This window comes from Halichoeres trimaculatus, unplaced genomic scaffold (assembly GCF_033239565.1).
Source record: "Halichoeres trimaculatus isolate MK-OKI-2021-1 unplaced genomic scaffold, fHalTri1.1 fHalTri1_scaffold_13, whole genome shotgun sequence".
NCBI classification, from domain to species: Eukaryota; Metazoa; Chordata; class Actinopteri; order Labriformes; family Labridae; genus Halichoeres; species Halichoeres trimaculatus.
In genome coordinates, this window is record NW_027437191.1 from 5,340,625 (window position 1) to 5,398,248 (window position 57,624).

General features: G+C 40.3%; 2 protein-coding genes across 2 annotated transcripts; both read right to left on the reverse strand.

The window, feature by feature from the left end:
• Window positions 1-464: 464 nt before the first annotated feature.
• LOC141802420 (uncharacterized) lies at window positions 465-32,227 on the reverse strand. Its single transcript, XM_074685973.1, has 2 exons — window positions 31,638-32,227; window positions 465-5,220 (listed from the first exon to the last, which is right to left on the reverse strand). The coding sequence occupies exons 1-2, from the start codon at window positions 31,804-31,806 to the stop codon at window positions 1,325-1,327; spliced, it is 4,065 nt and encodes a 1,354-aa protein (XP_074542074.1). The 5' UTR covers window positions 31,807-32,227; the 3' UTR covers window positions 465-1,324.
• Window positions 32,228-37,711: 5,484 nt separating this feature from the next.
• Window positions 37,712-50,600, reverse strand: LOC141802419 (uncharacterized). Its single transcript, XM_074685972.1, has 2 exons — window positions 50,061-50,600; window positions 37,712-42,694 (listed from the first exon to the last, which is right to left on the reverse strand). Exons 1-2 carry the CDS (start codon window positions 50,227-50,229, stop codon window positions 38,367-38,369), a joined length of 4,497 nt encoding a protein of 1,498 aa, XP_074542073.1. The 5' UTR covers window positions 50,230-50,600; the 3' UTR covers window positions 37,712-38,366.
• Window positions 50,601-57,624: the final 7,024 nt, after the last annotated feature.

The window sequence follows — 57,624 nt, forward strand, 5'->3', positions numbered from 1 at the left end:
ACAGACCAGCATCTGTGTACCTCATAATACAGATTTGCTGTCTGTGTGCTGCATAGCATTGAGTGGCTGTCTGTGTGCCACATGTCACAGATCACCTGTCTGTGCTTAATGCTATAGACTGTCTGTACACGAGCTACAGATGGACTTCCTGTGTTTTACAGCATGAATCACTGCACCCCAATCAAAATGCTGTCCCAGTAGTGTTATTTCAAAGTTAACTAAAAAAGATTCACTGTGACATATAGAGCACAGACAGTCAGTCCGTGTCATGAAGCAAAGCTATCTATGCTGCTGTGTGCAGAGCACAGACAGTCTGTGCTGTTGAGGACTAACAGGCAGTCAGTGCCATGTGGAGCACAGACAGCATATGTCCCCATGCACCATCCCAATGTACAGCAGAGTGTCATATCCACTGCATTCCCTCCTCACTCATGGTTACAAAACACCATCACAACAAAAATTACTTCCTTCAATCTTTTATTTTGTTAATCATTACTCTGTATATCTAATGGTGAAATGCACTTGAATAGTTTAAGTAATCCAACAAAACTTTGTCTTTTTTTAATTAAAGCTGGGGATGTCTTTTTTTATCCTAGTTACACGTCAACTGTGAGACAGAATCTAAATAAATTAAGAAAATCACATTGTACTTTTAAAAAACTGATTTGCATTTTTATTTCATGAAAGAAGTATTTGATCACCTATCAACCTGCAAGAATTCTGGCTCTCACAGACCTGTTAGCTTATCTTCCCCATCATATATTATTTTATTCAGCTACGTGTTAACTCTGGGCATAGGTTTGACTCTCGAGCTGGATGGAAAAACTAGTTAGTGCAGGGTGTAAATCAGGCGTCATCTCCCCAGAACAGAGCAACAACTCAGTGAGGTGAGCAAGACAATACTTACACTTGTGGATATTGAGTAAAATGTTTAATGAAATACATATGTACATTTGATCTCTTAGTTTTTTTTTTTATTTACAATAAACAAACAAGGTTTCAAATAAATTGATAAAAAAATAAATCAAAGTTACAATTGTGGAGTGTTGTGTGTAGAATTTCTAAGAAAAAAAAAAAAGATTTATTCCATGTTGGAATAAGGCTGTAACATAACAAAATGTGGAAAAAGTGAAGAATGGGCAGTATTTTCAGGATGCACTGTTTATAGTCTCTCATAAAATCAACACAAAGTCAACCGGCTTCATTCAGAGTGGCTGAGGAGGTTTACCCCACTGCTGTGTGTTGGTGTGAAGAAGAACAGAAGTGTCCTTAATTTATGAACAAAGGTGTTAAACTTTTTTGGAGCTTAAATCTTTTTGCACATTCAGGGCAGCTGTAAGGTTTTCCTACTGTGAGAAAGCTGATGTTTTGTCAGATATGATTTGCGTCTAAATCTTCTTCCACATCCAAAGCACTCATAACGTTTAGCGTGATCAAGCATATGTGCTGTCAGGGCTGAGTTGAGACGAAATTTTTTCGGGCATTTAGTGCAGCTGAAACTTTTTTTACTGCGGTGGACAACCATATGTGCAGTCAAGCCTGAGTTGTGACTAAATTTTTTCTGGCATTTAGTGCAGCTAAACAATTTTTCTTCATTGTGGACAACCATATGTGTAGTCAGGTTTTTTTTGACAAAAAACTTTTTAGGACATTTAGTGCAGCTGAAAGGTTTTTCATTGTGGTGGAGCACCATATGAGTAGTCAGGCGTTTTTTGTAATAAAATTTTTTCGGGCATTTAGTGCAGATGAAACGTTTTTCTTCATGGTGGTGGACAACCATATGTGTAGTCATGTCTGCTTTGCAACCAAATTCTTTGCCACATTCAGTGCAGATGAAACGTTTTTCTTCAGTGTGGACAACCATATGTGCAGTCAGGGTTGAGTTGCGACTAAATTTTTTGCCACAGTCAGTGCAGCTGAAAGGTTTTTCTTCAGTGTGGACAGCCATATGTGCAGTCAGGTTTGATCTGCGACCAAATTTTTCACCACATTTAGTGCAGCTGAAAGGTTTTTCTTTGGTGTGGACAACCATATGTGAAGTCACGTCTGATTTGCGACTAAATTTTTTTCCACAGTCAGTGCAGCTGAAAGGTTTTTCTTCAGTGTGGACAACCATATGTGCAGTCAGGCTTCTTTTGTAACTAAATTTTTTACCACAGTCAGTGCAGCTGAAGGGTTTCGCTTTTAAGTGCACAAACCTATGTATATTAAGGTCTGCATTGCAACTAAATTTTTTACCACAGTCAGTGCAGCTGAAGGGTTTCTCTTTTGAGTGCACAAACCTATGTATATTAAGGTCTGCATTGCGACTAAATTTTTTACCACAGTCAGTGCAGCTGAAGCGTTTCTCTTTTGAGTGTACAAACATATGTATAGTAAGGTCTGCATTGCGACTAAATTGTTTACCACAGTTAGTGCAGCTGAAGGGTTTTTCTTTTGAGTGACATAACTTATGTTTAATCATACTTGAGTTTCGTTTAAATATTTTCCCACATTCAGAGCAGCTGTACGTTTTTTCTCTTGAGTGAACCAACATATGTGAGGTCAGATGACGTTTTAGGTTAAATACTTCCCCACATTCAGAACAGCTGTAAGTTTTTTCTTTTGAGTGAACCAACATATGCGAGGCCAGATGACGTTTCAGGTTAAATACTTCCCCACATTCAGAACAGCTGTAAGTTTTTCTTTTAAAGTGATCTAACATGTGTCCACTCCAATCGAGGTCGTTCTCAAATCCTTCTCCACACTTTGAGCAAATGTAAGGTCTCGTTTCTGGGAGAGAAACCACATGATTGGTTTTAAGCAATTCAGGACAATTGTGTGACTCTACAGTCTCTGTTTTATTGTTTGCAGCAGACATTAATTTTTTAGGACAGTCTCTGCTCTCCTTCCAGTCACCTGCCCTATCTGCAGTCCCTGATCCAGTATCCAAGGAGGCTTCAATCTCTGATCCAGTATCTAGGGAGGCTTCAATCTTAACCTGAATCTCTGGTTGTGAATTTCTTTCTGGATCTGAGCTCCTCTCTGGTTCTGGTCTTCCACAGTCCTCTCCACCAGCTGCTGTTTCCATATGGTAAGTTGGTCTCTGATGAAACAGTGAGGACTGAGGTTTCTCTTCATCATTTTCACTCTTCATATGGACTGAAGGAAACAGGACCTTGGTATCAGCGTCCTCCAGTTCTTGAAGCTGCTCTCTGCTCTGACCAGTCCACAGTTCCTCCTTTTCCTCTGTCATGAGTGGGGACTCATTAACATCATTGTGGACATCAGGTTCTTCTTCTAAGTGATTGCCCACCATGTCTGAGTGACTTTCCATATGTGTAGTCAGATTTCTTTCAGCACAGCGACAATGTTTTAAATTTGAGTGACTCGATCCATGTTCCTTCAGATCTTCTTTGCAGCTAAATCCTTTATCACATACATGACAGAGGAATGGTTTTTCTTGTTTTTCTGTGAGTTTTTCTTGTTTCTTTTTTAATTTTTCTCGTTTTTTTGTGAGTGTTTTGTGACAGATAACGTGAATTGAAAGATCACATTGACTCTTAAACCTTTCACCACATTCACGGCAGCGGTGAGGTTTTTTATTTGAGTGAGCAGTCCTATGTTTAATCCGAGCTTTTTTACTGAGAAATCCACGCCCACATTTACAACAGATGAAAGGTCCTTGGTCTGAGTGTATAATTAAATGTTTTTCCAGGGAAGCTAGATAGTGATATCCTTTACCACATTTGGGACAGGTGTAGGGTCTTTCCCTTGAGTGAACCCTGAAATGTACATCCATGAGATGTACACTGCAAAATCCTTCTCCACACACAGAGCAGATGTACGGTTTTACTCTGTGACCAAGTATGTGGTTTTTCAGATATCTTTGAAGGATAAATGTTTCACCACATTCAGAACAGCTGTACAGCTTTTGAGTCCGAACCTTAATCTCTGGTTGTAAATTTCTTACTGGATCTGAGCTCCTCTCTGGTTCTGGTCTTCCACAGTCCTCTCCACCAGCTGCTGTTTCCATATGGTCAGTTAGTCTCTGATGAAGCAGTGAGGACTCAGGTTTCTCTTCATCATTTTCACTCTTCATATGGACTGAAGGAAACAGGACCTTGGTATCAGCCTCCTCCAGTTCTTGAAGCTGCTCTCTGCCTTGACCAGTCCACAGTTCCTCCTGTTCCTCTGTCATGAGTGGGGACTCATTAACACCATTGTGGACATCAGGTTCTTCTTCTAAGTGATTGCCCACCATGTCTGAGTGACTTTCCATATGTGTAGCCAGATTTCTTTCATCACAGGGACAAGGTTTTAAATTTGAGTGACTCGATCCATGTTCCTTCAGATCTTCTTTGCAGCTAAATCCTTTATCACATACATGACAGAGGAATGGTTTTTCTTGTTTTTCTGTGAGTTTTTCTTGTTTCTTTTTTAATTTTTCTCGTTTTTTTGTTAAATTTTCTTGTTTTTTTGTGGGGTTTTTGTGACGGATAACGTGAATTGAAAGATCACATTGACTCTTAACTCTGTCACCACATTCACGGCAGCGGTGAGGTTTTTTAATTGAGTGAGCAGTCCTATGTTTAATCAGAGCTTTTTTACTGAGAAATCCATGCCCACATTTACAACAGATGAAACGTCTTTTGTCTGAGTGTAAAACTATATGTTTTTCCAGGAAGGCTAGATAGTGATATCCTTTACCACATTCAGGACAGGTGTAAGGTTTTTTCCCTGTGTGAACACTGAAATGTACATCCAGGAGACTTGGTGTGCTAAATCCTTGTCCACATACCGAGCAGATGTACGGTTTTACTCTGTGACCAAGTATGTGTTGTTTCAGATATCTTCGAAGGATAAATGTTTCACCACATTCAGAACAGCTGAACAGCTTTCGTTGTGAATTTCTTTCTGGAACTGAGCTCCTCTCTGGTTCTGGTCTTCCACAGTCCTCTCCACCAGCTGCTGTTTCCATATGGTCAGTTAGTCTCTGATGAAGCAGTGAGGACTCAGGTTTCTCTTCATCATTTTCACTCTTCATATGGACTGAAGGAAACAGGACCTTGGTATCAGCCTCCTCCAGTTCTTGAAGCTGCTCTCTGCCCTGACCAGTCCACAGTTCCTCTTGTTCCTCTTTAATGAGTGGGGACTCATTATCCTCCTGGTCTGGATAGGGGCTCCTCTCCTGCTGCTCAGGGGGAAGCTCCCCTTTCTTCACCATTAGTAGCTGAACATCTGCAGGACACAGTGAACAAATAATAGATATTAGATCATCTTCCTGATGGAAATTCTGAAAGAAAAAAACTTAGGTATTTATTTTCAGCACTGCTGCTGAACTGTAATGACAATCTCATATACTGGACAAATGATTACAGGAGCCTCCTGCTTGTTGAGACATTGATCTGAAAGAAGAACTGAAGGTAGAGTTCACCTGTTTACACACATCTGTTAACCAAAGATATGGATTCATATAATTTCAAAGTAGCATTAGAGAAATTAGATCATTCTTTAGGAGGAGCATGTGCGGTGTTGAACACATGGGGCAAGAGTAGCACTGGGAGAAGCTGTGTCCTAACAGCCTCTAAATATAAATGTAAAGTGCCATTTGTACTCAAGCAAGACAAAAAGCCTAAAGCCAATAATCTGTGAACTTAGTGCACTAAAAGCTGCTAAAACAATAACACACACCTGGTACAAATGTCAAGACCAGTTCAAAAATTGCAACATTTTTTAACTGGTCTTAACCAGTTCCAGAATCAAATTTTTCCCTGTTTGATCTAAAACAGTGGTTCCCAACCTTTTCCAACTCAGGGCCCACTTTTAAGTCTCAGACATTTTCGCGGCCCACCCTCGACCAGTTAATACATAAAAACATACATCTTAAAACCTTTATAGATTAATTATCAATTTGACACAAACATAGTTTAGCCTTATCTAATGACACAGTTTACAGTCAGCTCCATCTTTTTATCTGGGCTTAAAAAAGTATTTCAAATTTATTAGACAGGCTGATGCACAGTAATATATAGTACATTTTATTCTAAAATCATACACTGGGTTGTAATATTCATACAATCATAGTTACTCATAGTTAAAATAGTGAGTCAAGACAAATGGTAATAATTTGTTTGTTTGCACCCCACACCCACCCACCTATGCTGATGCTCTCATTGTGCCCCCCCAGTCTGAAAGTCTGGACACGCCCCTGCACAGAGGTACAGTGTGGCAGGAAGGTTTTCAGGTTTGATCTCTGAAAGCTGGAGGGAAACTCCTCTGCTGATTTTTAAAGAATGAGAGGAAAACAACAAAACTTTAACTTCTGTCCCAAAGAGAGCAGAAAGGTGACTCCTGGACGAGCGGGAGAAGGAAGCGATCAGCTGCAGTGTAATATGCGCAAATGAACTCAGCGTAAGCACCACACCGGTCATCATCACAGACTCCACAAGCTGATCAGGATGAAGTTTCAAGCAAATATACACCACCGAGTAAGAGAAAACGTGCATCTGCAAACACTAATAACACTAATGAATGATCAGGGTCAGCGTGGAGTTGTTTTTTCTCCAGTAACTGTGCGTCTTGTGCACATCTGAGCAGAAGGCTGCTGTACGCGATGCTGAGAGCTGAGAACTGTGAATGGCAAATACCCACCAGAGCTCTGTCTTTTATCCTTTTAGACCGTGACATGATCCAACCATGAGTGTGAGTTGTTCACATGAGAACACAGAGAGATGATTCGCTCCTGAAAGATAACTGTTTGATTCCGGGGCAGCGTCAAAAATGTTTGTGGCATTCTGAAAGTTTTAGTTGCATACAAGAGTCATGTGCAATGTAATTTACGTCTGAAATATCAGAAAAAAAGGGTCATAATTCAGAAGGCATGGCAGCGTTTACTTTGTCTTGGCGGTGTGCCACGATCCTTTACATGTTGGCGGCTCCACAGTCACTAACACAGCATCTATGACATGTTGCCACTTTTTTAATTTAACATAATTACATCCCCACTTTCACAGAAATCAAACTATTTTGGAAAAGCTTTGGCAGCCCACTTGCAGTACCTTCGCGGCCCACCAGGGGACCGTGGCCCACATGTTGGGAATCACTGATCTAAAAAAGGTTCGCAGTAGAGTTTCAAAATGCAAAAAAAATAAAAATAAATAAAAAAGGAAACAGGAGTAAGACCAAAAATAAACTAAAAGAAGAAATAGTAAACATGCAATTACATAATGACCAATTCAAATAAAATTGTACTGAATTCCAAGCACTTTCTAAGCAATTTTTGCGTCAGTCATAGTTTTACTCACTGTGGTGTGATTTTTCTCTGTAAAGTGAAGTGCAGCACCTCTATAGATCTGGTTTTAAAAAATTCCCAGAATAAGGTGGGAGTATAAACAACACACTTTCAGGTACCCTGAGGCATAAGGAACACAGGAATAGGGTTGCACGATATACCGATACTGAGAAAGTATCGATACCACGTGTTTTCAAAAAGTAAACGATACCACGTGTTTTAAGTATCGATACTCCAAGGCAATTTTTCGTCTGAACCAGAGACATTTTGACTTAGGCAACTTGAGTGACTGCAGCCACCGAGCTGGGTCCTCTCTCCTCTCTGAAGTGGGCGGAGACTTGGTCTCTTTCCAAACTGTGTGTGTTGTTGTTAAGTGAGCCTGTTTTAGCTTCGCGAGTCGATGCTTGGCCGTTTTCAGTCCGACGAAGTTGTTAACGTGCATCTTAATTATCCGATCTCGCGCTGACAAACTCACAGATTCATTTCTTAAGCTGCATGCAAACGTACAGACGGAGTCACAGACATGGCTCTAGCGCTACTGTGAACCGGCCGCAGCTTGTCGAAAAAGCCGGTGCACGGAGCGAAATTTGCCATGACTCTGTGTGCGAACCCGACAGTCGGGGCAGCGTCGTAAGCTAATACACGTATCAAAGGCCGTCTGCAAAGCTTACGACCGACACACACGGAGGATACACTACAAACATGATGAAGCACCTCACCGTCCAGCATCCTCACCTCTTTAAAGAGCAAGAGTGATAGATTCAAACGACGAGCCCAAACACAAAAGTCAAACGAGTGTCAATTACTTTGTGACAAGAAAACTAGTTCACTACGACTTGTTGTTGATACGACGAATAATCAGCGTCATAAACACATGAGCTGTGGAGCAGACGCAGCCCAGAGTCACGGAGCTGTGTGGTGTTGTCAGTTTAAATAAGTGACAAGTAGTTTTCTAACTTTAACGAAGAAACCTATAGGAGACACTACAGTGTTGCATCTGTAAAAGAGCTGAAATAACACGGGTACACCTTTTTTTAAGAGTATTCATGTTAAAAGGGTACTTTTCAGTGTATCAACACACTGTGTAGGCTAAACTACAGTGTGCTGAGCATAAAAACAATAGATGGCTGTTTAAGTCTGGCATTGTTATTTTACCAGCTGGTTACTGTACAACAATTATTATTTTCTGGTTTTCTATTTAGTTAAATTATTCTTGAGAACAATAAATGAGTTTAGGTTCCCTCTAGGAGCTGATTCTGCATATAATCTATAATACTTTGTGGGTGTGTGTTTTCTTAAATATTAGCACAATTTACAAATCTCCCTTAGCCCCACAGACACACAAACAGATGTAAAAAGAACTCGCTTGAGGCAGCCTTCTCTTCAAGCAGTTTATTTTTTTCATTTTCTTCTATTTTAAGTTTGCCATGGTATCGATAAGTATCGATATCCAAATTTTTTAGGCAGGTATCGTATCGAATCATAATTTTGGTATCGTGACAACACTACACAGGAACAAAGTGGTGTGGTTCCATCTTTATAGAATCTACATATTGTAGCACCCCATATAAGCTGATTGGCATTCAGGCTGGTTTTTGCTTCTGTCACATTTTTTCTCACTGTGGACTCATTTTTCACTGCAATATGAAGTTCTACATTTCTATGAGGTCAGGAGAACCAAGGCAAAAGCAAGGTATAACTAGAAAAGCAATTTCTGAAGAAATTGCGCTGTGAATGCAGAATGCTGAAGCAGCTTGCGCTGTACTGCTAATGCAGAATGCTGAACATGGATGACTGAAGATATGTCTGAAAATGGCTAAATGACGTCTTAAATAACTCATGCTGAAATGCTACAGCAGAAGCTAAACATGAATGACTGAAGATGTGTCTGAAAATGGTTGAATGAAGTCATGCAAGGCTTGCACTGAAATGCTAATGCAGAACGCTGAACATGAATGACTGAAGATTTGTCTTAAAATGGTTGAATGAAGTCTTGAAAAGCTTGTGCTCAACTGCTGATGTAGAATGCTGATCATGAATGACTGAGGATATGTCTGAAAATTGTTTTAAAAACTCCTGTAAAAGCTTGCGCTCAACTGCTAATGCAGAATGCTGAACATGAATGAATGAGGATATGTCTGAAAATTGTTTTAAGAACTCCTGGAAAGCTTGCACTGAAATGCTAATGCAGAATGCTGAATTAGCCTGCCATGAACTCTTGGATGAAAGGAAATAAATGGTCGAATAAATGGAATGGATGAAGGAATTTAAAGTTGAAATGGTTGCGTCTATTCAAAAATTAAAGGAATGTATCAAATTTCAAAGAACATTGATGGAAATAATGACCTGACTGAGGGGAAAAGTAAGTCGGCTATCTTAAACCCTGTTAAAATGTAATCCTGTGTGTCCTGTGTGTGAGTTTTTTAACCATGTAAGCCTGTAGGCTGAGGCCCATCTGAAGCCAGATGTTGCCATGGTGATCATTGTTTACCAACTGCCATCAGAGAGCTGGTGGAGTCTGTTGATTCCCAACACATTCCCTTTGAAATCAGGGTGTAAAGGTGCTTGCAATTCTGACAAAAAGAATGAACATGAAGCATGAATCAGTGTAATCTAAAATTGGATTTAAAAGTTTGAATGGCTGAACCAATTCAGGAATTAAAGGAAGGAATTTAAATTTAAAGAAAAAAATCTAGGAAAATAAGGAGCTGACTCAGGGAAATGGAAGTCAAATGCTGTTAAAGTGTGATACTTTCTGCCCTGTGTGTGTGTGTGTGTGTGTGTGTGTGTGTGTGTGTGTGTGTGCGTGTGTGTGTGTGTGTGTGTGTGTGTGTGTTCAATCATGTAAACCTGTCTGCTGAGGCTTATCTGAAGCCAGATTTTACATTGGTGATCAATGATAAATTAACACACACATGCTTGTCTTTGTTCCTGAATGTTTTGATGAGTTACTATAAACAGCTGCATGAGATCAAAGGTTACCACGGAGACCAGCTCGTTAAAGGCAGCAGGTGCAGGTGCACAACTTTGCCCTTGTTACTGTAATCTTCTGAAGATTTTGTGGCAAAGCAAGAGTCCGAATCTCCTGTCACCTTGCCAAAACCGTGAGGGCTAGAATAAAAATGAACACACCGTAGGAATCCTGAGACCCAGAGGAAGCTGTCCGTCTAAATTTCATGCATGAAGGTCAAGAAACGAACCCACGAGAGCGATAGATAGATGAGGGAAATTTTACTGATCTCTGAGAAAACCCCTCAGGAATTAACATGGAGGTATATGGGGATTTTTTTGAACTTCTCATGACAGTTGGCCATTTTGTGAAAAAGTGCTCCATCCTTTTGCTTTAAAAACCACTTTGTCAGAAGCAGGACAAGCCTCTCTCCATTTTGATATATAATGTGCCTATGTGGAGTGAAAATTGTGACCAAAAGAGCAGTTTACCCAGAAATTTTTCAGGTTTGGTTTCACCCTCTCCCTGCTCTAAGCCGAAACATTCCGTCCAATACACACCAATGTTAAAACGGCTCGAAGAGCTGAAATGCATCATGACCTTTGAAGGGTCATTGTGAAGAAACTATGAATGCTAGGAAACATTTGAAACCAACTGAATGAAGCCAAAAGATAGCTGAATATTTTAAAGTTTGAATGGAGTTTGTAGCTGAATGTATGACTAAATGAGGAGCGTTTGAAGCAGGCTGAAAAAATGACCTGAAAGGAGAAAATTTTGAAAATTCCCCATTCATCTCTATGAGACCAAAAAACGCACAAATTCTGAAATATCTCGAAAAGTATTTGTGAAAAGTGTCTGAAGAGTCATAGCCCCCTTGTCCCAACTGAAACACACGTTTTGAAGTTTGAACGGTGAAAATCGGTTGAAGTTTGCCTGAGTTTTAGCGGTCCAAAAAAGCGGGCGGAAGAATGAAGAAGAAGAAGAAGAAGAAGAAGAACTAGAAAAGCAATTTCTGAAGAAATTCCGCTGTGAATGCAGAATGCTGAAGCAGCTTGCGCTGAACTGCTAATGCAGAATGCTGAACATGAATGACTGAAGATATGTCTGAAAATGGCTGAATGAAGTCTTAATTAACTCGCGCTGAAATGCTAAAGCAGAAGCTGAACATGAATAACTGAAGATGTGTCTGAAAATGGTTGAATGAAGTCATGCAAGGCTTGCACTGAAATGCTAATGCAGAACGCTGAACATGAATGACTGAAGATTTGTCTTAAAATGGTTGAATGAAGTCTTGAAAAGCTTGTGCTCAACTGCTGATGTAGAATGCTGATCATAAATGACTGAGGATATGTCTGAAAATTGTTTTAAAAACTCCTGTAAAAGCTTGCGCTCAACTGCTAATGCAGAATGCTGAACATGAATGAATGAGGATATGTCTGAAAATTGTTTTAAGAACTCCTGGAAAGCTTGCACTGAAATGCTAATGCAGAATGCTGAATTAGCCTGCCATGAACTCTTGGATGAAAGGAAATAACTGGTCGAATAAATGGAATGGATGAAGGAATTTAAAGTTGAAATTGTTGCGTCTATTCAAAAATTAAAGGAATGTATCAAATTTTAAAGAACATTGATGGAAATAATGACCTGACTGAGGGGAAAAGTAAGTCGGCTATCTTAAACCCTGTTAAAATGTAATCCTGTGTGTCCTGTGTGTGAGTTTTTTAACCATGTAAGCCTGTAGGCTGAGGCCCATCTGAAGCCAGATGTTGCCATGGTGATCATTGTTTACCAACTGCCATCAGAGAGCTGGTGGAGTCTGTTGATTCCCAACACATTCCCTTTGAAATCAGGGTGTAAAGGTGCTTGCAATTCTGACAAAAAGAATGATGATGAAGCATGAATCAGTGTAATCTAAAATAGGATTTAAAAGTTTGACTGGCTGAATCAATTCAGGAATTAAAGGAAGGAATTTAAATTTAAAGAAAAAAATCTGGGAAAATAAGGAGCTGACTCAGGGAAATGGAAGTCAAATGCTGTTAAAGTGTGATACTTTCTGCCCTGTGTGTGTGTGTGTGTGTGTGTGTGTGTGTGTGTGTGTGTGTGTGTGTGTGTGTGTGTGTGTGTGTGTGTGTGTGTGTGTGTGTGTGTGTGTGTGTGTTCAATCATGTAAACCTGTCTGCTGAGGCTTATCTGAAGCCAGATTTTACATTGGTGATGACTGATAAATTAACACACACATGCTTGTCTTTGTTCCTGGATGTTTTGATGAGTTACTATAAACAGCTGCATGAGATCAAAGGTTTCCACGGTGACCAGCTCGTCAAGGGCAGCAGGTGCAGGTGCACAACTTTGCCCTTGTTACTGTAATCTTATGAAGATTTTGTGGCAAAGCAAGAGTCCGAATCTCCTGTCACCTTGCCAAAACCGTGAGGGCTAGAATAAAAATGAACACACCGTAGGAATCCTGAGACCCAGAGGAAGCTGTTGATCTAAATTTCATGCATGAAGGTCAAGAAACAAACCCACGAGAGCGATAGATAGATGAGGGAAAATTTACTGATCTCTGAGAAAACCCCTCAGGAATTAACATGGAGGTATATGGGGATTTTTTTGAACTTCTCATGACAGTTGGCCATTTTGTGAAAAAGTGCTCCATCCTTTTGCTTTAAAAACCACTTTGTCAGAAGCAGGACAAGACTACTTACATGCTGAGGGCTTATTTGTGTTGATGGCTCAAAAAATGTGGCCAAGAGAGCAGTTTACCCAGAAGTTTCTCAGGTCTTGTTTCCCCATCTCCGTGCTCTGTCGTTTGAATCTCCCACTCTGAGCCAAAACATTCCGTCCAATACACACCAATGTTAAACGGCTCGAAGAGCTGAAATGCATCATGACCTTTGAAGGGTCATTGTGAAGAAACTATGAATGCTAGGAAACATTTGAAACCCACTGACTGAAGCCAAAAGATAGCTGAATATTTTGAAGTTTGAATGGAGTTTGTAGCTGAATGTATGACTGAATGAGGAGGGTTTGAAGCAGGCTGAGAAAATGTCCTGAAGGGAGAAAATTTTGAAAATTCCCCATTCATCTCTATGTGACCAAAATTTCGTAAATCGTCGAATATCTCGAAAATTATTCGTGAAAAGTTTCTGAAAAGTCATAGCCCCCTTGTCCCCACTGAAACACACGTTTTGAAGTTTGAACGGTGAAAATCGGTTGAAGTTTGCTGGAGTTTTAGCGGTCCAAAAAAGCGGGCGGAAGAATGAAGAAGAAGAACTAGACAATTTCCGCGGAAATCGTGAGAGGGGCTCGGGCGGCGGCCGGGCTTTTTGCAGTCATTAAATAGTTTAGAAACACCGATATGACCAGACCTTGTTTTGTACTGACTTCTGATTGAACAGGTGTCAAATTATCCCATGCACAATGAAGCGCGCTTCGCGCGCACACTTTCATATCTTGAAAATGTTCAGAAACACAGATGTCACCAGATCTTGTTTCGGACTGACATAGCAAAACACTTCTTAACATTTCTTGTTTCTGATTCACGAGTATCAAATAACCTCATGCACAGTGATGCGCGCTTTGCGCGCACACTTTCATATCTTTACTGTTCTAGCCCCAAAACATTATGTCACAAACATACACCTACATATCACAAGACATGGGAGAGTGGCTGGTTATAAAGCCTTAACCCCAAATAAGCTCTTAAGAACTTGTTAGAGTACTTGTGTTTGTGTGTGTGTGTGTGTGTGTGTGTGTGTGTGTGTGTGTGTGTGTGAGGGAGAGAGGGAGAGAGGGAGCGAGAGGGAGCGAGAAGCAGCGAGAGGGAGACAAAGCGCGAGGGTGAGAGAGAGAGAGTACTGAAAGGAAAGGGGGTTCATGTGTGGGTGTGTGTGTGTGTGTGTGTGTGTGTGTGTGTGCGTGTACACTTTCATATCTATACTATTCTAGTTTCAAAGCAATACGTCACAAACAAAGACTGTACAGTGGATAGCGTGGCTCCGCCATTTACAATTGCACAGTTCTTAAGCCAAAATACCTCCGTCAAAGGCGCGGCCATTGGCAGCAGTTGTGCAGCCAGAGTCTGCGCAGTACAGACTGTGAGGGATTCTGGGAGAATCTGAGTGGCGCTAGGTATCAAAACTAATAACTTCATTTTTCTTTTGTGAGTCTAATCACTTCTTGACTCTACGTCCTGACATATTTTACAATCCCAGAAAAAAAAACTGTGTGTGTGTGTGTGTGTGTGTGTGTGTGTATGGGTTGGCTGTACGTGTGTATGTGTGTAGAAGAAAGTTTGGGTTGGCTGTTTAGGCATAATAAAGAAACACATGTGTTTCCCTGTCCCTCAAAGACCTAATCAGTGATTACCCACAGCTGTGTGGTTACCATGGTGATCATCATGATGTCATAATGAGTGTGAAGTGGCAGTTGAACTTTGGAACTCCTTTGTATCCACTGATCTTAAGCTGGATTTTTGGGCTAGACATAGGTCCGAACAAACTGCATTTATGCTGAAACCCTAAGGGCTAGAAGAAAAACAAAAACATTGTGAGAATCTGGAGACTCTGATGAACAAGATGATATGCTTTACAAGCTGGTAGGATTAGAACTGACCGCAGGAGGGTGATGTATAAAAGTAGTTAGGAATCAAGTTGATGAGAAATATAGGTCAGATTTTAACATTACTTCAGATTACAGGGATGTGACGGTTTCACTCACACTGAGGCGTTTTTTGGCAAAACAGTACATTTTTGGGGTAAAATACTCCCTTTGTAAGAAGCAGGAGATGACAGGGAACTTCGTAATGTAGTTTTTATTTATCTGCTGTGAAGATTTTGGAAGTTATGACAATTCATTGGAGAATGCTGCAACCTGTCATCAGCCGCCTCTCTCACTCTACTTTCAGACATTCCGCACAGGAGGAGTTGAGACGTCAGGGCAAAAACCAAAAAGTTTATGTTGCTTCAACAGTAAAATCTCAAAAACTGTAATAGATATCAAAAAAGTAAAGTCATACTCATAGAGCTGAAAGATCAGTGAACATTTTAGTGCAAAAATGATGCCTGTAAGTGGAAGTATGCCAAAGTCTTAGCATCTCATAGTAAGTGGAAATTTTGGGCAGCGAGAGGGAAAGATTCCTAGGTTCCCCATTCATTCTCTATGAGGGATTTTTCACCGTTTTTGGCCAATAAGTCGGCCAAAATTCGGCGAATCGGTGAAAAAAATAATAGCACACCATTCCCGGCCGAGCCGCACATTTTGATGTATAATTTGTGGGGGTTTTCTCAAAGCCCTTGGAGGAGTAGCGAGCCAAAATTTTGGCCGGAAGATGATGAAGAAAAAAAAAGGCGAAACGGGAGAGCATTAGGGGCTCGTGGCTTCGCCACGAGCCCCTCTCCTGCATAGCTTGCTATGCAGGAGAGGGGCTCGTTCGAAGCCCGAGCCCCTAATAAATTTTTTTGTCACAGAAGAACATATACTGTGAATGCATTGCTGCATTCACAGCAACTAGAAAAGCAATTTCTGAAGAAATTGCGCTGTGAATGCAGAATGCTGAAGCAGCTTGCGCTGAACTGCTAATGCAGAATGCTGAACATGGATGACTGAAGATATGTCTGAAAATTGCTAAATGAAGTCTTAAATAACTCATGCTGAAATGCTACAGCAGAAGCTGAACATGAATGACTGAAGATGTGTCTGAAAATGGTTGAATGAAGTCATGCAAGGCTTGCACTGAAATGCTAATGCAGAGCGCTGAACATGAATGACTGAAGATTTGTCTTAAAATGGTTGAATGAAGTCTTGAAAAGCTTGTGCTCAACTGCTGATGTAGAATGCTGAACATGAATGACTGAGGATATGTCTGAAAATTGTTTTAAGAAGTCCTGTAAAAGCTTGCGCTCAACTGCTAATGCAGAATGCTGAATTAGCCTGCCATGAACTCTTGGATGAAAGGAAATAAATGGTCGAATAAATGGAATGGATGAAAGAATTTAAAGTTGAAATGGTTGCGTCTATTCAAAAATTAAAGGAATAAATCAAATTTTAAAGAACATTGATGGAAATAATGACCTGACTGAGGGTAAATGTAAGTCGGCTTTCTTAAACCCTGTTAAAATGTAATCCTGTGTGTCCTGTGTGTGAGTTTTTTAACCATGTAAGCCTGTAGGCTGAGGCCCATCTGAAGCCAGATGTTGCCATGGTGATCATTGTTTACCAACTGCCATCAGAGAGCTGGTGGAGTCTGTTGATTCCCAACACATTCCCTTTGAAATCAGGGTGTAAAGGTGCTTGCAATTCTGACAAAAAGAATGAACATGAAGCATGAATCAGTGTAATCTAAAATAGGATTTAAAAGTTTGACTGGCTGAATCAATTCAGGAATTAAAGGAAGGAATTTAAATTTAAAGAAAAAAATCTGGGAAAATAAGGAGCTGACTCAGGGAAATGGAAGTCAAATGCTGTTAAAGTGTGATACTTTCTGCCCTGTGTGTGTGTGTGTGTGTGTGTGTGTGTGTGTGTGTGTGTGTGTGTGTGTGTGTGTGTGTGTGTGTGTGTGTGTGTGTGTGTGTGTGTGTGTGTGTGTTCAATCATGTAAACCTGTCTGCTGAGGCTTATCTGAAGCCAGATTTTACATTGGTGATGACTGATAAATTAACACACACATGCTTGTCTTTGTTCCTGGATGTTTTGATGAGTTACTATAAACAGCTGCATGAGATCAAAGGTTTCCACGGTGACCAGCTCGTCAAGGGCAGCAGGTGCAGGTGCACAACTTTGCCCTTGTTACTGTAATCTTATGAAGATTTTGTGGCAAAGCAAGAGTCCGAATCTCCTGTCACCTTGCCAAAACCGTGAGGGCTAGAATAAAAATGAACACACCGTAGGAATCCTGAGACCCAGAGGAAGCTGTTGATCTAAATTTCATGCATGAAGGTCAAGAAACAAACCCACGAGAGCGATAGATAGATGAGGGAAAATTTACTGATCTCTGAGAAAACCCCTCAGGAATTAACATGGAGGTATATGGGGATTTTTTTGAACTTCTCATGACAGTTGGCCATTTTGTGAAAAAGTGCTCCATCCTTTTGCTTTAAAAACCACTTTGTCAGAAGCAGGACAAGACTACTTACATGCTGAGGGCTTATTTGTGTTGATGGCTCAAAAAATGTGGCCAAGAGAGCAGTTTACCCAGAAGTTTCTCAGGTCTTGTTTCCCCATCTCCGTGCTCTGTCGTTTGAATCTCCCACTCTGAGCCAAAACATTCCGTCCAATACACACCAATGTTAAACGGCTCGAAGAGCTGAAATGCATCATGACCTTTGAAGGGTCATTGTGAAGAAACTATGAATGCTAGGAAACATTTGAAACCCACTGACTGAAGCCAAAAGATAGCTGAATATTTTGAAGTTTGAATGGAGTTTGTAGCTGAATGTATGACTGAATGAGGAGGGTTTGAAGCAGGCTGAGAAAATGTCCTGAAGGGAGAAAATTTTGAAAATTCCCCATTCATCTCTATGTGACCAAAATTTCGTAAATCGTCGAATATCTCGAAAATTATTCGTGAAAAGTTTCTGAAAAGTCATAGCCCCCTTGTCCCCACTGAAACACACGTTTTGAAGTTTGAACGGTGAAAATCGGTTGAAGTTTGCTGGAGTTTTAGCGGTCCAAAAAAGCGGGCGGAAGAATGAAGAAGAAGAATAAATTTTTTTGTCACAGAAGAACATATACTGTGAATGCATTGCTGCATTCACAGCAACTAGAAAAGCAATTTCTGAAGAAATTGCGCTGTGAATGCAGAATGCTGAAGCAGCTTGCGCTGAACTGCTAATGCAGAATGCTGAACATGGATGACTGAAGATATGTCTGAAAATTGCTAAATGAAGTCTTAAATAACTCATGCTGAAATGCTACAGCAGAAGCTGAACATGAATGACTGAAGATGTGTCTGAAAATGGTTGAATGAAGTCATGCAAGGCTTGCACTGAAATGCTAATGCAGAGCGCTGAACATGAATGACTGAAGATTTGTCTTAAAATGGTTGAATGAAGTCTTGAAAAGCTTGTGCTCAACTGCTGATGTAGAATGCTGAACATGAATGACTGAGGATATGTCTGAAAATTGTTTTAAGAAGTCCTGTAAAAGCTTGCGCTCAACTGCTAATGCAGAATGCTGAATTAGCCTGCCATGAACTCTTGGATGAAAGGAAATAAATGGTCGAATAAATGGAATGGATGAAGGAATTTAAAGTTGAAATTGTTGCGTCTATTCAAAAATTAAAGGAATGTATCAAATTTTAAAGAACATTGATGGAAATAATGACCTGACTGAGGGGAAAAGTAAGTCGGCTATCTTAAACCCTGTTAAAATGTAATCCTGTGTGTCCTGTGTGTGAGTTTTTTAACCATGTAAGCCTGTAGGCTGAGGCCCATCTGAAGCCAGATGTTGCCATGGTGATCATTGTTTACCAACTGCCATCAGAGAGCTGGTGGAGTCTGTTGATTCCCAACACATTCCCTTTGAAATCAGGGTGTAAAGGTGCTTGCAATTCTGACAAAAAGAATGATGATGAAGCATGAATCAGTGTAATCTAAAATAGGATTTAAAAGTTTGACTGGCTGAATCAATTCAGGAATTAAAGGAAGGAATTTAAATTTAAAGAAAAAAATCTGGGAAAATAAGGAGCTGACTCAGGGAAATGGAAGTCAAATGCTGTTAAAGTGTGATACTTTCTGCCCTGTGTGTGTGTGTGTGTGTGTGTGTGTGTGTGTGTGTGTGTGTGTGTGTGTGTGTTCAATCATGTAAACCTGTCTGCTGAGGCTCATCTGAAGCCAGATTTTGCATTGGTGATCAATGATAAATTAACACACACATGCTTGTCTTTGTTCCTGAATGTTTTGATGAGTTACTATAAACAGCTGCATGAGATCAAAGGTTTCCACGGTGACCAGCTCGTCAAGGGCAGCAGGTGCAGGTGCACAACTTTGCCCTTGTTACTGTAATCTTCTGAAGATTTTGTGGCAAAGTAAGAGTCCGAATCTCCTGTCACCTTGCCAAAACCGTGAGGGCTAGAATAAAAATGAACACACCGTAGGACTCCTGAGACCCAGAGGAAGCTGTCCGTCTAAATTTCATGCATGAAGGTCAAGAAACGAACCCACGAGAGCGATAGATAGATGAGGGAAATTTTACTGATCTCTGAGAAAACCCCTCAGGAATTAACATGGAGGTATATGGGGATTTTTTTGAACTTCTCATGACAGTTGGCCATTTTGTGAAAAAGTGCTCCATCCTTTTGCTTTAAAAACCACTTTGTCAGAAGCAGGACAAGCCTCTCTCCATTTTGATATATAATGTGCCTATTTGGAGTGAAAATTGTGACCAAAAGAGCAGTTTACCCAGAAATTTTTCAGGTTTGGTTTCACCCTCTCCCTGCTCTAAGCCGAAACATTCCGTCCAATACACACCAATGTTAAAACGGCTCGAAGCGCTGAAATGCATCATGACCTTTGAAGGGTCATTGTGAAGAAACTATGAATGCTAGGAAACATTTGAAACCAACTGAATGAAGCCAAAAGGTAGCTTAATATTTTAAAGTTTGAATGGAGTTTGTAGCTGAATGTATGACTAAATGAGGAGCGTTTGAAGCAGGCTGAAAAAATGTCCTGAAAGGAGAAAATTTTGAAAATTCCTCATTCATCTCTATGAGACCAAAAAACGCACAAATTCTGAAATATCTCGAAAAGTATTTGTGAAAAGTGTCTGAAGAGTCATAGCCCCCTTGTCCCAACTGAAACACACGTTTTGAAGTTTGAACGGTGAAAATCGGTTGAAGTTTGCCTGAGTTTTAGCGGTCCAAAAAAGCGGGCGGAAGAATGAAGAAGAAGAAGAAGAAGAAGAAGAAGAAGAAGAACTAGACAATTTCCGCGGAAATCGTGAGAGGGGCTCGGGCGGCGGCCGGGCTTTTTGCATTCATTAAATAGTTTAGAAACACCGATGTGACCAGACCTTGTTTTGTACTGACGTCTGATCGAATAGGTGTCAAATTATCCCATGCACAATGAAGCGCGCTTCGCGCGCATACATTCATATCTTGAAAATGTTCAGAAACACGGATGTCACCAGAACTTGTTTTGGACTGACATAGCGAAACACTTCTTAACATTTCTTGTTTCTGATTCAACAGGTATCAAATTACCTCATGCACAATGAAGCGCGCTTCGCGCGCACACTTTCATATCTTTACTGTTATAGCCCTAAAACATTATGTCACAAATATACACCTACATGTCATGAGACATGGTAGAGTGGCTGGTTGCAAAGCCTTAACCCCAAATAAGCTCTTGAGAACTTGTTAAAGTACTTGTGTGTGTGTGTGTGAGTGTGTGTGTGTGTGTGTGTGTGTGTGTGTGTGTGTGTGTGTGTGTGTGTGTGTGTGTGTGTGTGTGTGTGTGTGAGGGACAGAGGGAGAGCTGTAAACAGAAAAGAGAGAGAGCCAGAGAGAGGGAGAGAAAGAGAGAGGTTGAGGGAGAGAAAGAGCGTATTGAAAGGAAAGGGGGTCCGTGTTTGTGTGTGTGTGTGTGTGTGTGTGTGTGTGTGTGTGTACACACTTTCATATCTATACTATTCTAGCCCCAAAGCAATACGTCCCAAACATAAACTGTATAGTGGACAGCGTGGCTCCGCCATTGTACAGTTCTGAAGCCAAAATACCTCTGTGAAAGGCCCAGCCATTGGTAGCAGTTGTGCAGCCAGAGTCTGCCTAGTTCAGACTATGAGAAATTCTGAGAGATTCTGGGAGAATCTGAGTGGCGCTAGGTAACAAAACTAATAACTTCATTTTTCTTTTGCGAGTCTAATTACTTCTTGACTCTACGCCTTGACATATTTTACAATCCCAGAAAAAAAATACACAAGAACGGCAGCTGTCAATTATCATTAAATGTGACATAATACCTTGTTTTTAACCTCTCATAACTAATGGAAATGTAACTGTTCAGAAAAGAAAAAAAAGACTTAAATACAAGGCAGCCAAATGATATCTTCAAAATCATGCACCTGTGTGTGCGTGAGGGAGAGGGAGGGAGACAGTAAGAGAGAAAGAGACAGAGAGAATTGAGAGAGAAGAGATGGGGATTTATGTGTGTGTGCGTGTGTGTGTGTGTGTGTGTATGTGTGTGTGTGTCTGTGTGTGTGTGTGCACATGGGTATGTATGGGTTGGCTGTATGTGTGTGTGTGTGTGCGTGTGTGTGTGCACGTGTGTGTGTGCACATGGGTTTGTATGGGTTGGCTGTATGTGTGTGTGTGTGTGTGTGTGTGTGTGTGTGTGTGTGTGTGTGTGTGTGTGTGTGTGTGTGCGTGTGTGTGTTTGTGCGCGTGCGCATGTGCACGTGTGTGTGTGTATGGGTAGGCTGTATGTGTCTATGTGTGTGTATAAGAGAGTTTGGGTTGGTTGTTTAGGCATAATAAACAAACACCTGTGTTTTTCTGTCCCTCAATGACCTCATCAGTTAGTATACACAGCTGTGTGGTTACCATGGTGATCATCATGATGATGTCACAGTGAGTGTGATCTGTCAGTTACACTTTGGAACTCCTTTGTATCCACTGATCTAAGCTGGAGTTTTGGGCTAGACATAGGTCCGAACAAACTGCATTTATGCTGAAACCCTAAGGGCTAGAAGAAAAACAAAAACATTGTGTGAATCTGGAGACTCTGATGAACAAGATGATGTGTGTCCCACGATTGTAGGATTAAAATTGACTGCACGAGGGTGATTTATAAATGTAGTTAGGAATGAAGTTGAAGAGAAATATAGGTCAGATTTTAACATTACTTCAGATTACAGGGATGAGACGGTTTCACTCACACTGAGGCGTTTTTTGGCAAAACAGTACATTTTTGGGGTAAAATACTCCCTTTGTAAGAAGTAGGAGATGTCAGGGAACTTCGTAATGTAGTTTTTATTTATCTTCTGTGAAGATTTTGGAAGTTATGACAATTCATTGGAGAATGCTGCAACCTGTCATCAACCGCTGCTCTCACTCTACTTTCAGACATTCCGCACTGGAGGAGATGAGGTTTCAGGGCAAAAACCAAAAAGTTTATGTTGCTTCAACAGTAAAATCTCAAAAACTGTAATAGATATCAGAAAAGGCAGGTCATACTTGTAGAGCTGAAAGATCAGTGAACATTTTAAAGCAAAAATGGTGCCTGTAAGTGGAAGTATGCCAAAGTCTTAGCGTCTCAAAGTAAGTGGAAATTTTGGGCAGTGAGAGGGAGCGATTCCTAGGTTCCCCATTCATTCTCTATGAGGGATTTTTCGCCGTTTTTGGCCAATAAGTCGGCCAAAATTTGGCGAATTGGTGAAAAAAATAATAGCCCACCATTCCCGACCGAGCCGCACATTCTGATGTATAATTTGTGGGGGTTTTCTCAAAGCCCTTGGAGGAGTAGCGAGCCAAAGTTTTGGCCGGAAGATGAAGAAGAAAAAAAAAAAAGAGGCGAACGGAAAAGCATTAGGGGCTCGTGGCTTCGCCACGAGCCCCTCTCCTGCATAGCTTGCTATGCAGGAGAGGGGCTCGTTCGAAGCCCGAGCCCCTAACTAGAAAAGCAATTTCTGAAGAAATTGCGCTGTGAATGCAGAATGCTGAAGCAGCTTGCGCTGAACTGCTAATGCAGAATGCTGAACATGGATGACTGAAGATATGTCTGAAAATGGCTGAACAAAGTCTTAAATAACTCGCGCTGAAATGCTAATGCAGAACGCTGAACATGAATGACTGAAGATGTGTCTGAAAATGGTTGAATGAAGTCATGCAAGGCTTGCACTGAAATGCTAATGCAGAACGCTGAACATGAATGACTGAAGATTTGTCTTAAAATGGTTGAATGAAGTCTTTAAAAGCTTGTGCTCAACTGCTGATGCAGAATGCTGAACATGAATGACTGAGGATATGTCTGAAAATTGTTTAAAGAAGTCCTGTAAAAGCTTGTGCTCAACTGCTAATGCAGAATGCTGAATTAGCCTGCCATGAACTCTTGGATGAAAGGAAATAAATGGACAAATAAATGGAATGGATGAATGAATTTAAAGTTGAAATGGTTGCGTCTATTCAAAAATTAAAGGAATGAATTAAATTTTAAAGAACATTTATAGAAATAATGACCTGACTGAGGGAAAATGTAAGTCTGCTATCTTAAACCCTGTTAAAATGTAATCCTGTGTGTCCTATGTGTTAGTTTTTTAACCATGTAAGCCTGTAGGCTCAGGCCCATCTGAAGCCAGATGTTGCCATGGTGATCATTGTTTACCAACTGCCATCAGAGAGCTGGTGGAGTCTGTTGATTCCCAACACCCCTTTTGAAATCAGGGTGTAAAGGTGCTTGCAATTCTGACAAAAAGAATGATCATGAAGCATGAATCAGTGTGATCCAAAATTGGATTTAAAAGTTTGACTGGCTGAATCAATTCAGGAATTAAGGGAAGGAATTTAAATTTTAAGGAAAAAATCTAGGAAAATAAGGAGCTGACTCAGGGAAATGGAAGTCAAATGCTGTTAAAGTGTGATACTTTCTGCCCTGTGTGTGTGTGTGTGTGTGTGTGTGTGTGTGTGTGTGTGTTTGTGTGTGTGTGTGTGTGTTTGTGTGTGTGTGTGTGTGTGTGTGTGTGTGTGTGTTCAATCATGTCAACCTGTCTGCTGAGGCTTATCTGAAGCCAGATTTTATATTGGTGATCAATGATAAATTCACAGACACATGCTTGTCTTTGTTCCTGGATGTTTTGATGAGTTACTATAAACAGCTGCATGAGATCAAAGGTTTCCACGGTGACCAGCTCGTCAAGGGCAGCAGGTGCAGGTGCACAACTTTGCCCTTGTTACTGTAATCTTCTGAAGATTTTGTGGCAAAGCAAGAGTCCGAATCTCCTGTCACCTTGCTAAAACCGTGAGGGCTAGAATAAAAATGAACACACCGTAGGAATCCTGAGACCCAGAGGAAGCTGTCCGTCTAAATTTCATGCATGAAGGTCAAGAAACGAACCCACGAGAGCGATAGATAGATGAGGGAAAATTTACTGATATCTGAGAAAACCCCTCAGGAATTAACATGGAGGTATATGGGGATTTTTTTGAACTTCTCATGACAGTTGGCCATTTTGTGAAAAAGTGCTCCATCCTTTTGCTTTAAAAACCACTTTGTCAGAAGCAGGACAAGCCCTCCTCCATTTTGATATATAAAATGCCTATGTGGAGCGAACATTGTGACCAAAAGAGCAGTTTACCCAGAAATTTTTCAGGTTTGGTTTCACCCTCTCCCTGCTCTAAGCCGAAACATTCCGTCCAATACACACCAATGTTAAAACGGCTCGAAGAGCTGAAATGCATCATGACCTTTGAAGGGTCATTGTGAAGAAACTATGAATGCTAGGAAACATTTGAAACCAACTGAATGAAGCCAAAAGGTAGCTTAATATTTTAAAGTTTGAATGGAGTTTGTAGCTGAATGTATGACTGAATGAGGAGCGTTTGAAGCAGGCTGAAAAAATGTCCTGAAAGGAGAAAATTTTGAAAATTCCTCATTCATCTCTATGAGACCAAAAAACGCACAAATTCTGAAATATCTCGAAAAGTATTTGTGAAAAGTGTCTGAAGAGTCATAGCCCCCTTGTCCCAACTGAAACACACGTTTTGAAGTTTGAACGGTGAAAATCGGTTGAAGTTTGCCTGAGTTTTAGCGGTCCAAAAAAGCGGGCGGAAGAATGAAGAAGAAGAAGAAGAAGAAGAAGAAGAAGAAGAAGAAGAAGAAGAACTAGAAAAGCAATTTCTGAAGAAATTGCGCTGTGAATGCAGAATGCTGAAGCAGCTTGCGCTGAACTGCTAATGCAGAATGCTGAACATGGATGACTGAAGATATGTCTGAAAATGGCTAAACGAAGTCTTAAATAACTCGCGCTGAAATGCTAATGCAGAACGCTGAACATGAATGACTGAAGATGTGTCTGAAAATGGTTGAATGAAGTCATGCAATGCTTGCACTGAAATGCTAATGCAGAACGCTGAACATGAATGACTGAAGATGTGTCTTAAAATGGTTGAATGAAGTCTTGAAAAGCTTGTGCTCAACTGCTGATGCAGAATGCTGATCAAGAATGACTGAGGATATGTCTGAAAATTGTTTAAAGAAGTCCTGTAAAAGCTTGCGCTCAACTGCTAATGCAGAATGCTGAATTAGCCTGCCATGAACTCTTGGATGAAAGGAAATGAATGGACAAATAAATAGAATGGATGAATGAATTTAAAGTTGAAATGGTTGCGTCTATTCAAAAATTAAAGGAATGTATCAAATTTTAAAGAACATTTATAGAAATAATGACCTGACTAAGGGAAAATGTAAGTCTGCTATCTTAAACCCTGTTAAAATGTAATCCTGTGTGTCCTGTGTGTTAGTTTTTTAACCATGTAAGCCTGTAGGCTCAGGCCCATCTGAAGCCAGATGTTGCCATGGTGATCATTGTTTACCAACTGCCATCAGAGAGCTGGTGGAGTCTGTTGATTCCCAACACCCCTTTTGAAATCAGGGTGTAAAGGTGCTTGCAATTCTGACAAAAAGAATGATCATGAAGCATGAATCAGTGTGATCTAAAATTGGATTTAAAAGTTTGAATGGCTGAATCAATACAGGAATTAAGGGAAGGAATTTAAATTTAAAGAAAAAAATCTAGGAAAATAAGGAGCTGACTCAGGGAAATGGAAGTCAAATGCTGTTAAAGTGTGATACTTTCTGCCCTGTGTGTGTGTGTGTGTGTGTGTGTGTGTGTGTGTGTGTGTGTGTGTGTGTGTGTGTGTGTGTGTGTGTGTGTGTGTGTGTTCAATCATGTAAACCTGTCTGCTGAGGCTTATCTGAAGCCAGATTTTGCATTGGTGATCAATGATAAATTAACACACACATGCTTGTCTTTGTTCCTGAATGTTTTGATGAGTTACTATAAACAGCTGCATGAGATGAAAGGTTTCCACGGTGACCAGCTCGTCAAGGGCAGCAGGTGCAGGTGCACAACTTTGCCCTTGTTACTGTAATCTTCTGAAGATTTTGTGGCAAAGCAAGAGTCCGAATCTCCTGTCACCTTGCCAAAACCGTGAGGGCTAGAATAAAAATGAACACACCGTAGGAATCCTGAGACCCAGAGGAAGCTGTCCGTCTAAATTTCATGCATGAAGGTCAAGAAACGAACCCACGAGAGCGATAGATAGATGAGGGAAATTTTACTGATCTCTGAGAAAACCCCTCAGGAATTAACATGGAGGTATATGGGGATTTTTTTGAACTTCTCATGACAGTTGGCCATTTTGTGAAAAAGTGCTCCATCCTTTTGCTTTAAAAACCACTTTGTCAGAAGCAGGACAAGCCTCTCTCCATTTTGATATATAATGTTCCTATGTGGAGTGAAAATTGTGACCAAAAGAGCAGTTTACCCAGAAATTTTTCAGGTTTGGTTTCACCCTCTCCCTGCTCTAAGCCGAAACATTCCGTCCAATACACACCAATGTTAAAACGGCTCGAAGAGCTGAAATGCATCATGACCTTTGAAGGGTCATTGTGAAGAAACTATGAATGCTAGGAAACATTTGAAACCAACTGAATGAAGCCAAAAGGTAGCTTAATATTTTAAAGTTTGAATGGAGTTTGTAGCTGAATGTATGACTAAATGAGGAGCGTTTGAAGCAGGCTGAAAAAATGTCCTGAAAGGAGAAAATTTTGAAAATTCCTCATTCATCTCTATGAGACCAAAAAACGCACAAATTCTGAAATATCTCGAAAAGTATTTGTGAAAAGTGTCTGAAGAGTCATAGCCCCCTTGTCCCAACTGAAACACACGTTTTGAAGTTTGAACGGTGAAAATCGGTTGAAGTTTGCCTGAGTTTTAGCGGTCCAAAAAAGCGGGCGGAAGAATGAAGAAGAAGAAGAAGAAGAAGAAGAAGAAGAAGAAGAAGAAGAAATTTTTTTGTCACAGAAGAACATATGCTGTGAATGCATTGCTGCATTCACAGCAATAAATTTTTTTGTCACAGAAGAACATATACTGTGAATGCATTGCTGCATTCACAGCAATAAATTTTTTTGTCACAGAAGAACATATACTGTGAATGCATTGCTGCATTCACAGCAATAAATTTTTTTGTCACAGAAGAACATATACTGTGAATGCATTGCTGCATTCACAGCAATAAATTTTTTTGTCACAGAAGAACATATACTGTGAATGCATTGCTGCATTCACAGCAATAAATTTTTTTGTCACAGAAGAACATATACTGTGAATGCATTGCTGCATTCACAGCAACTAAACAATGTCTCAGCAATATAACATAACCAGAATGCAAGAAATTATTCACAAAAGAAAAGCAGGCATTAAAATTTTCTGAATATTTACTCTAAAACAACAAAAACTGTGAAAAAATATGAACTAAACACTTAATTCAAGTTAAGGATCAAAGAAAAATTAAGTATTTTTTCAGAGTAAGTCCAGTCGGGCGTTGTATCGAAAACTCAAAAACCATCCACCCCTCTCTCTTAGTTGGTTTGATCCAAAGACGCTCGGGACACCTCAGAGACAGAGACAGATAATGATGCAGCACTCGTTAAGAAAGAGTCTATCAGAGCCTCAGCTGTTTTCTTTTTTTCCATGTTGACACGACATGTCACGAGTCACTCTTGTACTGGTTGAAAAGTTGATCCATCCTGTGGTTTCCCTGATCTCTCTAACATAAGCTCTGACATGCTCTAACGTAGCATCCTCTTCAATCAGGAGAGTTTTGAGCAGAGTGAATCTTATTGTGAGAAGGCTGACTCTGAAATAGTGAAACACGTGTCTATGTGAAGTTCTGTCTGTCTTCGGTGTGTGATGTGCATACGCACTGCGCGTGTACGAGACGGTGTTCTCTCTTCAGAACAGGAGAGTTCAGGTGGAGGAGACTGACTGAGCCAGTGGAAGAGAGGGAGAATTCAATCCACAATGTCTTGTACAGTGACTGTGAAAGAGGAAGCATTAAAAGTGGTACTCTGGGATGGAACAAGTTGGGTCCTATCACAAGGTTTAGGGCAGAAATTACCCCTACAGCAGTGTTTTTGTGCAGCAGAAGCCCAGAGCGCTCGCACCAAACACCCCCTCCCTGCTCCTCTGCTGGTTTCCTCTGCACTCAGACGGGACCATTTTTACTTGACCAAAAAACACAAATAAACGGACTCCCGACAAAAAAAGTCTGATATCGGTCTGCATTCACGCTTTATTTAGAGAATTTTCAGCGCGTTACTTTCACACAAAAACACCGCTAAATAAGGCTCTAGTTCTCATTGTGTCATAAAACTGCGCTACCTCCGCTGCAGAGCCACAGCTGTGTACCAGGTGTTTGCCGCTTAGTGTATCAGTCCGCGCGCGGCGTGCCAGATATAAACAAACGCAGGTAGTCTGCCAGGACGAAGAGACATGATGAGAACTAGAGCCTTATTTAGCAGTGTTTTTAGACTAAATGCATAACAGACAACTTGGTTGCATCCTGGTCATCATCTCTCCGATTATCAAACATGCTGGGAATGGTGAAGAGGTAATTGAAGTATTTGGGAAATTCAATACTAAGACATTATTTTGAGTGACGAATTAAATCTGTAGAGTACCCTTCATGGTTTGAAAGGCAGTGGTGTGAGAAAAATGACTGACACAGAGTACCCTGCTCCTTCTAACAGGTATTGAAGTGTGGGAAAACAGTAAAATTTCAACTTGGATATATGATATAAACACCATTTCCTTACAATCACTTTAGGAATGCCACAGAAATGAGAAACCGAGAGAGTGCTCGCACCACAGATCTAGCTGTTATTGTACGTAAAGGATTAGAGGAGGTAACACGTGCTTTGGCTCATGACAGTGAGTATATAAACAGAACCTGACTTGGACCTGGATGGGGGACATACCAGTCACTGATCAAATGTTCAAACGGCTCAGACACCGTCACTACAGGACTCATAGGAGCCGGCTTTAATGTTTGGTTAGGCTTAGGTGTAAGTTGACAAACATGACATGAGCTAAACGCCATTTCAGTCGCCAAAATGTACTGAAGTCAAACCAGCACACAAGTAGAAACACATTGGCTGTTTTCGAATTCGCCTACTACATACTGCTTGTTAAAGTAGTATGTAGTAGGCACTGCCTACTACATACTACTTTCATAAGCAGTATGTAGTATGACTGTTCAGTTGGGTTAATTTTTGTAGTATGCTACGCTGGTCTTCAGTTCGAAGAAAATGGAAGTTGGCTACGGCTGACTTTTTTTCCCCAAAAATCTTTATTGAAAATGTAGAAAATAAACAAACCACGAGTAACTTATCTGCAAATATATTGCCAGAGAGAGCATTTGATATTAACTTTCAGTGGTGGAGATGATGAGGATTTAAAGATAAAAAAGAAATGGCTCTTGTATTTATATTCCTCTGCTACTCTGGTCTCCTGCTCCGCTCTCTGCCATTTTCAATTCTGATACGGGACCAGGCGCGTTGCATTGTGGGTAACAGTATGTGAAGCACACTGGTCCGATGCATACTGTGGATTTTTCCCGATTCAGTACGTCATCCGGGTGTTTTTCTCATACTACAACTCTGACATTTGTTCACATACTGCATACTGCATTTTGGTCGAATCAGTAGGCACTGCTAGTATAGTATGCAAATTCGAAAACGGCCTTGGTCAAGCCAGCCCACATGTTGTTTTGTGGTGTGCACATACATGGCACATTACGGTAATAGCGGCAAACACCTACTTTCAAAGTAAAAGCAATCTGGCTGATAGTACAAGACATGAGAAAAAAATCAGTTTATTGTGATGTGGAATTTCAAAATAAAAGCCCTCTAAACTTTCAAATCTCACTGTATTTTCTCTAAATATAGATTTATAATTGTAAAAAAAAACTGTTGTTGTAACTGAATCATTCCACCTCAGACTGATAGTACTTGACCTCAGGATGACACCCAGAAAAAATCAGTTCATTCTAATGCGGAATTTCAAAATAAAAGCCCTCCAAACTTTCAAATCTCCCTGTATTTTCTCAATTTTTAGGAAAATAATTATTAAAAAATCTGTAGTTATAACTGGAAAATTCTACTCAAGACTGATAGTACTTGACCCCAGGATGACACTTAGAAAAAAAAAATATACGGATGTGGAATTTTTAAAAATAAAAGCCCTCTAAACTTTCAAATCTCACTGTATATACTCAATATAAAGATTTTTAATTATTAAAAAATCTGTAGTTACAACTGAACTATTCCACTTTGGACTGATAGTACTTGACCTCAGGATGACACTCAGGAAAAAAAAACTTTTTTTAATTGTCCAGTTAAAACAACAGATGTTTTAATAATTATAATCTAATTATTGAGAAAATACATTGAGATTTGAAAGTTTAGAGGGCTTTTGTTTTGAAATTCCACATCAGAATGAGCTGGTTTTTATCTGAGTTTAATCCTCACGTTTGGTTCTATCAGTCTGATTGCTTTTACTTTGAAATGAGGCGTTTGCCGTTATTACCGTAATGTGCCATATATTCGCTCACCACAAAACAACGTGTGGGCTGGCTTGACCGAGTGTTTGTATTTCTGTGCTGGCTTGACCTCGGTCCAAAAACGCGAACGCACGATTTTGATGACGTCGGCTATGAATTGATCTATAAAACAGAGAAAAGCGCAATTCAACTTCATACAGAGTTGCCACGTTCAGTCAGTAATTACGTTCGGCTAATATCGCCCATGTGCTTCGTTTTCTCCCGAACAAATCATTCACGAACACGTCACTGATGTAGCACTGCAGTTAGCCTGTTAGCATGGAGGATATATCATCCGTGCTAACTTATTAGCAGTCCTTGATGTTTTTAATTGTGATTTACTGCACTGTTAATGGATATGTTGACTCGTGAGGGAAGACAAGCACGAGTGACACAGCCATCGGTGGAAATCGTTTCAGAAAGTCTGAAACAACTTCCACCGGAGACGTTACATTATTGTCAGCAGAGATCAACTGGAGTTTCTGCCTAAAAATGAGAATAAGGCCCTTCACTGACGACTTTCCGCGGATGCATCTTCCCAAAATGGTTTCAGATAATCATGAAAAACGTATCTGTTGATGATATTTTGACACAAACACTCACATATATATAATAGTTTATAGAACCAAACTAGGATGAAAACCTGAATAAACCCATTTTTTCGACACAGCAGATCATCATTAGAATTTGTAGTGGCTTTTATCACGACTTAAATCACATTAACGCATACATAGTTTGAGGTCAGAACTTTCGCCTTTAAACATTGATTTCTCGATGGATTCCCCAAAACATTATCACACACATGTTCAGAAACCAACCTGCTCTGTGCAGCTTTATCTCAGGTATTAAAATCACATCCAGTAGTTCACTTTGTCGCTGGAGCTCCTCTTCGTATCCAGACGGTGTTCTTTGTTTGTCCATGTCACTGATAACCGCAGCGAGCAGCCGCCGCTCGAATAAATCTTCAAGATCCTTGAATCTGGACATCTCCTCATCCAAGAGCCGAGTACTAAATAGAAAACTAAAAGCTAGTGTCTTTCTCCGAGGGGATTTTCTGTGTTGTCTGACAGAAGCGTTTCAGAGAAAGGTTGACTTTGGGGGGAGCGTGCCAACATGGCCGAGTGTGTGGACACTTTCCGCCGAGCTATGAAAAAAAAACTTGTGAAAAGCGGTTAAAAAACTTGTATTTCCTTAGTCGTCAAACGTCTACTCAGTTTTTCAACGAAATTCAGCAATTCTCAAGACAAATGTGACTCAATGTCGATCCGAAAGGAAAGTAAAAGCGTTCTCAATTCCAAGCAGAAGCAGCCGTTAGTAGTGATGGTCCGCTGATACCCGAGGCTCCGACACATGCGCCGTAGCTCATGAAGCAAACGTATCGAAGCACTGTGCCGGAGCGTGTATCACGTGCCGAGTGACGTACGAAACAGTTGAGTGACGTATGAAACAGTTGAGTGTATCGATTCACTGCTGTGGCTCGGACATCAAACGAAGCACCTGATTGGCAGAGGTTCGGTTTCACAGTTACATTCAGTACTGAAGATCCAACATAACATGATAGACTACTCTGAGTAAAGTAAAGTATAAAGGTGCTTTGTAGTGCACTGCTACTATAATGGACTCGTAACTGGCATTTGTGAGTTCAATTCCTGTCCAATCATGCCAATGATAATATATTTTAATTAACAATATTAGACACTGTTATGTTGTCACTCGGACGTCAAGTAATAATTACACGGAGGCTCGTCGTGTGCTCGGCAGGAACGTTTACTAGCAACATCATGTGTGTGTGTTACACATACATAACTCCGGGTGGCAAACAACATCTTTAGTTCCGTTTACAGAACACCTCCCCTCTTAAGTAAGCATCTCCCCACCTGTGATATTTCCAAACACTCACAGCATTTAAAACTCTTTCTTATTCTCTACTATCAAAGAAAATTACTTGAAGAACTTAAAGAACCACTAGACTGCTCTTTTGTTTTTCTAACCATCACAGTCACTACTTACAACTCAAGATTTTCTTCTTTTTTTTTCTCAGTATTTTAACATATTTACAAATCTAACCTCTCTGGGGGATGTGACATTCTTCCTGAGGCTGTGACATAGGATGTGCGTGTTGTATGTGTCTGTCTGTGACTGTTTGTGTCTGGGCCAATGTCTGTGTTTTCTAATAATTTGTAACAATGTTCACTACAGGTAGTTATCTGGCTTACTACAGCTATTTATGGGCTTTAACTAGATAGATAGATTGGTTTGGTTGGTTTATTCATTCACTCATTCATTCGTACATTCATTGCCAACATTGATTGCAAACCTTGAGCATTCACGAGTTAAAGCAGACGACTGAAACACCTCACTGGATTTTACTTTGGCTCTTAAAGAAGGTCAGTTCTTCAGGAGGGCTGATGATTCTGACCCTGGTAGTTTTTGGTGTTATTTGTGAATAATTTTGTGTCTGTGTGCTAAAGTAAAGAAACGTGAGCATCCTTAATAAAACTAGGTTGTTGGGAAAAATAGAATTAAATTTGCTGTGTCACAACGCTTGGGAAATCTATTTAACAAAAAAGAAAGAGAGAAAACTAAAAAAAAAAAAAAAAAGAAAGCCACAAGTGGCAATAAGCAGGCCTTCGACCTTGCGCTCTTTTCAGGGAATATCATGGCTGCTGCATGTGCAGCAAGTCCTGCTTCAGCATAAAGCCATGTAGAGGCAGTGTCTCCTCAGCTCTAAGTGCAGTACCAGCACATCATCCTCACCTCCCTCATCCCAGCTCAGGGGGAACATTGGACCAAGCACCAGTTAGCATTGACATGCTACAGCTGATCTTGTGTTTAGACAATGTGTCCATGGTTACAGTTAAAATCTATGTACACACACACAGGAACAAATCTGTTAAAACCACCAATGCCAACATAATATTTTTGTGTCCATATCCAAAAACGAGCCATAAAAGTTATTACAGGCCAAAAGGATAATTAAAAAGCAGTGAAAAAGGAACAGTAAAGACAGAGATACTTTAACAAGCAAACATTTGGGTGGCGCCTTTAAAAAATGATATTAACAATAATAGAATAAAATAAGGTGTTTGGTTGGACCTCATTTTTTAAAATGGCTTGTAACAGGGGTCTGTGTCACTTTTTGAGACCAAGGAGACTCTGATGAAGAAACAGAGCAGGGATGTTTATGTTTATATATATATATATATATATATATATATATATATATATATATATATATATATATATATATATATATATATATATATATATATATATATATATATTAGGGCTGTCATTTTAACGCGTTAATTAGAATAATTAATTACACCGCATATTAACACGTTATAAAATTTAACGCAGATTAATCTGGATCCCAAATCCGCGGGGCGTTCAAAGACGCACTTATTTTTAAATGTCTGGCATTTACAAACCCTGTGTCCTACTTGGAAAAAGAGGTGTTCTCGTCAGATTTTCAAATTTCCGACGGTCCCTGAATGTTTCACACGTGAAAAAACGGGAGGGAGGGAAGCGAGAGTGATTTGTGACTGCCTTCCACATCGCGTTTATTCGCACGTCCTTTTTGAAAATCTGTAGAAAATCAACCGTTTGCTCTAGCTCAATTCTGTAAAAAAAACAACAACAGATAATTCTACACTCTTTACTGCATTAAACAAGCCCTGAATGATCAATATTTGTCCTGTTTTTAAATCTAAAGAATTCTTTGAAAATTTCCTTCCATCTTCCTAGTGTCATGTTTCAGCCTGGGGCTGCTCTGCACCAATCAGCAACAGTTTGTGTGTTCAGACATTTTAAACTGAAAATACTTCACTCCTCTTTGATCCAAGACTTGAATTAAGTGTTTTGTACATAGTTCCTCACAGTTTTTTAGCCTTTAGCCCTGGTTCTCTTGACCTCATAGAAGCATGGAAGTTCATATTGCAGTGAAAATCAAGTCAACATTGAGTAAAAGCAAAAACTGTCCTAAAAATCAAATCAGCTTATCTTAAGTACAGGAATGTGAAGATTTTGTAAAGATAGAACCATAAAACTTTTTTCATGTGTTCCTTATGCATCAGGGTACCTAAAAATGTGTTGTAAATTTTCCCACCTTATTTTTAAATGTTTTTTTTTTTTAGTGTCTTTTAATGTTATTTTAATGTCCTGGAATTCAAAATCTTTATTTTGGGACCTTAAGCAGATATGAGATTAAAATGCGATTAATTAGATTAATGAATTACAAATCATGTAATTACCTGACAGCACTTGCACTCTGTGTGTTTATGCTAGCCTGATGCTAGCAGCCCCTCCTCCTCCTGGAGACAAAGTATCCACTGTGTTCCCTCCTCACTCAGCCATTAGACATTACCATTAATGTTTCATGGTAAAAATGCTCTTGAGTAGTTAAAGTAATCCAACAAAAACTTATTTTCTTATTTAACCTTACTTAGAAGATTTGATTGCAAACACTTCTGGGTTAACAGTGCAGAACAAAGAGAAGCTATTGTAAAAACAGAACAAACATTGCAACCATGAGCAGGGCAGTTGCAAGGAATTCTGGCTGGCCTAAGACTGGAAGTTAAACACCGGGGTATTTGCTGTGCAAATTTTACCATTTTAAGCTTTAAAATTGACAGCTTGTTCTGTAAAGCTGTTTATGTTTTTACTGTAGTTATTATAATATTTCTCTAGTAACCACAGCTGCCTATTTTTACCGGGAAAAAAAAGGAAAACTTTTTCTTTTTTTTTTTTGCAGTGTACATACTGGCAACACACACACACACACACACACACACACACACACACACACACACACACACACACACACACACACACACACACACACACACGTACAGAGAGCAGCAAGAGCTATGTTCACTTTTCAATCCAGCTGTTGAGTTCATTTGAAGCTTTCTTTTCTTTACAGTTCACAAAGGGAAGACTCCACCCGTGACTTTAAAAGTGAAATGATACAAATATTGGATTAACACTCACCGTGCCTCACTGTCCTGCTCTGTCCTCTAAATCAAGATGGCAAATGAAAGAAATACTTTCACTTTCAGAGCTTCCTCTCTGTTCTCATTAACCGTGTGTGTGTGTGTGTTTGTGTGGGTGAAACTGAATCAAACTTGGGAGCTGTTTTCTTTAAAAGACTTTCAGAAACAGAAACACAGTTTGACATCAGCTCCTTCAGGTTCTGCTGGATCTAGGTCTTTAAAGTGACAGGAGACAGTCAGCTGTCCATAGACTGTGTTCTCCCCCTCTGACTCTTCTCCCTTAAAAAACTCAACCCGATCAGCAAACACAAAGAACTGGGGGTGAAAGCAGAGAGACAGCTTTTCACATACACAGCAAATTCCCCTTAAACTTCCAGTGTTAGACCATTTTGGAGTAACGTGCTAAATTCTTGGTTTTGTTTTACAGTTTCTAACTCTAAGCTGGTGTTAAATCATAGTACTGTGGAGTGACTTTGCAGTGTTGATAAAAAATAACACCACACAGTCTTACTTTAAACACTCCTCAATCATGGTTGCAATAACTAAGTGTTTTACAATAAACCGTCCTTTGATCAGCAGTTAACCAGGAAGTTGTTTGTTAGCAAACCTTCTCAGGAGAATTTCATTAAAAATAATCAAAATCAATCAATCAAAATGAAACTGAGGTCTTTGGCAAGAACTGCACTGTTTTAAAATTGAGACAAGTGATTTCACTCAAACGATTTGAGTCATGATGAATTAAATAAAAGGTTTAAGAAGCTTCAACTTCATTGCTAAAAGTAACAGACTTTAACTTCACTGCACTGTAAAAATAAACTACTGGTCAGACTTAGTAAAACTGTTTCCATTGGTAACCCACACAGATTTTTCAAAAACTGTTTAATGCTGGACTAACATCAGTGGTTTAAGTCTCATGTGCTTAGTAATTTGATTCATTTTAAATCATCACCTCGTATTAATCCAACTCAAAATTCAGACAAGCTAGCCTAAAATTTTCAACTTTTCAATTAAATATTCTCTGTAACCAAACTTCATAAAAACTGCTTCTTTACATTTTAGGATAATGGTTTTAGCAAAGTAATTTTTTGCTGTTTGGTAACAGTGAGTGAGGAGGTAACCCAGTGGATATGAGACCCTGCTGTACATGAAGGCACAGGCTGTATGTGCTTGATGAATTAAGACTGCTTGTCTGTGCTTCACGGCACCAGTTGGCTACCCTTGCTCAATGGTACAGACCAGCATCTGTGTACCTCATAATACAGATTTGCTGTCTGTGTGCTGCATAGCATTGAGTGGCTGTCTGTGTGCCACATGTCACAGATCACCTGTCTGTGCTTAATGCTATAGACTGTCTGTACACATGCTACAGATGGACTTCCTGTGTTTTACAGCATGAATCACTGCACCCCAATCAAAATGCTGTCCCAGTAGTGTTATTTCAAAGTTAACTAAAAAAGATTCACTGTGACATATAGAGCACAGACAGTCAGTCCGTGTCATGAAGCATAGCTATCTATGCTGCTGTGTGCAGAGCACAGACAGTCTGTGCTGTTGAGGACTAACAGGCAGTCAGTGCCATGTGGAGCACAGACAGCATATGTCCCCATGCACCATCCCAATGTACAGCAGAGTGTCATATCCACTGCATTCCCTCCCCACTCATGGATACAAAACACCATCACAACAAAAATTACTTCCTTCAATCTTTTATTTTGTTAATCATTACTCTGTATATCTAATGGTGAAATGCACTTGAATAGTTTAAGTAATCCAACAAAACTTTGTCTTTTTTTAATTAAAGCTGGGGATGTCTTTTTTTATCCTAGTTACACATCAACTGTGAGACAGATTCTAAATAAATTAAGAAAATCACATTGTACTTTTAAAAAACTGATTTGCATTGTTATTTCATGAAAGAAGTATTTGATCACCTATCAACCTGCAAGAATTCTGGCTCTCACAGACCTGTTAGCTTATCTTCCCCATCATATATTATTTATTCAGCTACGTGTTAACTCTGGGCATAGGTTTGACTCTCGAGCTGGATGGAAAAACTAGTAAGTGCAGGATGTAAATCAGGCGTCATCTCCCCAGAAATGAGCAACAACTCAGTGAAATAAATGAGCAAGACAATACTTACACTTGTGGATATTGAGTAAAATGTTTAATGAAATACATATGTACATTTGATCTCTTAGTTGTTTGTTTTTTTACAATAAACAAACAAGGTTTCAAATAAATTGATAAAAAAATAAATCAAAGTTACAATTGTGGAGTGTTGTGTGTAGAATTTCTAAGAAAAAAAAAGATTTATTCCATGTTGGAATAAGGCTGTAACATAACAAAATGTGGAAAAAGTGAAGAATGGGCAGTATTTTCAGGATGCACTGTTTATAGTGTCTCATAAAATCAACACAAAGTCAACCGGCTTCATTCAGAGTGGCCGAGGAGGTTTACCCCCCTGCTGTGTGTTGGTGTGAAGAAGAACAGAAGTGTCCTTAATTTATGAACAAAGGTGTTAAACTTTTTTGGAGCTTAAATCTTTTTGCACATTCAGGGCAGCTGTAAGGTTTTCCTACTGTGAGAAAGCTGATGTTTTGTCAGATATGATTTGCGTCTAAATCTTCTTCCACATCCAAAGCACTCGTAACGTTTAGCGTGATCAAGCATATGTGCAGTCAGGGCTGAGTTGAGACTAAATTTTTTCTGGCATTTAGTGCAGCTGAAACTTTTTTTACTGCGGTGGACAACCATATGTGCAGTCAAGCCTGAGTTGTGACTAAATTTTTTCTGGCATTTAGTGCAGCTAAACAATTTTTCTTCATTGTGGACAACCATATGTGTAGTCAGGTTTTTTTTTAGAATAAATTTTTTCGGACATTTAGTGCAGCTGAAAGGTTTTTCTTCATGGTGGTGGAGCACCATATGTGAAGTCATGTCTGCTTTGCGACCAAATTCTTTGCCACATTCAGTGAAGATGAAACGTTTTTCTTCAGTGTGGACAACCATATGTGAAGTCAGGTCTGATTTGCGACTAAATTTTTTTCCACAGTCAGTGCAGCTGAAAGGTTTTTCTTCAGTGTGGACAACCATATGTGAAGTCAGGGTTGAGTTACGACTAAACTTTTTGCCACAGTCAGTGCAGCTGAAAGGTTTTTCTTCAGTGTGGACAACCATATGCGAAGTCAGGTCTGATTTGCGACTAAATTTTTTTCCACAGTCAGTGCAGCTGAAAGGTTTTTCTTCAGTGTGGACAACCATATGTGCAGTCAGGCTTCTTTTGCGACTAAATTTTTTACCACAGTCAGTGCAGCTGAAAGGTTTTTCTTCAGTGTGGACAACCATATGTGCAGTCAGGCTTCTTTTGCGACTAAATTTTTTTCCACAGTCAGTGCAGCTGAAAGGTTTTTCTTCAGTGTGGACAACCATATGTGCAGTCAGGCTTCTTTTGTAACTAAATTTTTTACCACAGTCAGTGCAGTTGAAAGGTTTCTCTTTTAAGTGCACAAACCTATGTATATTAAGGTCTGCATTGCGACTAAATTTTTTACCACAGTCAGTGCAGCTGAAGGGTTTCTCTTTTGAGTGAACAAACCTATGTATATTAAGGTCTGCATTGCGACCAAATTTTTTACCACAGTCAGTGCAGCTGAAGCGTTTCTCTTTGGAGTGTACAAACATATGTATAGTAAGGTCTGCATTGCGACCAAATTTTTTTCCACATTCAGAGCAGCTGTACGTTTTTTCTTTTGAGTGAACCAACATATGTGAGGTCAGATGACGTTTTAGGTTAAATACTTCCCCACATTCAGAACAGCTGTAAGTTTTTTCTTTTGAGTGAACCAACATATGCAAGGCCAGATGACGTTTCAGGTTAAATACTTCCCCACATTCAGAACAGCTGTAAGTTTTTCTTTTAAAGTGATCTAACATGTGTCCACTCCAATCGAGGTCGTTCTCAAATCCTTCTCCACACTTTGAGCAAATGTAAGGTCCTTTTTCTGGGAGAGAAACCACATGATTGGTTTTAAGCGATTCAGGACAATTGTGTGACTCTACAGTCTCTGTTTTATTGTTTGCAGCAGACATTAATTTTTTAGGACAGTCTCTGCTCTCCTCCCAGTCACCTGCTCTATCTGCAGTCCCTGATCCAGTATCCAAGGAGGCTTCAATCTCTGATCCAGTATCTAGGGAGGCTTCAATCTTAACCTGAATCTCTGGTTGTGAATTTCTTTCTGGATCTGAGCTCCTCTCTGGTTCTGGTCTTCCACAGTCCTCTCCACCAGCTGCTGTTTCCATATGGTCAGTTGGTCTCTGATGAAACAGTGTGGACTCAGGTTTCTCTTCATCATTTTCACTCTTCATATGAACTGAAGGGAACAGGACCTTGGTATCAGCCTCCTCCAGTTCTTGAAGCTGCTCTCTGCCCTGACCAGTCCACAGTTCCTCCTGTTCCTCTGTAATGAGTGGGAACTCATTATCCTCCTGTTCCTCTTTAATGAGTGGGGACTCATCATCTTCAGTCCCTGATCCAGTACTTGAGGAGGCTTCAATCTCTGTTTCAGTATGTAAGGATTCTTCAGGTTTGGATCCAGTATCTGACGAGGCTTCAATCTTAACCTCAATCTCTGGTTGTAAATTTCTTTCTGGATCTGAGCTCCTCTCTGGTTCTGGTCCTCCACAGTCCTCTCCACAAGCTGCTGTTACCATATGGTCAGTTGGTCTCTGATGAAGCAGTGAGGACTGAGGTTCCTCTTCATCATTTTCACTCTTCATATGGACTGAAGGAAATAGGACCTTGGTATCAGCCTCCTCCAGTTCTTGAAGCTGCTCTCTGCCCTGACCAGTCCACAGTTCCTCCTGTTCCTCTGTCATGAGTGGGGACTCATTAACATCATTGTGGACATCAGGTTCTTCTTCTAAGTGATTGCCCACCATGTCTGAGTGACTTTCCATATGTGTAGTCAGATTTCTTTCATCACAGGGACAAGGTTTTAAATTTGAGTGACTCCATCCATGTTCCTTCAGATCTTCTTTGCAGCTAAATCCTTTATCACATACATGACAGAGGAATGGTTTTTCTTGTTTTTCTGTGAGTTTTTCTTGTTTCTTTTTCAATTTTTCTCGTTTTTTTGTGAGTGTTTTGTTACGGATAACGTGAATTGAAAGATCGCATTGAGTCTTAAACCTTTCACCACATTCACGGCAGCGGTGAGGTTTTTCAATCGAGTGAGCAGTCCTATGTTTAATCAGAGCTTTTTTACTGAGAAATCCACGCCCACATTTACAACAGATGAAAGGTCTTTGGTCTGAGTGTAAAACTATATGTTTTTCCAGGGAAGCTAGATAGTGATATCCTTTACCACATTCGGGACAGGAGTAAGGTCTTTCCCTTGAGTGAACCCTGAAATGTACATCCATGAGATGTACACTGCAAAATCCTTCTCCACACACAGAGCAGATGTACGGTTTTACTCTGTGACCAAGTATGTGGTTTTTCAGATATCTTCGAAGGATAAATGTTTCACCACATTCAGAACAGCTGAACAGCTTTTGAGTCCGAACCTGAATCTCTGGTTGTGAATTTCTTTCTGGATCTGAGCTCCTCTCTGGTTCTGGTCTTCCACAGTCCTCTCCACCAGCTGCTGTTTCCATATGGTCAGTAGGTCTCTGATGAAGCAGTGAGGACTGAGGTTCCTCTTCATCATTTTCACTCTTCATATGGACTGAAGGAAACAGGACCTTGGTATCAGCCTCCTCCAGTTCTTGAAGCTGCTCTCTGCCCTGACCAGTCCACAGTTCCTCCTGTTCCTCTGTCATGAGTGGGGACTCATTAACATCATTGTGGACATCAGGTTCTTCTTCTAAGTGATTGCCCACCATGTCTGAGTGACTTTCCATATGTGTAGTCAGATTTCTTTCATCACAGGGACAAGGTTTTAAATTTGAGTGACTCGATCCATGTTCCTTCAGATCTTCTTTGCAGCTAAATCCTTTATCACATACATGACAGAGGAATGGTTTTTCTTGTTTTTCTGTGAGTTTTTCTTGTTTCTTTTTCAATTTTTCTCGTTTTTTTGTGAGATTTTCTTGTTTTTTTGTGAGATTTTTGTGACGGATAACGTGAATTGAAAGATCACATTGACTCTTAACTCTGTCACCACATTCTCGGCGGGGGTAAGGTCTTTTGATCGAGTGAACAGTCCTATGTTTAATCAGAGCTTTTTTACGGAGAAATTCACGCCCACATTTACAACAGATGAAACGTCTTTGGTCTGGGTGGAAAACTATATGTTTTTCCAGGGAAGCTAGATAGTAATATCCTTTACCACATTTGGGACAGGTGTAAGGTTTTTTCCCTGTGTGAACACTGAAATGTACATCCAGGAGACTTGGTGTGTTAAATACTTCTCCACAGACAGAGCAGATGAACGGTTTTGCTCTGTGACGAAGAATGTGTTTTTTCAGATATCTTTGAAGGGTGAATGCTTTACCACATTCAGAACAGCTGTACGGTGGTTGAGTCTGAACTTCAATCTCTGGTTGGAAATTTCTTTCTGGATCTGAGCTCCTCTCTGGTTCTGGTCTTCCACAGTCCTCTCCACCAGCTGCTGTTTCCATATGGTCAGTTGGTCTCTGATGAAGCAGTGAGGACTGAGGTTCCTCTTCATCATTTTCACTCTTCATATGGACTGAAGGAAACAGGACCTTGGTATCAGCCTCCTCCAGTTCTAGAAGCTGCTCTCTGCCCTGACCAGTCCACAGTTCCTCCTGTTCCTCTGTCATGAGTGGGGACTCATTATCCTCCTGGTCTGGATAGGGGCTCGTCTCCTGCTGCTCAGGGGGAAGCTCCTCTTTCTTCACCATTAGTAGCTGAACATCTGCAGGACACAGTGAACAAATAATAGATATTAGATCATCTTCCTGATGGAAATTCTGAAAGAAAAAAACTCAGGTATTTATTTTCAGCACTGCTGCTGAACTGTAATGACAATCTCATTTACTGGACAAATGATTACAGGAGCCTCCTGCTTGTTGAGACATTGATCTGAAAGAAGAACTGAAGGTAGAGTTCACCTGTTTACACACATCTATTAACCAAAGATATGGATTCATATAATTTCAAAGTAGCATTAGAGAAATTAGATCATTCTTTAGGAGGAGCATGTGCGGTGTTGAACACATGGGGCAAGAGTAGCACTGAGAGAAGCTGTGTCCTAACAGCCTCTAAATATAAATGTAAAGTGCCATTTGTACTCAAGCAAGACAAAAAGCCTAAAGCCAATAATCTGTGAATTTAGTGCACTAAAAGCTGCTAAAACAATAACACACACCTGGTACAAATGTCAAGACCAGTTCAAAAATTGCAACATTTTTTAACTGGTCTTAACCAGTTCCAGAATCAAAATTTTCCCTGTTTGATCTAAAACAGTGGTTCCCAACCTTTTCCAACTCAGGGCCCACTTTTAAGTCTCAGACATTTTCGCGGCCCACCCCCGACCGGTTAATACATAAAAACATACATCTTAAAACCTTTATAGATTAATTATCAATTTGACACAAACATAGTTTAGCCTTATCTAATGACACAGTTTACAGTCAGCTCCATCTTTTTATCTGGGCTTAAAAAAGTATTTCAAATTTATTAGACAGGCTGATGCACAGTAATATATAGTACATTTTATTCTAAAATCATACACTGGGTTGTAATATTCATACAATCATAGTTACTCATAGTTAAAATAGTGAGTCAAGACAAATGGTAATAATTTGTTTGTTTGCACCCCACACCCACCCACCTATGCTGATGCTCTCATTGTGCCCCCCCAGTCTGAAAGTCTGGACACGCCCCTGCACAGAGGTACAGTGTGGCATGAAGGTTTTCAGGTTTGATCTCTGAAAGCTGGAGGGAAACTCCTCTGCTGATTTTTAAAGAATGAGAGGAAAACAACAAAACTTTAACTTCTGTCCCAAAGAGAGCAGAAAGGTGACTCCTGGACGAGCGGGAGAAGGAAGCGATCAGCTGCAGTGTAATATGCACAAATGAACTCAGCGTAAGCACCGCACCGGTCATCATCACAGACTACACACGCTGATCAGGATGAAGTTTCAAGCAAATATACACCACCGAGTAAGAGAAAACGTGCATCTGCAAACACTAATAACACTAATGAATGATCAGGGTCAGCGTGGAGTTGTTTTTTCTCCAGTAACTGTGCATCTTGTGCACATCTGAGCAGAAGGCTGCTGTACGCGATGCTGAGAGCTGAGAACTGTGAATGGCAAATACCCACCAGAGCTCTGTCTTTTATCATTTTAGACCGTGACATGATCCAACCATGAGTGTGAGTTGTTCACATGAGAACACAGAGAGATGATTCGCTTCTGAAAGATAACTGTTTGATTCCGGGGCAGCGTCAAAAATGTTTGTGGCATTCTGAAAGTTTTAGTTGCATACAAGAGTCATGTGCAATGTAATTAACGTCTGAAACATCAGAAAAAGAAAAGATCATAATTCAGAAGGCATGGCAGCGTTTACTTTGTCGTGGCGGTGTGCCACGATCCTATACATGTTGGAGGCTCCACAGTCACTAACACAGCATCTATGACATGTTGCCACTTTTTTAATTTTACATAATTACATCCCCACCCTCACAGAAATCAAACTATTTTGGAAAAGCTTTGGCAGCCCACTTGCAGTACCTTCGCGGCCCACCAGGGGACCGTGGCCCACATGTTGGGAATCACTGATCTAAAAAAGGTTCCCAGTAGAGTTTCAAAATGCAAAAAAATAAAAATAAAAAAAAGGAAACAGGAGTAAGACCAAAAATAAACTAAAAGAAGAAATAGTAAACATGCAATTACATAATGACCAATTCAAATAAAATTGTACTGAATTCCAAGCACTTTCTAAGCAATTTTTGCGTCAGTCATAGTTTTACTCACTGTGGTGTGATTTTTCTCTGTAAAGTGAAGTGCAGCACCTCTATAGATCTGGTTTTAAAAAATTCCCAGAATAAGGTGGGAGTATAAACAACACACTTTCAGGTACCCTGAGGCATAAGGAACACAGGAACAAAGTGGTGTGGTTCCATCTTTATAGAATCTACATATTGTAGCACCCCAGATAAGCTGATTGGCATTCAGGCTGGTTTTTGCTTCTGTCACATTTTTTCTCACTGTGGACTCATTTTTCACTGCAATATGAAGTTCTACATTTCTATGAGGTCAGGAGAACCAAGTCTTAAGCCAGGTGTAACTCAACAATGTCTCAGCAATATAACATAACCAGAATGCAAGAAATTATTCACAAAAGAAAAGCAAATATTGAAATTTTCTGAATATTTACTGTAAAACAACAAAAACTGTGAAAAAATATGAACTAAACACTTAATTCAAGTTTAGGATCAAAGAAAAATTAAGTATTTTTTCAGAGTAAGTCCAGTACTCGGGCGTTGTATCGAAAACTCAAAAACCATCCACCCCTCTCTCTTAGTTGGTTTGATCCAAAGACGCTCGAGACACCTCAGAGACAGAGACAGATAATGATGCAGCACTTGTTAAGAAAGAGTCTATCAGAGCCTCAGCTGTTTTCTTTTTTTCCGTGTTGACACGACACGTCACCAGTCATTCTTGTACTGGTTAAAAAGTTGATCCATCCTGTGGTTGCCCTGATCTCTCTATCTAACATAAGCTCTGACATGCTCTAACGTAGCATCCTCTTCAATAAGGAGAGTTTTGAGCAGCGTGAGTCTTATTGTGAGAAGGCTGACTCTGAAATAGTGAAACGCGTGTCTTTGTGAAGTTCTGTCTGTCTTCGGTGTGTGATGTGCATACGCACTGCGCGTGTACGAGACGGCGCTCTCTCTTCAGAACAGGAGAGTTCAGGTGGAGGAGACTGACTGAGCCAGTGAAAGAGAGGGAGAATTCAATCCAAAATGTCTTGTTCAGTGACTGTGAAAGAGGAAGCATTAAAAGTGATACTCCGGGAGACGCCCAGCTGGAAGTGCTCATCTGTGCAATTCCATGTTTAAGCATTCACCTAAGGGTCTAAATATTTGCCTTTTTCAAAATTATATATGTAAAAACCCTGCTTTATTGGTTTTGAGTCACCTCCTTCAATGCCATGCTCAATCAAGTGTGTACGACCAGGAACATCTGCAAACAAACATGGAAACTTTTGATTAGTTCTGACAACTGTTGTGCGTGCTCAGAAGGTAAATGAGACAATAATTCATCGAACCGACACAAAGCCGACCATGGGTCAATGTGCTGTCCAAGGTACCAGTGTCATTGTCCTCGCTGCAGTCATAGACCCTGTCCCTGGTGCTGACATCACCTAGCAGTACTGAGCTTACTGTACATGCTGCCTTCACCTCTTGAGCGTAACACAGCTTTAACAAACTCATGGAACAGAGCTGGGTCTTTTTTCCCCCTCTAAGGTGTGGAAATGATGTAATTGTGATCAGACTGTTGCTTCAGGATTGTGTAAGGGCCAGTGAATTTGGCTTGAGATGGTGACGTCAACAGCAGGCAAAGCGCTAAAACCTGATCACCTGGCAAAAACCACCACATCTAAGAGGGAAGATCAAATAAGTCTTTCATTTTTTCTTGAGCTGGGGTTAGCTTTTCTGTGGCCAATTTCCTGGTGGCATAAAGGGGACGTCTGAATCCATTTAAATAATCCACCAGATTTTTGGGAGGTTCCGCTCCTTTAACTCCTTCGCAACTGTCGCTAACACATCTTTTACGTGATGCGCAAAAACTAGTTTGTTTGGACTAAACCCAGTGCTTTTTGAAGTGACCTCTCTTGCTGTCAACATCAACCAAGGTAAACCCTCCTCCCAGTCTTTACCCAGCTTGGAGCAGTATGCGTTCAGGAGTGATTGAAGTGTTTGGTGAAATCACTTTTAAAGTTCCCTGGCTCTCAGCATGATAAGCTGTTGCTTTGTTGTGTCACACCCAAAGATGTTACAGGACCTGGGAAAACAAATGCGAGGTGGTCTTGGTCCCACTGGATCATTAAGAAAAATATGTGATGCTGTAAATATTACATTGTTGCTAAGAACCATTAAGATTAATCTGCTTAATAACATAATCTGTAGGCCAGTGTAATGAAAAGTAGTAAACCGTGTGTTATGAAATATGAATGAAAGGGGAAGTGGAGACTGGAAGCTGTCGCAGCTACGTCTGAGAAGTGTGGGCGAATGAGTGCATGAGTGTGTGGTTAATCCAGGGTGTCTGTGACAGAGTGGAAAGTAGCAGATGCACCCACAACTGAACAAAACATTAAATAACTGTGTTGAATAAACTTGAAAGGGGCATACTCGTGTTTTCCTATTTAGGTAATAACAACGCCTGACCACTGAGGAGAGGAGGAGAACACGCCTGAACCTGCCCACAGCTGAAGACGCACACCCACACACTCAGGCTTTAGAGAAGATGAATAATGTTAAGACAGGCAGTGAATAACTGATAAAAGGGTTCAAGGGAAAGCTACTCAGGGGGACTTCTCTGAAGGATGCCTCTGAGACCTGTATCAGGGCCGTAGGGAGATTTGAGAGAAGAACCCAGAGCTCTGTCACACATTCTTGACTTGCTGTATTCAATAAATCTGAGTTAACAGAGAACTTTGATGCATCCTGGTCATCATCTCTCCGATTATCAAACATGCTGGGAATGGTGAAGAGGTAATTGAAGTATTTGGGAAATTCAATACTAAGACATTATTTTGAGTGACGAACTAAATCTGTAGAGTACCCTTCATGGTTTGAAAGGCAGTAGTGTGAGAAAATGCCCACTTATTGGACACAGAGTAACCTGCTCCTTCTAACAGGCATTGAAGTGTGGGAAAACAGTGAAATTTCAACTTGGATATATGATATAAACACCATTTCATTACAATCACTTTAGGAATGCCACAGAAATGAGAAACCGAGAGAGTGCTCACACCACAGATCTAGCTGTTATTGTACGTAAAGGATTAGAGGAGGTAACACGTGCTTTGGCTCATGACAGTGAGTATATAAACAGAACCTGACTTGGACCTGGATAGGGGACATACCAGTCACTGATCAAATGTTCAAACGGCTCAGACACCGTCACTACAGGACTCATAGGAGCCGGCTTTAATGTTTGGATAGGCTTAGGTGTAAGTTGACAAACATGACATGAGCTAAACGCCATTTCAGTCGCCAAAATGTACTGAAGTCAAGCCAGCACACAAGTAGAAACACATTGGCTGTTTTCGAATTCGCCTACTACATACTGCTTATGAAAGTAGTATGTAGTAGGCAGTGCCTACTACATACTACTTTCATAAGCAGTATGTAGTATGACTGTTCAGTTGGGTTAATTTTTGTAGTATGCTACGCTGGTCTTCAGTTCGAAGAAAACGGAAGTTGGCTACGGCTGACTTTTTTTCCCCAAAAAAACTTTATTGAAAATGTACTAAATAAACAAACCACGAGTAACTTATCTGCAAATATATTGCCAGAGAGAGCATTTTATCTTGACTTTCAGTGGTGGAGATGATGAGGATTTAAAGATAACAAAAGAAATGGCTCTTGTATTTATATTCCTCTGCTACTCTGGTCTCCTGCTTTGCTCTCTGCCATTTTCACTTCTGATATGGGACCAGGTGCGTTGCATTGTGGGTAACAGTATGCGAAGCACACTGGTCCGATGCATACTGTGGATTTTTCCCGATTCAGTACGTCATCCAGGTGTTTTTCTCATACTACAACTCTGTTCGCATACTTCATACTGCATTTTGGTCGAATCAGTAGGCACTGCTAGTATAGTATGCAAATTCGAAAACGGCCTTGGTCAAGCCAGCCCACACACGTTGTTTTGTGGTGCGCACATATATGGCACATTACGGTAATAGCGGCAAACACCTACTTTCAAAGTAAAAGCAATCTGGCTGATAGAACAAGACATGAGAAAAAAATCAGTTTATTCTGATGTGGAATTTCAAAATAAAAGCCCTCTAAATTTTCAAATCTCACTGTATTTTCTCTAAATATAGATTTATAATTGTAAAAAAAAAACTGTTGTTGTAACGGAATCTTTCCACCTCAGACTGATAGTACTTGACCTCAGGATGACACTTAGAAAAAAAATAATCTCATACGGATGTGGAATTTTTAGAAATAAAAGCCCTCTTAACTTTCAAATCTCACTGTATATACTCAATATAAAGATTTTTAATTATTAAAAATCTGTAGTTACAACTGAACTATTCCACTTTGGACTGATAGTACTTGACCTCAGGATGACACTCAGGAAAAAAACATTTTTTTTAATTGTCCAGTTAAACCAACAGATGTTTTATTAATTATAATCTAATTATTGAGAAAATACATTGAAATTGAAAGTTAAGAGGGCTTTTGTTTTGAAATTCCACATCAGAATGAGCTGGTTTTAATCTGAGTTTAATCCTCACGTTTTGTACTATGAGTCAGATTGCTTTTCCTTTGAAATGAGGCGTTTGCCGTTATTACCGTAATGTGCCATATATTCGCTCACCACAAAACGACGTGTGGGCTGGCTTGACCGAGTGTTTTTATTTCTGTGCTGGCTTGACCTCGGACCAAAAACGCGAACGAACGATTTTGATGACGTCGGCTATAAATTGTTCTATAAAACAGAAAAGCGTAACTCAGCTTCATACTCAGTTGCCACGTTCAGTCAGTGATTAAGTTCGGCTAATATCGCCCATGTGCTTCGTTTTCTCCCGAACAAATCATTCACGAACACATCACTGATGTAGCACTGCAGTTACCCTGTTAGCATGGAGGATATATCATCCGTGCTAACTTATTAGCAGCCCTTGATGTTTTTAATCGTGATTTACTGCACTGTTAATGGATTTGTTGACTCGTGAGGGATGACAAGCACGAGTGACAAAGCCATCTGTGGAAATCGTTTCAGAAAGTCTGAAACAACTTCCACTGGAGACGTTACATTAGTGTTAGCAGAGATCGACTTCAGCTTCTGCTTAAAAATGAGAATAAGGCCTTTGACTGACGACTTTTCGCGGATGCATCTTCCCAAAACGGTTTCAGATAATCATGAAAAACTTATCTGATGATGATATTTTGACACAAACACTCACATATATATAATCGTTTATAGAACCAAACAAGGATGAAAACATAGTTTGAGGTCAGAGCTTTCGCCTTTAAACACTGATTTATCGCTCGATTCCCAAAAACATTATCACACACATGTTCAGAAACCAACCTGCTCTGTGCAGCTTTATCTCAGGTATTAAAATCACATCCAGTAGTTCACTTTGTCGCTGGAGCTCCTCTTCGTATCCAGACGGTGTTCTTTGTTCGTCCATGTCACTGATAACCGCAGCGAGCAGCCGCCGCTCGAATAAATCTTCAAGATCCTTGAATCTGGACATCTTTTCATCCAAGAGTCGAGTACATTAGAAAACTAAAAGCTAGTGTCTTTCTCCGAGGGGATTTTCTGTGTTGTCTGACAGAAGCCTTTCAGAAAAAGGTTGACTTTGGGGGGGGCGTGCCAACATGGCCGAGTGTGTGGACACTTTCCGCCGAGCTATGAAAAAAAAACTTGTGAAAAGCGGTTAAAAATTTTGTATTTCCTTAGTCGTCAAACGTCTTCTGAGTTTTTCAACGAAATTCAGCAATTCTCAAGACAAATGTGACTCAATGTCGATCCGAAAGGAAAGTAAAAGCGTTCTCAATTCCAAGCAGAAGCAGCCGTTAGTAGTGATGGTCCACTGATACCCGAGGCTCCGACACATGCGCCGTAGCTCATGAAGCAAACGTATCGAAGCACTGTGCCGGAGCGTGTATCACGTGCCGAGTGACGTACGAAACAGTTGAGTGACGTATGAAACAGTTGAGTGTATCGATCTATCGATTCACTGCTGTGGCTCGGACATCAAACGAAGCACCTGATTGGCAGAGGTTCGGTTTGACAGTTACATTCAGTACTGAAGATCCAACATAACATGACAGACTACTCTGAGTAAAGTAAAACAGTTATTGTAGGGCTAAGCACCATAATATGAGAATCATATATCACACAGAATCATGTCACATAAAGGTGCTTTGTAGTGAACTGCTACTATAATGGACTCGTAACTGGCATTTGTGAGTTCAATTCCTGTCCAATCATGCCAATGATAATATATTTTAATTAACAATATTAGACACCTGGCGTCAAAATCATCATCAAAATCTTTTAAGCTATGTGATATTTAAATTTGTTTTAGGGTGTAATATGACTACTGTCAGGCTTAAGTATGGAGCTACTGTAAACTTCAATTAGACGTCACAGATACATTGTCTTTATTTTTCTTTTTCAAAATGTATTTTATTGTGTGAGTGAGCGTGAAACCTATCATCCATGCAGTGTACGCAAACAAAAATGCATTAGTGGCTCAAATTCCAAATGACTCATGAAACAATGACTTCATCATCATTTCAATTGCTCTTCATTTTATTGACCACTAGATGACCTACTCGAGCATTGTATCATTGAAGCCTCGAGCAATGAAGCATTTTTTCGAATCAGGTGTCGGAGCCTCAACAAAGCCTCGAGCGCCCATCACTAGCCGTTAGCATATCCTATTTTTGCAAACGCGGGGCCGTGCTTCTTCTTCTTCTACTTCTTCTTCTTCTTCTTGTTTTTGTTCTTCTTCTTTGGTTTTGGTAGTCTGGACACATCCAGGGCGTATTGCTGCCCTCTAAAGGTTCCAAAAGATTTCTGTTAAGTCTTCATCATCATACTCTGTGGTACATTCCAATGGAGTGTAGGGATTGCATTAGTTTCTTCATCTTGTTCCAGTCCTCCAGATTTAGCAGTGTTTTCATGTTAAAAACAGTCTCCCCGGCTGCTCTCAGGTTCCTGAAGAGTTTTTTTTTTCCTATGGTTTGTGTATTTCCTGCAGTGCAGAATTACATGTGCTGCAGTCTCTGCTTCTCCACATTCACAATGTCCATCTGGGTGTTTCCCAATTAGAGCCAGACCACCTCTAAGTCCACAATGTCCTAATCTTATTCTAGTGATGACTACTGGGTACCTCCTACTGCACCCAAAACAGCTCTTCTTTCTCCCCACTCTTTTTTGTACATTGTAAAATACCCTGCCTTTACTGTCTGTGTCCCATAGGTTCTGCCACATATCCTCTGCTGCCTGATTGATTACAGTGGAGTATTCTGGTAGCCCATAGACCACTTCCAGTTTTACTTTTTCCTGCTTTACTGCATTTTTTGCCATTAAATCTGCTTCCTCAATACCCATGTGTGTTGGTATCCAGATGAATCCTACCTCACACCCTATTTTGTTAATTCTATACAAGATTTGGTTTCTTTCCATTATCAGGTCAGGTCTCGATTTGGAGCGTGCCTCTATTATTGTCTGTATAGTCGCTGATGAATCACAATGACTGTATAACTTGGTTTGTTTTCTTGTTTTTGGGAGGCTCGCAAACAGCTTTAACGTACATACCGCCACCTACTGTACAAGAGTGTGTAGTATCATATTACATACCTCATCCTTGCTGACAATCTTTTGTTATAGAGAAATAAAAAAGAGCCTTCTTGACCACCCTCACTCCATCACCTTCTCCCTCTGTTCCCAACCAGATTTTATAACTGGTTGACCCTCCTTTGCTGGAAATGACTCCAACCAAACATTTCCTGTTGTTTCAGATCAGACTTGAACAATGACCAGGAGACATTTTGGACCATTCCTCTTTACAAAACTGTTTCTCTTCATCAATGTCCCTGGATGTCGGGTGTGAATCATGCCACGTCATCTCTATCTGGTTGAGATCAGGGCTCTGGCTGGGCCAATCCATAAGGCTTATCCCCACTGCAAAGAGAAAAGACAATTCAAAGGATGTTCTTTCAACGTCATTTTTGGAGGTCTTCTTTGGGTCCCTTGAAAGTGCAGATTGTTACTCCAGACAGACTTTTCTGATGTCTGCTAAATCTCAATTTATGACGTCCACAGTACCGCTACATAAGAGCTACTGTGTGTGTGTATGTGTATATATATATATATATACACTCTTATCATACATTGAACCGTTTATTGCCGTATGGATACAGTTAGAATTGGCGTTACAGCTCTGCTTTTTAGAGAACTCCTGGGGTTAGCTGAGCAGCCTTCTCAAGCTTTCCAGGGAGTGCACAGCAAAACCCCCATTCATACATATAGATTAGAAGGATACAAACATATCAACAGGATACATACAAAGTCTTAATAGGAGGAGGCTGGGGTGGAGGAGGGATTATTAAGACAGCAGCAGCTAGGTAGCAAAAAGGTAGCAGGGAAAAGACAGAGTGATGATGTGAAAAAATAAGCCGCCTTGTGTTTAGACACACGCTGTGATTGGTTGAGAAGGGTTAGAGATTGAACATCAGCCTGTCAGCTGATCACAGCTGGGTGTTTGACTTTCGTGTCCTGTGTGAACTTACGCTAACTCCATTTACTTACCAAGGCGTTGTACATTTCCACTTCAATGCTGCTGAGCCAAATGAAGCTACAGGAAAACCAACTGCTACGGGACAACACGTCACCATTTTAGTTAGGAAAACAGGAAATGAAAACAAACAAAATATTACTTTTATTCCAAACTAATCTTACAAATTAAGCTTCCAAATATGGCGTTGAAAGGGCGACTTTTAAATGTCTCTTTGTACAGTGGACTTCTCACTCCTGCGTGGACGTCCTCTTGACGTCCAAAAAGCTGACGGTCAAATGTTGAACGTCAGCCCCTCTTGCCTCTCTTTCTTTTAAAACCTGTCAAACATCTAACATTGGCTGACCTCTGGTCTCACTAACAATTTCTGTGCTGTATTATCTGAAAGATTATCACTGACCTTTTTGCCCATCAATCGTATTTAAAGAATAGACCAGGCTAGAGGTTATCCCTGTTCCTGAGAGCCAATAGGAATTCTTTTTATTGCTCAAACAAAACCAACAACTCAAAATCAAGCACTCCACATTTACAGTGATGAATACAACAAACACCAGCAAATCTGTGTGTTTAAAAAGGTGGAATCAGCACATTTTTAACAGTCTAGTCAAGACTGACTGAAAGAGCCCATGAGTCTTTATGATATGCCATCATCTTAACACAAAGTTAACCCACACACTTCTCTTTATGATCTCTGTATTAACAGATTTCCTCTGTAGCAGCTTTCAAACATGTGTTTATCTGTCTGATTCTGTCCCCAGGAGGGTCTCTGACAGAGGAAGTGGAGCTGCAGCTACCAGAGAATGTGATATGTATACTAAAATACCGTGTTAGAGTACATTTAGTATTGGGGTATAGTAGGGTGGTTTTATTAGTGCACTGATGGTTGATGAGAGCAACTTCGTAACTCATTTTGGAAGAAGGGGGACCAGTGAAGTGTGCAGAGTAGTTGGGTGATCTATACGTGTTTTTCTGCCTCTGAGAAGGATCCTGGCTGAATTATTCTGAATGAGTTGGAGCTTGTGGAGACTTTTGCCAGAGGTCCGAATGAGGAAGGAATTGCAGATGAAGGCGTGGACGAGCTTCTCAGCATCAGACACTGTGAGGGAGGGGCACTGACCCTCAAGTTGAAGAGGCAGGGTTTACACAGATGTTTAATGTGGTTTTTAGAGGTTAGGTGAGGGTCCAGTCTCAAGCTGTGGTTGATGATAGCAAATGAAATGGGAACATTTTGTCCATGAGAGGTGATGGTGGTGATGGAAGATAAATGGAATGGTTCCTCCTCTAAGTGATAATCCAAGGGTCATATCAGACTTCTTCTTTGACAAAATCTTTTCCAACGGTCAGAGCAGCCAAACAGTTCCCATCCTGGGTGAACCAACTGTCATGCCCTCCACTTCAAGGTAGCCAGGAGGCTTCCTTTTCCACCTTGTGTGTGTGCTTGTGTGTGTGTGTGTGTGTGTGTGTGTGTGTGTGTGTGTGTGTGTGTGTGTGTGTGTGTGTGTGTGTGTGTGTGTGTGTGTGTGTGTGTGTGTGTGTGTGTGTTTGCTGGTGTGCTTGAGTGTGTGACTGTGTGCTCAATTTTCAGGAGTGGAGTCAGGTGTGTGGGAGTGGGCAACACCTGAGCTGCATCCTAATCACTCCCCTTTAAATACTGGGCTCGGACTCCACCAAGCCGCCAGATCTTAGACTCTGCTTAACAGTTAGTCTAGCTCCAGCATTTACTTCTATAATTCTTTTGTGCCTTTTTTGATGCCCCAGCTCAATCCTGTTTTTCTCTGTTTAGAACCTGCTCTGGAATCCCAGCCTGCCATACCCTTCTCTACATCCTTGGATTCATCTACATTACCAGGTTTACCCCCCACATTGGACATTCACTTTCCCCTCCCTGGACTCTTTTTTTGGACTCGCTGAACAAAAGCTTTTGTAATCAATAAACATTTTGAACACTGATCTGAATTTCAGTCCCTGTGTTCTGCTCGTGGGTTCAGGATTTGTTTTCTGCCTGACACCAACATGTGTTAAGTCAACATTTCTCTTTTGTTAAATCTATTAGTGTACACACAGCAGCTTTTGCTCTTTTTCACACACAGCTTACTAAATTTCTACCAAATCAGAAGGCACTGCTGGTTTAAGTAGGTGAATCGTAAAACAGCCAGAGACTACAGACTGCAAATAAATAGATAAATAAATAAAAATCCTAAATTTTCAAAGGTAAGACATCCTCTTCCTAACAGTTTCTTTTTTACATCCTTCACAGAAAATTATCTTTTTGTTATTTGAGCTATCATCCAGTAACTGCAGCAAACACTGATAAAATAGTACACTTACATAATATTCAGTTAGTTAAATAATTGGACACATTTATTATTATTATTATTAGTAGTAGTATTAGTATTAGTATTATTATTATTGTTGTTATTATTATTATTATTATTATTATTATTATTATTGATAATAATAATAATAATAAATTTTGTTTGTAAAGCATTTTATATTAGAATAATCTCAAAGTGCTTTGCTAAACAGAGAAGTCTTTAGGTCCCGTTTTACAAGCATCTGGAGTCTGTGGGGCCCTGGGGTGGTCAGGCACGGCGTTTCACAGCCTTGGAGCTGCAGCGGAGAAGGCACGATCTCCTATGGTGTTCTTGGAGCTTTGAGGATATTTTTGTTTCCAGAACGGAAGGAGTATGAGGAGGTCTGGAGGGAGAGTTCCTTGAGGTACTGGGGGGCATGACCTTGGATGCAATGATGGGTGAGGAGGGAGACCTTGTATTCAATTCTGAGTGGGATGGGGAGCCAGTGGAGAGTTTTTAGAAAGAGCTTGATATGTTTGTATTTGAGCAGTGGCCAACCGTGGCCCCAGCCACTGGGCCTTCAGTAGGACCATGGGACCACAGGTGGCAATAAATAATCAAACCAAGAAATAAAAACAATAGCCAAAATCATGTGACATGGAAGTTTAGTATATTGATAGTTTTGTGTGATTACAAATGTATCATGTGCCTGAACACTGCAACACCTAACACAACTTCAAACAATTAAAAAAATTAAGATATGAAATTGAAAAAAAACAAACAAACAAAAAAACGGAGTTTCAAGTAATCCAGCAACTACACAGTCTTCTCCATTACTTTCCGCCATTTCTCTTCACGTTCTGCCTACTAGATCTTCTCTTTTCTCCTCACTCACTCACAGCTACAGTTCGGTGCTTATCCATTAAAGTGATAATGGAACAAGTTGGGTCCTATCACAAGGTTTAGGGCAGAAATTACCCCTACAGCAGTGTTTTTGTGCAACAGAAGCCCAGGGCGCTCGCACCAAACACCCCCTCCCTGCTCATCAGGTTCTTTCCTCTGCACTCAGACGGGGCCATATTTTACTTGACCAAAAACACAAATAAACGGACTCCCACCGAAAAAATCTGATATCTGTCTGCATTCACGCTTTATTTAGAGAATTTTCAGCGCTTAACTTTCACACAAAACACCGCAAAATAAGGCTCTAGTTCTCATCGTGTGTCTTTGTCCAGGCAGACTACCTGCGTTTGTTTATATCTTGCACGCTGCGCGCGGACGGATACACTAAGCGGTGAGAGTCTCGTAGCCAGCTGTGGCTCTGCAGCAGAGGTAGCGCCGTTTTACAACACTATGAGAACTAGTGCCTTATTTAGCGGTGTTTTCGTGTGAAAGTAACGCGCCGAAAATTCTCTAAATAAAGCGTGAATGCAGACCGATATTAGATTTTTTTGGTGGGAGTCCGTTTATTTGTGTTTTTGGTCAAGTAAAATGTGGCCCCGTCTAAGTGCAGAGGAGCAGGGAGGCGGTGTTTGGTAGGTATTCGCGAATACCCGGAAGATGTCAGGAAATGATCCCACTCACAACTTAACAAAATATGATTGGCTAAGACAGCTGTCATTGTCAAATTGTGGCCACATTCGCTTGAGTTACACAGGCATTCGTTGCTGTTACTGAAGGCCCTGCCTGCCAGAATGTGTCGCTGATTTACCCAGATACCATCAACAGGAAAATTGTGATTGGTCCATTTTCCATTTAGTTATATTAACCAATTGTTGCCAGGACAAGTTTTTAAAAATAATATAAAACTCATTGCTATGATGTCATTGAGTAAAATAAATAAATAAAAACAAAATAAAACAAAATAAAGAAACAAAATAATTATTTAGGATTACAAAAATTCTTTCAATAATTTTTATTAGGCCTTCACTGAATACCTTGAAGGCCCTGAGGGTTCCCCACTGTATTTGAGGACCCATAGCAAGATCCTGGAAGTGCTTTTCTGGATAATCTGTAATTTCTGGATGCTCTTGCTGGAGATCCCAAT

Bases quoted from the DNA above. Each gene is read 5' to 3' on its own strand.
- LOC141802420 (XM_074685973.1), bottom strand. From the start codon at position 31,806: ATGTCCAGATTCAAGGATCTTGAAGATTTATTCGAGCGGCGGCTGCTC. The intron at 5,221-31,637 runs GTTGGTTTCTGA...TGTGTCCTGCAG, and splicing joins GATAAAGCTGCACAGAGCAG to ATGTTCAGCTACTAATGGTG.
- LOC141802419 (XM_074685972.1), bottom strand. From the start codon at position 50,229: ATGTCCAGATTCAAGGATCTTGAAGATTTATTCGAGCGGCGGCTGCTC. The intron at 42,695-50,060 runs GTTGGTTTCTGA...TGTGTCCTGCAG, and splicing joins GATAAAGCTGCACAGAGCAG to ATGTTCAGCTACTAATGGTG.